The sequence below is a fragment of the Balaenoptera physalus genome, assembly GCF_965194825.1.
Source record: "Balaenoptera physalus genome assembly, chromosome: 15".
NCBI lineage: Eukaryota > Metazoa > Chordata > Mammalia > Artiodactyla > Balaenopteridae > Balaenoptera > Balaenoptera physalus.
In genome coordinates this window covers 67,653,172-67,725,260 of record NC_138894.1, presented here as the reverse complement: position 1 = coordinate 67,725,260, position 72,089 = coordinate 67,653,172, and the positions used below count along the sequence as shown (strand labels likewise).

The 72,089-nt window shown below is 43.5% G+C and overlaps 1 protein-coding gene across 3 annotated transcripts; it reads right to left on the bottom strand.

The window, feature by feature from the left end:
- Positions 1 to 16,144: 16,144 nt before the first annotated feature.
- CDC42EP3 (CDC42 effector protein 3) lies at positions 16,145 to 46,567 on the bottom strand. Of its 3 annotated transcripts, none has more exons than XM_082427883.1 (2): positions 45,335 to 46,567; positions 16,145 to 23,905 (listed from the first exon to the last, which is right to left on the bottom strand). In XM_082427883.1, exon 2 carries the CDS (start codon positions 23,666 to 23,668, stop codon positions 22,904 to 22,906), a length of 765 nt encoding a protein of 254 aa, XP_082284009.1. In that variant the 5' UTR covers positions 23,669 to 23,905; positions 45,335 to 46,567; the 3' UTR covers positions 16,145 to 22,903. The 3 variants fall into 3 exon arrangements, with proteins under 3 accessions (XP_082284009.1, XP_082284007.1, XP_082284008.1); XM_082427881.1 differs by lacking the exon at positions 45,335 to 46,567 and adding an exon at positions 44,624 to 45,321; XM_082427882.1 differs by lacking the exon at positions 45,335 to 46,567 and adding an exon at positions 44,664 to 45,321.
- Positions 46,568 to 72,089: the final 25,522 nt, after the last annotated feature.

Genomic DNA, 72,089 nt, shown 5'->3' with positions numbered 1-72,089 from the left:
AAAAAAGAACTTTTGAAAAATAATAGTAATGAGGAAGAACTCAAGTAATGAAATATTTATTCACCTATCATTTTTCCTTAAGTATATACAATGTAACTGTAAAAGAAGGAAACAAACAAACAAACAAAAAGCGACAGGCACGCTGGAACCTTAAGCCAATAAGTTTAAAATGTAGTCATTTTGTTGGTATAATAACAACTAATATTTACTGAATGTTTATTAAGTGTTGGTAACTATTAAAAACTTTTATTGGCATTATCTGAATTAATGCTCAAAACAAGTAGTTGCTAAACTAATGCCTGTGGCCAAATCCAACCTACCATCTGTTTTCGTAGAGAGTTTTATTGGAACACAGCAGCACCCATTCATTTATGCATTGTCTATGGCTACTTTCACACTACAGAACTGAGTAGTTGCAGCAGACTGTGTGGGCTGCCTGAAGAATCCATCAACTGATCCTTTATAGAAAAAGTTGGTGGATTCTTGAAAAACAATCCTAAAAAGTATTCACTACTATTATCCCCACTTGATGCCAAGGTCACATACTGGTATTGTCAGGGTGGTGATTCAGACTCAGTTCTGTCTGAATATAAAGTCTATAATCTTTTTAGATATTTTCACAGCAGAGAACACAGGTCCTAGAGTCAGACTGTTTGGGTTCAAATCATACTCCACCACTTAGTAGCTGCATGTTGGACATTTTGCTTAATGTCCCTGTGTCTCAGATTTCTCCACAGCTCTTCCAGCTGGTAACAGATGTTGCTGGTCATCCTTGACATCAGCAGAGCCCTTGGACCCCAGTGTCTGTTTGCTTTGAAATAACCTCCTCAACATTTTCAAAGTTCCCCTCAGATACCCGGGAACAACTTGTGTAACAGTGTTATCTGGGCAGGGTGCTGGGACCAATATCCCTCTGGACCCTGGTCCCTATTTTTCCCCTTTGGGGTGTTTTTTGATCTCTACTTCCCATCCACCATGTTGGGCCGACCAGGTGCCCCAAAGAACTCCAGGCCTCATATCTATGGGATCATTTTTGGGCCCCTGTCCTGGCCCTGATTTTAGGAGGGTGACCTGAAAAGCAATTGCTCCTCAGGATAGCTCTGTCTTCTCTAGTGAGATTTTGTGGGACTGAGACACCATACAAGTGCAGACACACTGATTTTTTTTTTTAAGATTTATTTATTATTTATTTTATTTATTTTTGGCTGCATCGGTTCTTAGTTGGGTCAACCAGGATCTTCGTTGAGGCATGCAGGATCTTTCGTTGTAGTGCGTGGGCTCTTTGTTGTGGTGTGGGGGCTTCTCTCTAGTTGTGGCGTGCGGGTTTTTTCTCTTCTCTAGTTGTGGTGCATGGGCTCTTTAGTTGTGGCGCACGGTTCCAGAGTGCATGGGCTCTGTAGTTTGCGGCGCGCAGCCTCTATAGTTGAGGCACATGGGATCTTAGTTCCCTGATCGAACTGATGTACCCTGCATTGTAAAGCAGATTCTTTACCACTGGACCACCAGGGAAGTCCCGACACATTGATTTTGATGACTCCCACGTAGGAGACACAAGTTCATGGCTCTGGGGTACCCATGGCCCACTGCCAACCCTTGGGCTGCCACGTGTTGGGTTCATTTGTCAGCTCTCACCCCTCCATGTTCCGATATATGGCAATCTCTGGTCTATGTCCCCCCCCCGCCCCCCACCGTCCCCCCAGGGCAGCAATGGTGGAATCGTACTTCCTTTACTTTCTGCACCTCCGATCACTGGCACCAGGATGGCCAAACCCCCTCCCTGCCCAGTCCTCCAGAGGTCTTTGACATTCTCTGCAGAGAGCTTTCGAGCTGTTGGCCTGCAATTCCTGTAGACCCTTCTGACTGATGCCCTCACTAGGCTTCAAGTATTTGTCAACATTTGAACTCCATGGTTAAGCCATGTTGGTGAAAGATGGACATTCCTTGCACAAATAGGACCACTCATCTTTGTCTGCTCCCAGCGTCTTCCCCTCTCTTCCCACTGATTGTGGTCTGTGGAAGGCAGAGGTGCTGTCAACATTGGAAGAAATCACATTCTAGGAATTCAGTGATTCCCCAAAGGAGTTCAAGAGAAGATATGGTCCAAAAATATGCTCTTCTACGTTTATTCTAGAAAATTTCAAACAGTGAATTTAACATGATCAGAAAGCAAATTAACATTCACATTTTCCTTTATATTCTGGGTAAGGCTTGCCTTTGTGGTCACCATCCACAAAGCAAGTAACAACCCTTGAGAGAGTCATTGGAAGCTGGGATACATGGGTGGCAGGATAGGTGACATAATCAGCATTAAATACGTAAATAGTATCAGGGAAATGCAGAGGCAAGCAGATCTATGTTGTTTGAGTCCAAACATGTTCTGAAGAGCCATGCTGTTGTGGGTAATAACAGCATTGTTAGACTCTTCTCCCGGGGGAAAGGTGAAATTAGCACCTCTAACAATAAAGAACACAAAGAGATAGTTCTGGCACTTGCACAGGAAGCAATGGTGCCTAGACACCATGAATAATCTTCACTCACACTACTTGCACAGTAAGCAAATGTGAAAATACCTCTTCTCTACCCAATGTTCTGTATTTCCATAAATAAATCATTATGCCCAGGCAGGATCATGAATTTTGTAAAACATTTAAAAAATCAAATCGCAGGGACCCTGCAAAAAATACTTGCTAGGGGACACACACCCTAGGGATAGTCTGCCTTGGGGTCACCTTATTTTCATTCCTGTTAAGGCACTCTTGCTTTTATTTGTAATTTCTCCTATCTCTCTTTTTTTTTTAACATCTTTATTGGAGTATAATTGCTTTACAATGGTGTGTTAGTTTCTGCCGCATAACAAAGTGAATCAGCTATACATATACATACATCCCCATATCTCCACCCTCTTGCGTCTCCCTCCCACCCTCCCTATCCCACCCCTCTAGGTGAACACAAAGCACCGAGCTGATCTCCCTGTGCTATACGGCTGCTTCCCACTACTTATCTATTTTACATTTGGTAGTGTATATATGTCCATGCCACTCTCTCACTTCATCCCAGCTTACCCTTCCCCCTCCCCATGTCCTCAAACCATTCTCTATGTCCCATGTCCTCAAGTCCATTCTCTATGTCTGCGTCTTTATTCCTGTTCTGCCCCTAGGTTCTTCAGAACGTTTTTTTTTTTTTAGGTTCCCTATATATGTTAGCATACGGTATTTGTTTTTCTCTTTCTGACTTACCTCACTCTGTATGATAGTCTCTAGGTCCATTCACCTCGCTACAAATAACTCAATTTCATTTCTTTTTATGGCTGAGTAATATTCCATTGTATATATGTGCCACATTTTCTTTATCCATTCATCTGTTAATGGACACCTAAGTTGCTTCCATGTCCTGGCTATTGTAAGTAGAGCTGCAATGAATATTGTGGTACATGACTCTTTTATTTATTTATTTATGGCTGTGTTGGGTCTTCGTTTCTGTGCAAGGGCTTTCTCTAGTTGTGGCAAGCGGGGGCCACTCTTCATCGCGGTGCGTGGGCCTCTCACTATCGCGGCCTCTCTTGCTGTGGAGCACAGGCTCCAAACGCGCAGGCTCAGTAATTGTGGCTCACGGGCCCAGATGCTCTGTGGCATGTGGGATCTTCCCAGACCAGGGCTCGAACCTGTGTCCCCTGCATTGGCAGGCAGATTCTCAACCACTGCACCACCAGGGAAGCCCACATGACTCTTTTTGAATTATGGTTTTCTCAGGGTATATGCCCAGTAGTGGGATTGCTGGGTCATATGGTAGTTCTATTTTTAGTTTTCTAAGGAACCGCCATACTGTTCTCCATAGTGGCTGTATCAATTTACATTCCCACCAACAGTGCAAGAGGGTTCCCTTTTCTCCACACCCTCTCCAGCATTTATTGTTTGTAGATTTTTTTTTTTGAGTTGTAATTTTTTTTTTAATATCTTTATTGGAGTATAATTGCTTTACAATGGTGTGTTAGTTTCTGCTTTATTATTGTTTGTAGATTTTTTGATGATGGCCATTCTGACCGGTGTGAGGTGATACCTCATTGTAGTTTGATTTGCATTTCTCAATGATTAGTGATGTTGAGCATCCTTTCATGTGTTTGTTGGCAATCTGTACATCATCTTTGGAGAAATGTCTATTTAGGTCTTCTGACCATTTTTGGATTGGGTTGTTTGTTTTTTTGATATTGAGCTGCATGAGCTGCTTGTATATTTTGGAGATTAATCCTTTGTCAGTTGCTTCATTTGCACAAATTTTCTCCCATTCTGAGCGTTGTCTTTTCATCTTGTTTATGGTTTCCTCTGCTGTGCAAAAGCTTTTAAGTTTCATTAGGTCCCATTTGTTTATTTTTGTTTTTATTTCCATTTCTCTAAGAGGTGGGTCATAAGGATCTTGCTGTGATGTATGTCATAAAGTGTTCTGCCTATGTTTTCCTCTAAGAGTTTTATAATGTCCGGTCTTACATTAAGGTCTCGAATCCATTTTGAGTTTATTTTTGTGTATGGTGTTAGGGAGTATTCTAATTTCATTCTTTTACATATAGCTGTCCAGTTTTCCCAGCACCACTTACTGAAGAGGCTGTCTTTTCTTCATTGTATATTCTTGCCTCCTTTATCAAAGATAAGGTGACCATATGTGTGTGGGTTTATCTCTGGGCTTTCTATCCTGTTCCATTGATCTATATTTCTGTTTTTGTGCCAGTACCATACTGTCTTGATTACTGTAGCTTTGTAGTATAATCTGAAGTCCAGGAGCCTGATTCCTCCAGCTCCGTTTTTCTTTCTCAAGATTGCTTTGGCAATTCGGGGTCTTTTGTGTTTCCATACAAATTGTGAAATTTTTTTGTTCTAGTTCTGTAAAAAATGCCATTGCTAGTTTGAAAGGGATTGCATTGAATTTGTAGATTGCTTTGGGGTAGTAGAGTCATTTTCACAATGCTGATTCTTCCAATCCAAGAACATGGTATATCTCTCCATCTGTTTGTATCCTCTTTAATTTCTTTCATCAGTGTCTTATAGTTTTCTGCATACAGGTCTTTTGTCTCTTTAGTTAGGTTTATTCCTAGGTATTTTATTCTTTTTGTTGCAGTGGTAAATGGGAGTGTTTCCTTAATTTCTCTTTCAGATTTTTCATCATTAGTGTATAAGAATGCAAGAGATTTCTGTGCATTAATTTTGTATCCTGCTACTTTACCAAATTCATTGATTAGCTCTAGTAGTTTTCTGGTAGTGTCTTTAGGATTATCTATATATAGTATCATGTCATCTGCACACAGTGACAGCTTTACTTCTTCTTTTCCAATTTGGATTCCTTTTATTTCTTTTTCTTCTCTGATTGCTGTGGCTAAAACTTCCAAAACTATGTTGAATAATAGTGGTGAGAGTGGGCAACCATGTCTTGTTCCTGATCTTAGTGGAAGTGGTTTCAGTTTTTCACCATTGAGGACGATGTTGGCCGTGAGTTTGTCATATATGGTCTTTATTATGTTGAGATAAGTTCCCTCTATGACTACTTTCTGGAGGGTTTTTATCATAAATGGGTGTTGAATTTTGTCAAAAGCTTTTTCTACATCATATTGAGATGATCATATGGTTTTTCTCCTTCTCTTTGTTAATACGGTTTATCACATTGATTGATTTGTGTATACTGAAGAATCCTTGCATTCCTGGGATAAACCCCACTTGGTCATGGTGTATGATCCTTTTGATGTGCTATTGAATTCTGTTTGCTAGTATTTTGTTGAGGATGTTTGCATTTATGTTCATCGGTGATACTGGCCTGTAGTTTTCTTTTTTTGTGGCATCTTTGTCTGGTTTTGGTATCAGGGTGATGGTGGCCTTGTAGAATGAGTTTGGGAGTGTTCCTCCCTCTGCTGTATTTTGGAAAAATTTGAGAAGGGTATGTGTTCGCTCTTCTCTAAATGTTTGATAGAATTCCCCTGTGAAGCCATCTGGTTGGTCCTGGGCTTTTGTTTGTTGGAAGATTTTTTTTTTTTTAATTTATTTTTGGCTATGTTGGGTCTTTGTTTCTGTGCGAGGGCTTTCTCTAGTTGCAGCGAGTGGGGGCCACTCTTCATCGCGGTGCGCAGACCTCTCACTGTCGAGGCCTCTCTTGTTGTGGAGCACAGTCTCCAGATGCACAGGCTCTGTAGTTGTGGCTCACGGGCCTAGTTGCTCCGCGGCATGTGGGATCTTCCCAGACCAGGGCTCGAACCCGTGTCCCATGCGTTGGCAGGCAGATTCTCAACCACTGCACCACCAGGGAAGCCCTGTTGGAAGATTTTTAATCACAGTTTCAATTTCAGTGCCTGTGATTGGTCTGTTTATATTTTCTATTTCTTCCTGGTTCAGTCTCAGAAGGTTGTGCTTTTCTAACAATTTGTCCATTTCTTCCAGGTTGTCCATTTTATTGGCATATAGGTGCTTGTAGTAATCTCTCATGAACCTTTGTATTTCTGCAGTGGCAGTTGTTACTTCTCCTTTTTCATTTCTAATCCTGTTGATTTGAGTCTTCTCCCTTTTTTTCTTGTTGAGCCTGGCTAATGGTTTATCAATTTTGTTTACCTTCTCAAAGAACCAGCTTTTAGTTTTATTGATCTTTGCTATTGTTTCCTTCATTTCTTTTTCATTTATTTCTGATCTGATCTTTATGATTTCTTTCCTTCTGCTAACTTTGGGGTTTTTTGTTCTTCTTTCTCTAATTGCTTTAGGTGTAAGGTTAGGTTGTTTATTTGAGATGTTTCTTGTTTCTTGAGGTAGGATTGTATTGCTATATACTTCCCTCTTAGAACTGCTTTTGCTGCATCCCACAGGTTTTGGGTCATCGTGTCTTCATTGTCATTTGTTTCTAGGTATTTTTTGATTTCCTCCTTGATTTCTTTAGTGATCTCTTGGTTATTTAGTAGTGTATTGTTTAGCCTCCATGTGTTTGTGTTTTTTACGTTTTTTTCCCTGTAATTGATTTCTAATCTCATAGCATTGTGGTCGGAAACGATGCTTGATATGATTTCAATTTTCTTAAATTTACCAAGGCTTGATTTGTGACCCAAGATATGATCTATCCTGGAGAATATTTCATGAGCCCTTGAGAAGAAAGTGTGTTCTGTTGTTTTTGGATGGAACGTCCTATAAATATCAGTTAAGTCCATCTTGTTTAATGTATCATTTGAAGCTTGTGTTTCCTTATTTATTTTCATTTTGGATGGTCTGTCCATTGGTGAAAGTGGGGTGCTAAAGTCCCTTACTATGATTGTGTTACTGTCGATTTCCTCTTTTATGGCTGTTAACATTTGCCTTATGTATTGAGGTGCTCCTATGTTGGGTGCATAAATATTTACAATTGTTATATCTTCTTCTTGGATTGATCTCTTGATCATTATGTAGTGTGCTTCTTTGTCTCTTGTAATGGTCTTTATTTTAAAGTCTATTTTGTCTGATATGAGAATTGCTACTCCAGCTTTCTTTTGATTTCCATTTGCATGGAATATCTTTTTCCATCCCCTCACTTTCAGTCTGTATGTGTCCCTAGGTCTGAAATGGGTCTCTTGTAGACAGCATAAGTATGGCTCTTGTTTCTGTATCCATTCAGCCAGTCTTTGTCTTTTGTTTGGAGCATTTAATCCATTTATGTTTAAGGTAGTTATCGATATGCATGTTCCTATTACCATTTTCTTAATTGTTTTGGGTTTGTTATTGTAGGCCTTTTCCTTCTCTTGTGTTTCCTGCCTAGAGAAGTTCCTTTAGCATTTGTTGTAGAGCTGATTTGGTGGTGCTGAATTCTCTTAGCTTTTGCTTATCTGTAAAGGTTTTGATTTCTCTGTCTAATCTGAATGAGGTTCTTGCTGGGTAGAGTAATCTTGGTTGTAGGTTTTTCCCTTTCATCATCTTAAATATGTCCTGCCACCCCCTTGTGGCTTGCAGAGTTTCTGCTGAAAGATCAGCTGTTAACCTTATGGGGATTCCCTTGTATGTTATTTGTTGCTTTTCTGTTGCTGCTTTTAATATTTTTTCTTTGTATTTAATTTTTGATAGTTTGATTAATATGTCTTGGCGTGTTTCTCCTTGGATTTATCCTGTCTGGGACTCTCTGTGCTTCCTGGACTTGATTAACTATTTCCTTTCCCATGTTAGGGAAGTTTTCAACTATAATCTCTTCAAATATTTTCTCAGTCCCTTTCTTTTTCTCTTCTTCTTCTGGGACCCCTATAATTTGAATGTTGGTGCATTTAATGTTGTCCCCAAAGTCTCTGAGACTGTTCTCAATTCTTTTCATTCTTTTTTCTTTATTCTGCTCTGTGGTAGTTATTTCCACTATTTTATCTTCCAGGTCACTTATCTGTTCTTCTGCCTCAGTTATTCTGCTACTGATTCCTTCTAGAGAATTTTTAATTTCATTTATTGTGTTGTTCATCATTGCTTTTTGTTCTTTAATTCTTCTAGTTCCTCTTTAAGCGTTCCTTGTATTTCCTCCATTCTATTTCCAAGATTTTGGATCATCTTTATTATCATTACTCTGAATTCTTTTTCAGGTAGACTGCCTATTTCCTCTTCATTTATTTGGTCTGGTGGGTTTTCACCTTGCTTCTTCATCTGCCGTGTATTTCTCTGTCTTCTCATTTTGGTTGACTTACTGTGTTTGGGGTCTCTGTTTCATAGGCTGCAAGTTCATAGTTCCCGTTCTTTTTGGTCTCTGCCCCCAGTGGCTACGGTTGTTTCAGTGGGTTGTGTAGGCTTCTTGGTGGAGGGGACTGGTGCCTGTGTTCTGGTGGTTGAGGATGGATCTTGTCTTTCTTGTGGGCAGGACCACATCCGGTGATGTGTTTTTGGGTGTCTGTGAACTTATTATGATTTTAGGCAGCCTCTCTGCTAATGGGTGGGTTTGTGTTCCTCTCTTGCTAGTTGTTTGGCGTCGGGTGTCCAGCACTGTAGCTTGCTGGTGGTTGAGTGGTGGAGCTGTGTCTTAGTGTTGAGGTGGAGATCTTTGGGAGAGCTTTCACTGTTTGATATTACATGGGGCCGGGAGGTCTCTGGTGGACCAATGTCCTGAACTCTGGTTTCCCACCTCAGAGGCTCAGGTCTGACACCTGGCCAGAGCACCAAGATCCTGTCAGCCACACGGCTCTGAAGAAAAGGGAGAGAAAGAAAGAAAGAGAGAGAGAGCGAAGGAGGGAGGGGGAGAGAGAGAGAGAGAGAAAGGAAGGAAGGAAGAAAGAATAAAATTAAGTTATTAAAATAGAAAAATATTATTAAAAATAAAAAAAAAGTAATAAAAAAAAAGAGAGAATGAAAGAAGAGAGCAACCAAACCAAGAAACAAATTCTCCAGTGATAACAAGTGCTAAAAACTGTACTAAAAAAAACCCAAAAAACAAAAAACGGACAGTCAGAACCCTAGGACAAATGGCAAAAGCAAAGCTATACAGACAAACTCACACAAAGAAGTGTACACGTACACACTCACAAAAAGAGAAAAAGGGAAAAAAAATATATATATATATATATAAATTAAAAAAGGAAGAGAGCAACCAAATCAATAAACAAATCTACCGATGATAATAAGCTCTAAATACTAAGCTAAGATAAACATAAAACCAAAAACAAATTAGATGCAGAAAGCAAACCCCAAGTCTACAGTTGCTACCAAAGTCCATTGCCTCAATTTTGGGATGATTCGTTGTCTGTTCAGGTCTTCCACCAATGCAGGGTGCATCAAGTTGATTGTGGCAATTTAATCCGCTGCTCCTGAGGCTGCACAGGGTTATTTCCCTTTCTCTTCTTTGTTCACACAGCTCCTGGGGTTCAGCTTTGGATTTGGCCCCACCTCTGCCTGTAGGTCACCTGAGGGCGTCTGTTCCCCACCCAGACAAGGCAGGGTGAAAGGAGTGGCTTGTTAGGGAGCTCTGGCTCACTCAGGCCAGGAGGAGGGATGGGTATGGAATGTGGGGCGAGCCTGTGGCGGCAGAGTCCAGCGTGACGTTGCAACAGCCTGAGGTGCTCCGTGTGTTCTCCCGGGGAAGTTGTCCCTGGATCACGGGACCCTGGCAGTGGCGGGCTGCACAGGCTCCCAGGAGGGGAGGTGTGGATAGTGACCTGTGCTTGCACACAGGCTTCTTGGTGGCTGTAGCTGCAGCCTTAGTGTTTCATGCCCATGTCTGGGGTCCATGCTGATAGCCACGGCTCACGCCTGTCTGTGGAGCTCGTTTAGACGGTGCTCTGCATCCCCTCTCCTCGCACACCCTGAAACAATGGTCTTTTGCCTCTTAGGCAGGTCCAGAGTTTTTCCCGGACTTCCTCCCAGCTAGCTGTGGCACATTAGCCCCTGTCAGGCTGTGTTCACGCAGCCAACCCCAGTCCTCTCCCTGGGATCTGACCTCCGAAGCCGGAGCCTCAGCTCCCAGCCCCCACCTACCCTGGCAGGTGAGCAGACAAACCTCTCGGGCTGGTGAGTGCTGGTCGGCACCAATCCTCTGTGCGGGAATCTCTCCGCTTTGCACTCTATGCCCCTATTGCTGTGCTCTCCTCTGTGGCTCCAAAGCTTCCCCCAGACTATCCCCTGTCTCCGCTAGTGAAGGGGCTTCCTAGTGTGTGGAGACCTTTCCTCCTTCACAGCTCCCTCCCAGTGGTGCAGGTCCCATCCCTATTCTTTTGTCTCTGTTTTTCCTTTTTTCTTTTGCCCTACCCAGGTACGTGGGGAGTTTCTTGCCTTTTGGGAAGTCTGAGGTCTTCTGCCAGCATTCAGTAGGTGTTCTGTAGGAGTTGTTCCACATGTAGATGAAGTTTTGATGTATTTGTAGGGAGGAAGGTGATCTCCACGTCTTACTCCTCCACCATCTTGAAGGCACCCCTCTCCTATCTCTTTTAAGGGTTGTGCTTTCCTGTATGTTTTCTGCTTATTTAGGTTGCTCTTTCTTTCTTGTCTCCTTTTCAAAAATCAACGTATGCTTCATAGTATTGTGTACCCCTCAACTTCTTTTCAAGCAGATAAATATTGCCACCCTTTCTCTTTGTCTCTTTGATCATCTGCCTGTCTTAGTCTGTCATTCTCTTTCTTTCTGTGTCACACACACACTCTCTCTTTCTCTCTTTTTCTCCACATATATACCACACGACAAATAACGCACACACAACTGATGAACATATTGTTTTAATGTATAGGCAGTATGTTTACATAGAATTTGTCCCTTGCTTTAGGAACTTTGAAACTCACGAAACAAAGAGCCCCATATTTGATACAGGAAAGAGAGTCCAGGATTACTTACCCTCATTCTCAGATCTGGCATCCGGACAATCAGGTCATCATATGCTGAGAATGCCAAGATGCCCAGGACGGCACAAGTGGGAATTCTTTTAGATGCCCTGTTGTGTATTCCTGTCTGTGGTTAGAACTTAGCTCTTTCAATCATAACTTGCCTGTGGATCAAGTGTCCTGTGACTTGTGACAGCTGTGGTGTTGGATGAGATAATGGGGTGTTATGTGTAATAATTCAATGGCTGTGGGTCTACATTTTCAATATAGAAAGCTACTAAACTAAAATCACCTTTTCTATCATTTAAAAATATTTGGATAGCCTAAGATTCAGTTTTTGCTTTCTACCAGGAGACAGTACAGTCAATTTTTACATATTGTTCTTCTTGGTTATTATGAATAATTTATGTCTTTATTCTTGACATTATTTGGCTGTTCTAGAAATAGCCAGTGCCACCAATTAGGACACAAAATCAGTTACTGCTGACTCCCTGTTCTTCCTGTGTTCCTGTCCTGCATGTGTTCATACAGCAGCAGGGTAGGGCATTTGAAATGCATTTGCTTGAGCACATTTAGATAATGTATGGTAAAGGTGACAGGATTTTGTGTGTGTGTGTGTGCCAACTTATACATTAGCATCTCTTAAGTGTCAGCTTAAAAATTTCATAAAGCAGTAACACTGATTAAAAATGTTTGTTTAGGCTTGTTCAGGACTCTGATTGCTTACAGCCCCAAATCACATTCTTGTCCTTCTTTAAACCGACAACATTTAAAAGTTTGCTGTAATGGCTCTATTTTATTGTAGCAAACAATAATAAATTTCTTTAGGGCTATATTCTTCTATAAGGTAAATAATGAAAATGTGTAAATATGTAAAAGAAACCAGATCCATGGAAACATTTGCAAGTATACATATTTTTTAAATGTTTCAATCCTATTAGTTTCTACAGCCTTTGAATACATTGGAGACATGCATTGTACCTTGTTTTCTTTTCCTCCAAAATGCTTTTTCAGAATTTATGGCATTTTTCTCATCCAGCTGAGGCTCCTGAGAAGTCTTAATTTCTTGTGGAATTTATATCTTATGGACTAATAAAAAGAATTCTTCTGGTGAGCTTTAATTTTACTGTCTACTTTTAATGCATTTATTCATTCTTTCATCTAATAGGATTGAAGCCTTTTAAAAAATCCACCACCAACAAAATGAAACAAAATACATTGGCAGTGGTCATACTGAAGACAGGGAAATCGTTAGGAATCTGTTTCTGTAATAGAAGTGAGGAATGACGAGGATCTGAAAGTTAGTGGCAGTAGGAATGGAGAAAAGAGGTTGGATATGAGGAATATTAAGGGGGTAGAAGCAAAGGGTTGTGGGGTCAGGGAGCAGAGTCAATTCCCAGGTTTTCATCTCAGGCAGCTGGCTGTGGTGTCATTCACTAGGAGAGGAGAAGGAGGATGGAAGCGTATTTATTGGTGATGGTGAGCTCTGTTTGGAATATGGCGAATTGGAGGTTCCTGCAGGACAAACAGGTAGAGAGGTGCAGTCCTTGGTTACACATTCAGGTATGAAGCCCAGGAGTTGAGTTTGGGCAGGAAACACAGATCTGGGAGTCATCAGTAAGTAGCTGGTAGTTAAAGCTATGCAACCAAACTGAGGGACAAAGAGAAGGACAGGGATGACCCCGGGTGCTCAGTAGTGACGGGGCACGTAGAAGAAGAGAAACCAGGAAGGATCCAGAGTGGGGTGGTCAGAGGGGGAGGAGGGTGTGAGAGAACAAGCAGTGTCCAGTGGAGTCAAAGCCTGCAGAGAAGGAAGGGAGGTGGGATAGGAGATGTCTGTGACTTTAGGAACAGAGTTCATTGGTGACTCTGTTGAGGGCAGCTTCGGTGGCGTGGTGGTGGTGGAAGCCAGCGGCTCAGTGAAGGTGAGGTGGGGGTCTGGGGACCCGGCTGCCAACTAACCTCTGAAGGTCGTGAGATGGGTCAACAGGTTTGAGATGGGCTGTTTGGTTTCCCATGGGAGAGACTTGAGTACATTCTCTGCCCCATGTTCTCCAGGAGTCTATGATGCTGGTAGACCGTTTTGGCCACGGTTGTTCAGAAGCAGTCTCAGTTCTGCTCCTCTTGTCGCATGGAAGGCTTTGCTGTTTAGGTCCCTTTCCCAGCTCACCAGATGGCTCCCGGCCCTCCCAGCCTCCCTGTCCACCGTCACAGGCGAGGGGCTCACTGTGCCCCTGCTGCTGTTGCCCCTGCCACCTGGCAGTCAGGCCTCACCTGTGCCATGTTCAGTATCCCCTCTAGAACCATATGTTTTCCTCACCCACTTGTGCCCACGTGGGTCTCAGGACTCTGAGTCCCAGGAAGAGCCCAGCATGGTCCCATAAGTAGCCAGGTGGCCAGTATGACGACAGGTACTCTGGGGTGGGACTTCCCACAACCCAACTGCTGGGCATCAGGTGCATTACAAGGGCGCTGAGGCATTGACTGTGTAGCAGCTGGGGCAGGTGTGGGAAGGCGCTGCCTCAGCCTAGCAGCCCTCTCATTTCCCCAGGGTGTCCTTCTAACCTCTCCATTTCCTTTGTGAGCTGGGTTGTGGGAAGCACTGCCCTGCAGGGCTCCACCTCCAGCACACTGGCTGTCTTTTTGCCAGTCGGCTCCCTGAAGGGTATCTACAACACCTGTCACATCACTCCTGGGTCTCAGTGATGCCTCTGGCTTCTTTGATTTGCCCTCGCATACTGGGAAGGCCTATTTAACCTTGCCTGGCTTTTGTGTGGGAAGGAACCCTTCTGAGGCAAAGAGCTACTGAAGAATATCTTCCTAGCAATAACTCAGAGCCCCTCTGCTGTCTTCTCTGCTTCCCTTTCGTTGTTATCTGGATGACAGGGATAATCTGGCCCCTGCCCACATCAAATGCTATCTGGGGCTGGGAACAAGCCTCAAAACATGTTTTAAATCCTTTCTTTCCCTCCATCTCCCCCAAGTCTGCCCACCGTGCACACACTTGACTTGTGTTACACCAGCAGCAATCAATTGTGAGTGACAGTGACCCTCCTGAAGGCAGCTGACTCCGCCCCCATGGGCCAAGACATCACACCTGTGTCTGATTAGACTTCACATTACCCCGTGTAAACATGTGGTGCGTGAAAGCAGCTTTCCCTCGTGCACTTGTAGGGGAAGCTTTCCAGAACTCTTAATGCGGGCCTCGACTTTGCTCCTGCTGGTCTCCTGCCTGGAATGTTTCCCCCTTCCTTGCCACCACTGACTCGGTATAAATCTTGTCTTACAGGGGAGACTGACATCCAGGGAGGTGGGGTCATCCTGGCTTTATTTCCTTGAAGAACCTAACTCTTAAAGGGAGTCTTCTTTGTTAACTGCTTGAGCTGCCATAACAAAGGACCACACACTGTATGGCTTAAACCACAGAGATTTGTTTTCTCACAGTTCTGAGGGTGCCAGTGAGGCTGGTTTTTCCTGAGGCCTCTCTCCTTGGCTTGCAGATGCCACCTTCTTGCTGTGTCCCCACATGGCCTTTTCTGTGCATGGAGTGAGAGAGGTAGGGGGAGGGAGGGAGTTTTCTTTCCCCTCTTCTTATTAGTCCACAAATCCTACTGGATTAGGGTCTACTTTACGACCTCATTTAACCTTAATTACCTCTTTAAATGTTGCCATCTCCAAATACAGTCACATTGGGGATTAGGGCTTCAGCATATGAATCTTAGGGGAACACAATTCAGTTCATAACATTCTATCTTTAACACACTCTATTTTTCTGCATTCTCTCCAGTGCTTGGGTATTGCATTAATTTCCTGTGACTGCTTTAACAAATTACTACAAACTTGGTGGCTTAAAACAACAGTAATTTATTCTCTCACAGATCAAGGGGTCAGAAGTCCAAAATCAGTATCACTGGGTTGAAATCAAGCTGTCAGCGGGACCTCACACCCTCTGAAAGCTCTCAACTCTAAGGCAGAATCTGTTCCTTGTCTCTTCCAGCTTTTGGTGTCTAATAGCATTCCTTGACTTGTGCCCGCATCACACCAGTCTCTGCCCCTGTAGTTGCTTTGTTTCCTCCTCTTCTGTGTATCAAATTTTCCTTTACCTCTCTCTTATGAGGACAATTGAGATGGCATTTAGGGACAACCTGGATAATCAAGGATAACACCCCATCTCAAGATCATTAATTTACTCATATCTGTAAAGATCCTTATTCCAAATAAGGTAACATTTTCAGGTTCCAGGGACTAGGACCTGATATCTTTGGGGGCCATTATTCAGCCTACCACAGGTATATTGTTCATATACTATCATTTCATATTTTGGTAGTGGAGTCAACCTATGTAGGGAAGCCTTGTTGGAAGGGCAGGAGACTTAAGGATGTCTTTCTTGGGCATGTCCAAGCAGTCTCACACCCGCAAACCATCCTCCAGGCAGCTGGCTCTGTGCTTTCCCATGGCCTTCTCCTAGGACCTGAAGGGTGGTCTGGAGGCTGGGAAGCTGAGGAGTCTCCCTGGAGAGAAAATGCTTGGATGATCAGGGGTGGGACGAAAGAAGAGCATCTTCTATGCATTCCTATTTCACGGCTGGTTAGGGGCGTGGGCATCTCACTCCTGGAAGCCGTTTCACTTGCAATACTTTTACTTCTAGTTAGAGCAGTCTCCAGGCTGGGGTCTTGGGTAGTAAGACCCTGCTTCCCCTCCTCTTACACAACAGGGTCTGCCCCTCTTCTGTGTTCTCCTGTCATGACACATTTTTTCCCTCTGGATTACTTAAAGCACCTGATCAATTTTCAATGTGCTTATGAAGTCCAGAGAGGCAACTGTATTGAAAATTAGCAATTTTAATCAACGGTGAAAGCACAACTTTGCTTTTTTTTTTAAAAAAAAGAGGAGGGTTACTGCAGAGTGAATCTTCACAAACAGTGCTTTATTTGGTCACAGGACCCATGGTCCACTACGAGGATGGGAGAACTTTATTGGATGCTAATCTAACATCTAAGATTGTATTCATCTGCTCTTCTTTCTTGCCATTTATGGTGAAAAATCTGAAGCCAGAGCACCGCAAGTGTTTTGTTTCTTGTTTCTAGTCCCATCCCAATTTCATTTTCTTGCAATGAGAGGAGGGATTAGAAGATAATTAGCAATGTTCTTCCCTGATATGTCCGAACGTTACCGCTTACTCTGAAAAATTCAATATGTAATTTGAATGTTGTTTCAGGCTTTTCAAAGTTTCATGTGTTTCTGGGGGCATTGCTAATGATTTACCTTAGAATGCAGGAAAACTGTTATAAAGGAGACTTCAGAATAAAAGCATAATCCCCTCTAGGAAACCACGTCACTAAAATGCCATTGCTAAGGGGTGGCGAGGGAGAGGCAGAGGGAAGGTTAGACAGTGATTTAGAAATATCAACATTTGGCGTTAAGGCATTAATGCCTCTATGCCTGGTGGCCTGTAGGGTGAATGGAACCATGTCAATCACTGAGAGCTTTATGTTAATGTTCTCTTGCACTATCTAATTTGCATTGATTCAAAATTAGATTTAATTACAATGTTTGCATTTACTCCTCCGGCACCAGGGACATCAGCCTACGATAACCTTTATTATCACCTCCGGTGGAGGCCGCATTGGTGACAGGTAAATCTTTTAGAAAAACCTGTTTCCCCACCCCCTCTTTTTTGGGGTCCTGGGCAAAATAATGCATTACATGAACTCACTCTTCATGCTTTTCCTGGTCTTGCTTAACTCTCCTTGTCTCCCTTGCCCCAGTCCAGTTGCTAGAGGCTTGTGCTCCTAGAATAGACATCTGATAAGTGAGTTCACATATCCTGTTGTTGATGGCTTTAAGACGCCAATAGTCCTGGGAGTGTTTTAAGGGGACTCCATGCCTAGCATAATGCTTTATCCAAAGGAACCAATCTCCAATGGTAGATATTCTGGCTCTGGGGCAGCTACGTAGAGGAGAAATTTTTTTGAGCAGTTTTGTCTTTGCGGGGTCACTCAGGTTCTGCCCATTTTGCTTACAAACAAAGCTGCGCATGGGTATGGGGACAACATCCTTTGGGGATTTTAATACACATTTCTGGTGACTCCTATTAAAGATGGAATTTTCCATGGAAGCAGTACCTCAAGGGTCTCTTTGTTCAAGACCCAAATGTAATGGAAGGATCTTTCCACTTCTCACTGTGGGTATTTGTGGTGTACATGCTGGGGACTTCCCGCTGTGCTGAGATGACCATTTTCCTGATGCGTCTCGTAGGGTAAGGGCTCGTGCTAGGAGAGAATTTGGTCTTTCCTGAGGGGTACACGGCCCAGAAGTCACCCTTGGGAAGATGCACGTTCTGAGACAGGAAACCAGGGTTTGGAAGTACGGACTTCCGTCTCTCTGGGCTTCAGTTTCGTGAGTTTGGACTTCAAGGAGCTGGAGAGCACTTCAGGGGCTGTTTGCTTCTACTCCATTTAGTTGGTTTTTCTACTCAGCCCAGACTCTTCAGTGACATTTGGACTTCCCTTGCTGTTTTCCAAGGCACTTTCTCCCTTAATCTTGGGGCTGCTCAATCAGAAATTACAACCCAGCCTGCAAAAAGATGAATTGAGAGGGAGTGTGAGGAAACTCCCCTGAGGAACTGCTGGTGGGATAGCTGCCCAAGTGTGTTCAGTCCAGGGGCCGGAATATGAACTTGTTTCACCTGGTGCTGTTTCAGAAGAAACTGAGCCCCTCTCACTTTTTTTTTTTTTTTTTGGCCACGGCATGCGGGATCCTAGTTCCCCGACCTGGGATCAAACCTGTGCCGCCTGCAGTGAAAGCGTGGAGTCTTAACCACTGGACCGCCAGGGAACTCCTACCCCTCTCACTTCTTTCATCATAAATGACTCTCCCTGACATCCGACAGCCTCTGTCTGCCTTCAGGTTACAGTGCAGGCACTGACGGGCATGAGCTTTCACAAGGTGGTGGCTTACTGGATACACATTTCTAACCCTGGGAACCACCTGTTCAGCAGTCTTAGATTCGTCTTTTCTTAGTCCATGGGGAGAGACTTCTCAGGCATGGACCCAATCCTTTCAAGCCCGGAACTGAGCATTTTCTGTTTCAATCCCTGTTTCTGAACCATTTTGAGTAGAAACTCTGCTAGGATGTAGTGTATTCTTTTGTTTGCTCAAAACCTTCTTCATCTTGAGTGTGCCCCTCCCCCTAAAAAAAAAAAAAATCTCACCAGTCCCTCGAGACCCCATTTGGGTCCTGCTCTTCCATGGAGCCATCCCAGGTCCTTCCTCCCCAGAACTCAAAGTTCTGTTTTCCCAGTGATTTGGCAACAAATCACACACATGCCTGATGACTTACTCCAATAATCATTTAATGGTGAGCATGATACCCACTTCACGTATTCAGCCTCATTAATTTTGATGCCTGGCAGACATCTCTGTCTTCACGATGAGTCTCTGAAAATATTAACTCTATTCTGCCTAGTGGCTTTGATTTGGGCAGATTTTTAAAATCTATCACCTGTGGCAGTCTGTTTCCCATGAAGGAAATCTGGCTGACCTTCAAAGGATGAAGATTATTGACCTCCCTTAGAAGCCAATGGAAGTGAATTCACTGTCAGAGTTTTTAAAGTAAAAATGGAAGATAATTAAATGCAGCACAGCAGTTGTAAAACAGATCTCATTGTGTTGTATATCACTTCATAAAATAAGCATATTTCCCATTCTTCAACATGACTTTCTTTGCACCATTTACCACAGAATAATGACTCCCTGACAACTCAAGTAAGAAATTTTTAGGCCTACTTTTTAATAAGCACTTGCTCTAAGAATAGGGTGAAAATTAAACATTCTCAGACAGAAGCCTGGCTGGATGAAATGGTGTGCCATCAGAATAAAGCATGCGACGTTCCAGGTATCGTCAGGTGAAACAAACGTGTCTTAAAAATCTACAAGGGAGACCATCTTCTTTAGAAAATAAATGTATTGCTTAGCCAGAACCAACACGTTGAATATGTGTGAGTATAGTTTTGAGTATTTGTGACATTCTTGAGTCCCATACAGTCAAACCAACCAGAAGGCTACCCGTCTGGGTCAATGGTAGCTTATCACTTGGCATCTGGAAACTTCTTTTATTTTGCTGGATCTGACCCAAAAGTACGGGTGGAGACACAGGGCAGCACCCAGTAACCCTATTTATACGACTTACTGACTTGTGTAAGAAAAAAATGAGTTCATTCATTCATATTGTCTGGTGGACTCACTCTAAAGTCCGAGAATTTATTAGACCTGCTAAATTTGGGAGTAGGTTGGGAACATAATTTCCAAAGGAGAAACTCTTATTGGAGAGAAACCATCATGTTGACTTGTTCAATTGTGTTGACATATTTCACAGTAAAATTGAGTCTCATCAGGCTCCACATTAAGAGAATCAGAGCCATCGCCTAATGTATAATTTTCTTTCCTCTGTTTTACAATATTTATCAAGTTAATTCATGGACTCATGAACTTCCTCCATGCCGTGACTTCAAGTGTTTTTGTGGGGACACTTGAGAAAAAATGGTAACTTTCAGTGACATAAAAAAGGAGTAGACCATGACTCTGGAAACCTGAGTTCTCTTTTATGTTCAACCAGTTTAGTCATTTGTTTGTGACTCTGAGTCCCTGAAATGTGATAACTAATGACATTACACTTACGAAGAGCTGAGTGCCTTGATATTTTGATCTTTTTCAGCAGGTAATTTTAGGTAGAAATTATCTATCTTATCCTTTGTTAGGCCTCACTGCAAAGGGAAAAGACTACCCACAAGAACCTTGACTGCTACAACACCAAGGGTCTCTACTTATATAAACTGCATGGTCTCTTTTCTGGTTGTTGGGTCACAGGTGGCTCGCATTCTGAATTTGCAAGTAAAGTGCATCTTGGTAAATTAGGTTAAAAGTGGCAGAACGGTCACAGGCTGAGAACATCAATTCAGCTCTCAGCAGGTGCAAGCCGGAAGAGCCTTTTTGCAGGAGAAAGCTTCCACCAGCTCTGCACCTGCTCCCTAGAGAAGGAACCGAGTATTAGAAGGGCTGCCACAGGAGAAATGACTCGACAATATCGTTCATAAGCCGGATGTGGCTGTTTCCTTTCTAACAGGGGCATGTTTGTTGCCATCTCAATGATACCTAACCTAATGGGGGGAGGGACTGTATGTGAAAGGGCTCAGAGGAAGTCGAATGGGTAATACCTACAAGGATGCATTATTGCTTAGATTCTATCAAACAAGCCTGATACTGGCAGAGCTGTTCTCCCTACTCGTCACAGAGGGAGCAGAGGAAATGCACAGATGTTCCTCATCATTTCACCTAACAGTTTAATCTTTTCCTTGAGGTCATGCTGCAGATGAAGAGTAAAATGATAATATGATCAACAAAAGTTAAGATGGGGAATGTGTTGAAAGAGTCTGATTAAAAATGATGAGATACATCAGACTCTTCTTCATTCTCAAGATTTAGAAGAGGCTATTTGGAACTGTTAACTGTAAGTGGGTGTCTCGCAGAAGAACAACACTGGAAAATTGTGGGACAGAAATACAACTGGGGAATTAAGGCAGGAACTCAGTGCTCTAAGGGAGCTTGTTGCCTCTTTCTACTTCAAGTCATCCTAACTGCGTTTCACTCGCAGCTCAGATTATTTCAGCTAACCAGATGATGGAATTGCAGCAGCTCCAGACGTGGTGAGAATATCATTGAAACATTTGGAGGAGGCAGTCATTTCAGGGATACATTCTTTTTTTTAATGTAAATTAATACATTTATTTTTGGCTGCGTTGGGTCTTTGCTGTGCACGGGCTTTCTCTAGTTGCGGCGAGCGGGGGCTACTCTTCGTTGTGGTGCATGGGCTTCTCATTGCGGTGGCTTCTCTTATTGCGGAGCACGGGCTCTAGGCACATGGGCTTCAGTAGTTGTGGCTCACGGGCTCTAGAGCGCAGGCTCAGTAGTTGTGGCGCACAGGCTTCGTTGCTCCACAGCATGTGGGATGTTTCTGGACCAGGACTCGAACCCGTGTCCCCTGCATTGGCAGGTGGATTCTTAACCACTGTGCCACCAGGGAAGTCCCAGGGATATATTTCAAGGAGAAATGAAAGTTTTTGCGTGTGTTTGTCTTTGAGGGGGAAGGGGTGTTGACAACAGGACAGGAATCGGTGTGTACATTTCCTGTTCCCATTTCCTTAACCAACATCCTCAAGGCATCTCTGTCTTCTTGGGGGCAAGGTGCTCTGCTGCCCTCTTTTTTGGCCTCCTTAATCTTGTCTATATGGCACCTGCCACATGGAAGCATCTGTCCTGTAGGGACGGGGCTGGGGTTGCATGAGTTTGCCGTGTTAAAGTAAGGGAGGAGATTCACAGAAATGAGTTTTTGAGAAGTTGGCATCAGTGCTGACTTAAAAAAAAATTCTCATCTCACATGTTCATTTTTCCTAAAATTGAGGGGCCTTATTTTTAGAATCTCAAACCTTTGGGCAATAATCAAATTTACTGAGTGGGTGGAAGTCACCTCTTACCTTATTTTAAAGGCTCATGTACACTTTACAGAAGCAATTTTTCTAGCCCTGGACTTAAAGAAAATATAATTACTGTCTTATGTTTTTGTTTATTACTATAACCAAGCAAGTTGATTTTAACATTTACTCTTTATTGTGTTGTATGAAGTACCTATGTAATGCAAGTATGTACTGTACTAAAATACCCATATTTCCAAATAACATTATGTGGTGTAGCCCACAGTCTCTGCAGAAGCATTGTGAGTAACCTGTGCCTTTACACTTTACAATCCATTGTTGGCTGCTGTGAAAAGTATGATAACAGATGAAGAAAAAGAAAGTAAAGCTAAGTATGAATACATTTTTCCAAACATACACATACACAGCTTAGAATGGAATCCCAATGGAAAGTCAAATGACCATATTTGATGTAGTACCTATAAAATGTAGACTCTGCAATAAGGAGCCAAAGGCACATAAAAATATATTTTAACTTTAAAAATAACTTAGTTACAGTAATACTTTGCTTGTGTCTTACCAACATGTAGCTGACAGTCAAAATTTCGCAATATAGATATAATATATAGGGATATATAAGAGCTACAAGCAAATCCCCGAAACCCATAAAGTTGTTCAAATGTGAAAACAGAGAAAAGTTTTAACACTGAAGAATTTGCTATGGTGAGCCCAAACGATATAATATAGAAAAGAGTCTAGAAAAAAGGTGTGGGTGTTAAATAAATTTTGACTTCCTCTTGCTCAGAAAATGCCAGAGTACTGTAAAGGTCCTTAATGTGACTGGCACAGCCCTTCATAAGTAGTGCCAGTCCTGGCCAAGCCAGATTTCTTATGTGTCTAAAAACAAAAAATGTGAGCTGTACATCAGCAATGCCCGCCGAAAATGGGTTCTGACTCACTTCCTCTCTTTGCCAGGATAGGTTTTTTTGTTTTTCACTGTTTTTGCAAACAGGGCATACCAGGTAAAAAAATATTTTGTAGGAAAGTTATTTTAGAAAACCCATCACATGACAGCAAGTATAGCCAGCGAAGCTCTTCTCTTTGTGGTTAGTTTTGTTTTGTTCTGTTTTTTGATACCTTTTACCCCAAAGGAAAAGAGCCGGCGGTGTCCTGTTACTTATTTTTATCCATGACATTCAGCACCTCATCCAGAAATGAGGGCCCAAGATCGAGCTGCAGGGAGAGGAGGGAACCCGTGAGATCAGAGAGGGACTCCTCAGATTTAGTCTTTTCCTTGACGAGCTCGCATGGGGCGGAATGGTCAAACATGTCCTCGGCCGCCCAGTCGGGATACTGTTCGGAGAGGCTGGAGGAGTGGCTGCCCCTGCCCTGGCTGGACTGGGATGCGGACCCGCTGGACCCCCACGAGACGTCCCCCTGGTGGACCGTCCCGTTCTCCAACAGGCCGCTTTCCTCCGGAGCCTTCTCCTCCATGACCGGCTCACAGCTAAGCCGGGGCAGCTTTCCCGGCCCTAAGGACTCCTGTTTGGAACTGAATGTCACCGGTGACAACAAGGGTAACATGAGTGCTTGGGACCCTCCGATGGTTGGGAGGGAGATGGCGTTTTTGAGCACCGGGGAGGGTGTTTCTGTGAACATGGAGTCGGAGGTACTGTTGGCCCGGAAGAACTCGTTATGCCCAGGGAACTGGCCCATGCGTGCTTTCTCCTGGTTTCCAGGTAGAAGCTCATAGTTGCCTTGAAGAAAGGAAATGTCTCCAAAGACGTCGTGCTGGCCCTCTTTGCCGATGTGAATGGTGTGGCGGAAGTCTCCAAGGGGAGGGCTGATCATATCCGGAGACAAGATGTCCCTCAGTTTAAATTTCTTTCCTTTCTTGTTATTGGCAGCTTTCAGGTAAATTGGGGTCTTGGCTGGCATTTTGGAGTTTGAGGATGTCGATTTTGCAAAAGGGAAAAAGGGCGACTTTCTTCACAGGTGTTATAGGTTTCCCAGTATCCTTTTTGGTAGGAACTGTCACATCATTTTTCTCAAGTAGCTTCACAAGTGGCTCTGAAACGAGATGGAGGTCTAAGAGGCCTTCCTGGACTTACAGCCAAGCAGGGCTTTCTGGAGAGCCGGTTACATCCGCCAGTCCCTTCCACAGCATGGAGAAACCTGGAAGAGAAACCAAAGCAGGTTATAATTAGCTGACCCTTCAGGGATCACTTGGGCCTGACTTTTACACTTTCTCACTTTTTCAAGAGCCTGTAAATAATGGCAGGACCAGTTCCCATCTGAAGCCAAACTTTGTTTTGTTTCTCTCCATTAAGCAGGATAAAAACTTTGATCTTAACAAGGGTCCACTAATCTTACTTCAGGGGAAAAAAGCAAAAAGGGAGAGAAAGAGAGATTAAAAAACCCAAATGTATGACATCAGCACTTTTTAAACATGGTCATGGACACAATTTTCTGGATATGTCCGAGATTTTAGTCCTTTTCCTCTGTTATAAGAACTGCTCTCAGCACATGAGCAGAGTGATTTCAGCTCCTTAGACACAACTGAATTTGTTTTAAAATATATTTTCTCTCTTGCTTTGGCGTTCACACTAGCAAGACGAAGAATATTTTGTTGTTGATTGACTTCTTTATATAAATAAAATTAATGCAAAACAATGAAGTCCTATATGGAAAGGAGCTGGAAATATCATTTACTAAGTGACAGTGAAGCTAGTGTCCAACAAAATCTCAGTGAAAATGCGTTCTTACAGTTGAGAAGACTGAGATTCGGAAGTCAAAAAAAAGGAACACCCTTTCTCAGTAACATAAAGCCATTATGGAAGTTGGAGCTGGAATCAAGTTGTGGCAGAGAGAATGGGGCTGTCAAAAATTTCAGGATTTTAACCTAAATGGGAAAAGAATTTGAAATAGATACATATATATGTATAACTGAATCACTTTGCTCTACACCTGAACCTAACACAACACTGTTAATCAATTATACTCCAATAAAACAAACAAAAAAAAGATTGTGAAAAGCAAAAAAAAAAAATTCAGGATTTGGCAACATTCTGAAATGGAAGGAAAAGAACAAAACTGCTTCTTTTTCCAAGAAAAAAGTGTGATCATACATAATAGGTTGGGTCTTCACTTGAGAATACTTTTGAAACATTTGCTGATAAGCTTGTATCCTTTCCCTGTGGTAGGCAGGGTTCTGAGTAAGTGGCCGCCTGGTGTTAATGCCTTTGTGGGCGGAACCTGCGAGTTGCTTCTAAGCAAGGTGATGGGATGTCACAGCCCTGATTAGGTTACATTATAAAAGATTCCGTCTTAGCAGACTGGAGGGAGGCTCCCTTTACTGGTTTTGAAAAAGTAAGCCACTGAGAGAGGGCATATGGAAATGAATTCTGCCAGCAACCTGGGGGAACCTGGAAGTGGATCTTTTCCCAGTTGAGCCTCCGATGAGACCATAACTCTGACCCCTGGTTTACAGCCTGATGCGACTATGCATCTAAGCCCTGCCTGGACCTCTGACCTGCAGACACTGTGAGACAGAACACAGGCAGGGCTGTAAGCCACTACGTTTGTAATTTGTTACCCGCGTAGAAAGCTAACACACTCTCCCTGCACATGCTATAGGACACAATTAGAAGTGATGGGCTACAAGAAGGTTTGGGGCTCTCATCTTACAGATGAGAACCTCTTCATCTCTTGAAAATAATCCTCCAACTCTTCAGTCACATCAAGCTGACATGGAGAAGCTAAAACCTTCGCCACTGTGGGAATTCCTAAAATGGCTCTGCTGTGACCTCTCCCATTTTGGGCTCTCCTCCCCCTGGCCGCAGAGCAAATAAATAAGTAAATATTCCGAGGGCTGGGTTAGATGGTGGCTTGAGAGCCACATTTGCTTTGTAGCAGCTGGAGGCTGTCTACATCTGCCCCATATCTCTTTCCTTTCAGCAAGAGTTTTAAATTCATTTGCCTGTGGCAGATGGCGAGGACTGTGCTCCAGCCGGCTAACAAGTGGCTCTGCTTGGGAAGTGTGCGGGCGCCCAGGCCTGAGAAGGCAGAGAAGGATGAGCTGGAGAGACCACCCTACCCTGGCTCTGGGAGTGGGGAGGAGGCCGAGGTGGCCTGAGGGTTTGCACCCAGAGCAGGCTACCCTGGAAGCTGCCAGATAAGACCACACACTCCCCGAAGGTGCCTGGTGGGTCGGCCTCCCCATTTCAGATTAGGAAGGCACAGAGATACCATGTTACTAAAAGAGACGCTTGATACCAAGTGAGTAGATGGGGAACCCTAGCCTGGGAAGACATGCTTATGAGTCTGACATTCTCATCGTTTTAACTCTAATTTGGGTCTTGTAATAGTAACAGAAGTGGAAGCCCTGGGTCTCCTGCTGAAACATCAATGTCCTTCCCCTCTAAGTGCACAACAGCCCAGGGCCCCTGCCACCCAGGGTGCCTTGTGTCGCCTCCCTGCCCCTCTAGGCACAGTATGATGACCGCCTGCAGAAGCAGCTAGGGCGCTGGGCCTGCAGAAGGTGGGGGGCAGCCCCGAAGAACAGCTGCCCACTGGAGCCGTGTCCTCAGCACACAAGGCCAGGAGGGCAGCTGCCATGGAAAGATACAGTGTGTCCACTGCAACTCCAAGGCATGCGAGGGCTGCATGTGGTCAGCTGGTGGAGCCAGGGTTATGCAAGGCCAGAACCAAGGCATGGCATTCATTTCAGATTCTTTAGAAAAACAAAAATAGCACGAAGATGCAGCCAGAGTGCTTCTCTGCTCCTCTGACTGGGTCACTCACATTCACCCTTTACCTGTACAGCGACTGGGGATATTGGGGAGCAAAAGTGAGGAGAAAAGGTAGAGGGTGTGCCTGCTTCACTTGGAAGGCCCAGTCCTCAGTCCCCGCCTGGCCACAGCCATGGCCACGGGCCCTGCAGGCCCCTCGGCAGAGGCTTGCTCGACCTGGTAGAAGCTGGGTTTCATGTCAGTGGCGTGGATGCAAAGGTGGGAGACAAGCAACAAAAAAACAAAGAAAAAAGTAAGAAAAGGGTTGGTGAGCAGAGGCTAGATAAGCTGTAGGCAGTAGATTCTCAAGAGTGGGAAAAGAAGGGGGATCCCTTAAAAGGCATTTTTCTTTCTTTCTACAAATATTTACATAGTATTTACTGCATGACAGGGATGGAGGCTTCTAGGACTTTGGAAACAGTAATTTGTATTGAATTTCTATTGTGTGCCAGGGCTAAGAGCCCTCCAATTCATTGGAAGTTTAAGGAAAAAAAAACACAAAACAGGAATTTGGTGCAAAAATGTCAGTTTTACAACTTTAGACAAGTTGATGTTTGTGACATGGTGCTGGTGAAATATCTGAGAGCTCTGACCCATCCATCTATCTTATCTGTTATCCTTCCTCCTCCAGCTCAGGGGCAACCATGCTTGATCCTGGGAGAGACAATCCAATACCCTGACTTTACCCTGACTGCTTCCTCCCCTCCTTTCTGCTTTCTGAATGTTCTGGGCTCCTTGGCTTATCAGTCAGTGGACAGCCATGCCCCAGGCTGACTGCTCAACAACTTTTCTGCTGTTGCTAAAGCAGGAAACTGCAGGGCGGTTTCTTCACTGGGAACAAAGTGCCTGGTCCTGGAGAGGGTATGTGTGCATCTCCTGGGAACCACCAACACGTCATATGACAAGAAATGTTTATTGAGAACGTCTCTATGTGCTAGGCACTGTTCCAGCCTTCGGTGTGTTCTAGCTCACTCACAAGAACCCACGTTAACACCCCCATTTTTCTGACGAAGCATCGAGGCACAGGCTTTGCCAAGGCCGCACGGCTACTAGGCACGAAGCCAAGTGGCTGGGCGTGGGCTTCAGACATTGGGGTCTTGCCATTTAAGGAGCACACTCCTTGGGAAGTCAGTCAGTTCCCAAATGATGAAGGGGGTTCCTTCCAAAGCCTCTTTAAGATACAAATATGTGACAACACGATGGGCTGATAAGGGTGGGGAAGCATGCACAGGTCCAACCTCCGTGGAAGGCAGTATCTATGAAAACTACAAATCACATCCCTTAGGCCCCGGAATTCCACTTAACAGAGATTTATCCAATTTACGTATACGGGAAATAAGGAAATAATACATATACAGTGTTGTCAGTCCAGCATAGTTTATAACAGCCAAGAGTTGGAAACAACTGAGAATTCCCTGGTGGTCCAGTGGTTAGGACATGGAGCTTTCACTGCTGGGGGCCTGGGTTCAATCCCTGGTCGGGGAACTAAGATTCCACAAGCTACGCGGTACGGCCAAAAAAAAAAATTTGGAAACAACCTAACTGTCCACGTTTAGAGGACTGGTTATACAACTTAAGGTGCATCTGTACAAATGAATATTACACAGGCCTAGAAAAGGATGAAGCAGCTCTTTATATGCTGATATAGAAAGAGCTTCAAAGACGTATATCTTCAAAGGAAAAAAAAGAGAGGTGCAAAAGTGTGTAGATAACATCTGTACTGGCTTGTATGTAGATTAGCTTTCTCTGGAAGCATACACAGGAAATAATGGTGAGGTGCCCACGGGGAGAGGAAGTAGATGGAAGGGGATAAGGGTGGAAGAGAAACTTTTCACTGTACATCCTTTCATGATTTTGGATTTCTGAACTACATGAATGAATTAGCTATTTAAAAAAAATAAGTACGAGGGTTGTTTCGGGCTCAGATTGCACTTTCCTACAGAGACAATTTTATACGTAGGTCCTAAAAAGTATACCAAACCCATGAGTCACTGATCATAATGCAAACATTACTACGGGAAAGTGGGTTCAAAAGCCAAAATCTAAGGCGGAAGGCCTCACGAGAGGGCTGAGCCTCATCTCACCTGAGCTTGTCAAAGGGACAGATCATTCCTTTCTGTGGTGATCAGGCCTTCACCGAAGAGGCTCCACCAGTCTGTATTTGTAGGATGGAAAAGGTCTCAGAAGAGAAGGTTTTTCGTCAGAAGGAAATGAGAAGAGGGAAGAGACCCAGGATGCTGGGGAAAGTGTGGGTGGCAGGGTACCCATGTGGAGGGAAGCACAGGCAGGTGGAGGTGCTGGGGCTCAGGGGTATAGCTCCTTCTCTGAGAGGTGGTGGTGACGCAGATGAGCATTTTATGGTGGAATGGTCCTAAAGGCCACAACACGAAATCCCGTTCCTCCTCACCATTTTCTGAAAAGGAGACTTGGGCTCCTGGAGGCTGCTGGTGGCTCACCCACGTGGTAGCAGACAGAGCAAGGGATGAATCAGAGGGAGAGCCTGAGTCAGGTGGACACCCAGGAGGAGGAAGCGGGAGAAGAAGACAGGAAGAGCTAAACCAGAAGGGCTTACAGGCCTGACTAGAACTGGAGAGCCAGCCCTCCTGGGTGTTCCATGATCCAAATGCAGAGCATTTCCAGCCTCTGCGTATCGGTCAGGACTCTACCACCAATCAATAACTCTCCGCACTTGGGACTCTCCTGCTCTCCAGCTTTCCTACATTGCCATCATTCCTCCACTCCCACCGTCTTTGAAAGAGAGGAAGGGAGAAAGGGAGGAAGGGATGAAGGACTGGAGGGAGAAAGGAAGGAAAGAAAGAAAGAGAGAAAAAGAAACCATCCTATGTGTAGACCTTTCTCAAAACCCTGCCCTTGACCCTGAAATCTGAACTCTCCAAGATTGCTAGTCCCTTTCTCCGGAAGTTCTTAGATCACTGTTTGCTCCTCTTCCCCCACTTAGATGACATTTGAGGTAATATTCATCTTGGAAATTATAGATTCCTCTGAAAACAAAGGTTCCAGCTCCTGGGCACCGGAGAGGAGAGATTGGCCAACAGAAGGGTTCAACTCCCCAGTAAGTTGCCTGTCACCGTCTATCAAGGTTAGAGAGGATGTCCGGCAGATGTGTGGGTGAGAAGTCCAGCTGCAAAGGCACAGACCCCCACTCACAGGAACTTGTGAGAAGCTCAAGGGTTCCAAGACACAAAAGGACTCAGGAGGAAGTTGAAGGCATGGTTTTGATAAGAAAGGCAGCGTCAGGTGGTCATTCCTGTACCAGGCTGGACAATTCCAGTTTCTTACATGTGACTGATTTAAGCATACGTGACAGTGTTAACAAGAGAAATCAACACAGCAATAATAATTCAATGAAGAAAAAAACTGAAGTGGCCACCCTTCCCTTCATTTCCTTATCATCCTTTTGGTAAAGAGAATGATGCTGAAAAGACCAAAACAAGGCAGCAGCCAGGAGGTGGGGGAGAAAAGCAAAGGGTTATGAAAAAGTCACACACTGAAAAATCAGTCCCTGGATGACCAGAGTTGACAGTACTGGCAACTCACAGGGCTCTGAAAAGAACAAAGGGGTTGAGATTTTTTAAAATTCCATTTATTTTAAGAAAGGAATGTTTGGTTTGTCTACTAATTGTTTTTAGATTAATTCTTAGGGGACAGAGAGGATAAAAAATTTCTTGCATCCTGCACAATAGGTTGCAATGTTAATCTAAAACACGCGTGCATAAAAACGGGGCAGGTGGGGGGAGGCATGTGTGCGTGTGGCTGTCCTGGGGGACCTGTGGGCCTTTTCCTTTCTTCAACTTGCAGGAAGTGAGTCTGCACTGGACTTCCCCTTTCTTGCTTAGTTGTCACATCCTTCCAAGACCCCCTAACTTCCGATCACTTTTCGCTTTGTCTCAGTGTTGAATCAGCATGCCCTTCTTCCTAGCACCCAGATGCAGCACCGCTGCACCATCTGGGCCCCAAGCAAAAATACTTGGTTATTCCTCCTGTGTGCCTGAGGCAACAGTCCCAGGGAAGGACGGCAGCGTGGCCAAGAACCCGCCACCCCTTACGCCCACAACCATCTTTGGGGTATTGCTCTCCGTTGCCAGCATAGGGGAGACAATTCCACTGCGATGAGCCCTGGAAAAGTGTATTTCACCCTGGGCTTCACACTTTAAAGGGATAAAGGTGACCTGGAACATGTTCCTACAGGTTCCCAGGAGTCCAACAGGGAGACGAAGGGACTCCGTCAGGACATGTGAGAAGGTGAGGTGGAGCAGCTTAAAGAAAACTCACATACTGAGGGAAAATGCATCTTTAGGGATCTGAAGGATTCACTGAACTGCGATGGAAAAGGGATTAACTCGTTCAGTACGAGAGGCCCTAGGGCTACAAAAGCAGAAGCTACAGGGAAACAGCTTTTGGATCCTCTAAGGGAGAACCCAGGGTTCTGGCAAGATGGAATGGGTTGCTGTGGGAAGGGGGCAGTGTACCGGGCATGCACGGAGGATGTCACCGGGCAGCGGCCTTGCCTCTGAGCGTCTGAGATGTGCACAGTGGGTGGGGTCTCGTCCCTATTCATTTTGAGTCTCCCACAGGGGAAAACTATCACTGCTCATTTCCTTATGGCTCCACATCACACTCACCCATAAAAAACACTCACAGACTTTTCCTAGCAGACTTTCCATTTGAAGACAGCAGTTATTACTAATATAGGGATGACCAGACAACCTTCTGTATCAGAAATACTAAAATATTATGATGATGAGGGCACGCATGCCAATCCTTTTGCAAACCTCTGTAGGAGTGCGTCTCTGGATCAAAGAATTTTAAAATTCAAGGAGGAAAAAAAAATCATACTACTAGAGATTCAACATTGAACTTACATGAAAATCTAAGACAGAAATAAATGTAACCAGAGAATACCCTGGTAAATGGCATCCTGAAGGGATGCTTTTCATATTTTTAGTCTGTTTTACTCCACCCACGAGAAGATAAAAAGATGCCTTTTCTATTTTTAGATTCTTATCCTCTCACCATATTATCTGAACTGAGGACATAGCTATATGCTGCAAGGCTATAAAACGCCATTAGTTTAGTTCCCAGCCGCCTGGCTGTCATTGCAAATGAACTTATAGCCAGACTGAGCAGACTATTTTATAGACCCACTCAGAAAGTCTATGCTACATCTCAACCCTCAATTATTTATAAATGGACTTCTCGTTTATGATTCAGCTACAGCTTGTATTTATTTTTCTTTTACAACCCTGATTATATAGAGACCCACAAATGCCATATGGGAGACTCACTGCTAATGTGCATACACTCCTCACATTTATAGGATCTAATTGTACTGTTTGAAAGGGCTTTTAGAAGCAAAATTGGAAGACAGAACATCCACCTCAAAGTACCAACCCTGCACTTTTGAAGAGAGGCCATTTCGACCTTTCTCCCTATTAAAATGAGTTATTGAGGAGGACTCCAGACGGATGTGGAGCCCTGGCAGTTACAACGAGGCAGGAGGAGGGCCTGGCGCATTTACCATGACAAGTTTTACAAGGGACTCAGCCTCAGGGCTGGGCAGAAGGACCAAGGCAGATGCTCTAGCGGGTGGATATGAATCAAATAAGACCATTCCTGTGAACTGCTCCCATGCTTCTAGAACTAATGGCTCTGACTTGGTTTGTGAAGCTGCAAGGACAATATCAATACAGGATGAGAATCTCACCCTGAAGCTGTCAGCAACATTCAGCCGGGAATTGGCTCAAATCTGAAAACTCAGCTCAAATCAAATAACTTGTAAAGTTGCTTAGTTGCTCACCAAAAAAATAAAAAGAAAAAAACCCCTAATATTTAAGTCAGTAACTAGTCTATGAAAACTCCAACTATGGCAATAGGAATATCAAGTGATCCAAACAGGTTTGACAGGTGTCCAGAAATTCAGATTATGGTCACTTGACTCATACTACATATGGTATGATGTTCTTCATCCTTTGTCTTCAGAGCACATCTAATTTAGGTCTCTTGACTACTCTTACTTCCCTAACAGGATGAAGGGACAGATAGGGATTTCCATGCCATCCTCCCATCCTGCTAGGGCCCTTGACAATCATCCACACTCGTTGCATGGGCTGAAACTTGGCTCCTCTGCATCACACCAACACTGGGTATGTTTGGAACCTGGCAGTGGCCAGTGCATTCTCTACCTACTTCCACGGCAAACCCCCCTGTGTTATTTGTACATAAATATCTGTACACAAATATTTGTTGAATGCATGAATGAATATCCCTTCTGACTAGGCTGAGAGCTTTTCTGTGAGTATGAGCTGGGTCTTATTTATCTTTTTTGTCAACCACAACACGTGGCACACAGTGAACAAATTAAGAAGTGTTATTTAAATCCCTAGCCCCTGCTAGACCTTCCATCATGAGAGAGGAGTTGCTTTGCTCTCAGCAACCATCCCCCAGTGCAAGTCTACAAGGGATGCCTCTAGAAAGTAGCAAATTTGAAATGCCGAGTTCTCTAAAGAATTTACATATGTGAATAGCGGTGCCTAGAGTGCATGCTGTGGGCCAGACAGGTGAGTATTAGAACACACCTCTTGGGAACGAGTCTTAGATTAAGCCCATGTCTTAGACCCATCAGCCAAAACATGGAGGAGCCAGGATTTCAGCTATGGCTGGACTCCAGAGTCTGTGCTTTTAACCACTGATTTGATAACTAACGTGACGACTGCCGTGGAAGTGGGTTGAGAATGGGAATGTCTATTCCAGGCTATCTGTCCTGAAATCTGACAGCACCAAGAGGAAATGATACACTATGTTCTCAACATCAATGAGAGGCAGAGATGATAACTTGACCTTGTCATTAACTAAGAATGAATAAAATGGTCCCAGATACCAGCCTCTCCAACTCACTAGGAATTTTCAGTATTTTTGCCTGTGTCAAAGAATCTCAAAAGGGATTTGACTTCATGTGAAATAAAAGCTAAGAGATTAAAAATTTGAGGAAATAAAAGCCCCTGAGTCTCAAGGAGAAAAAAAAAAAATCCTGTTCTTAGAAAAAAGCGTTAAGTGCTGTTAATTATTTTCCCAGAGGAAACACATGCATCGTGGCCATGCATCGGGGCGCCTTGTACACCCACAAGGCTTTCGCTGGGACAATGGCTGCCTTCCCTTGCTATTGACATGTGACTTCCCTCCTGACTTTCTGAAACTAAGAAACCTGTGTTCCTTACGTGAATTGTCCTCCCACCTCTTTACCATCAACCACTATTCATAACATCCTCCAAGACCTGCTTCAGTCACTTCCTTCCTGGAGAAATTCTCAAACTCACCTCACGCAATCCAGGCTCATTACTGCCTTGCTTGGAGGTTTTCTTAGGGCTCCTAAAGAGCTTATATTTGTTTTCTTTCCTGTTCTCTGATTTTGTGATTTTGTGTCTGATATCTTCTGGTGGGTAATAAGCTCAGTAAGAATAAGGTAGGCAAAGTTGCTATAAAAAAGGAGCCGCTGTTAACAGTCTCTTCTTGACGCTGGATCACTTACAGAGCCTCCTCTTGGGCTGCAAACACAAGAGGCCCTTAAATTTTACTGAATAAGCCCTTTTAGTTTTCCCTATGCCCATCCCTTAGATCAAGGGTCTGCAAATTATGGTAGGTGGGTCAAATCCAATCCCGTGTCTGTTTTTGTAAATAAAGTTTTATTGGAACACACCAGTGCTCATTTTTTTATGTACTACCTTCAGCTCAGTAGTTCTCAACTGAGGGTGATTCTGTCCCATCCCCCCACCCCCACCCCCGCCGGTGACATTTGGCAATGTCTAGACATATTTTTGATTCTCATGACTGGGGGTGGTGGCATCTACTGGCATCTAGTAGACAGAGGTCAGAGGCACGGCTAAATGAACATTCTACGACGCACAGGACACTGCCCCCACAGCAAAGAATTTTCCGGCCCCCGTTCCCTGTAGTGCTGAGGGCTGGAAACCCTGGTAGAGCTGCTTTCAAATGACAAGGTCAGAGTTGAGTCGCTGTGACAGGCTGTATGTGGCCATCGAAACCTAAAACACTACACTGACGCTTTACGGGAAAAGTTTGAACCCCCGCCTTAGACGTTGGCATTTTCACGGGGGGTTGGACGGTGGTTGTCCATGGCCCAGCCCTCAACAATCTCCCAGCAATCACACCCCTGTCCTTGGCCTCAACTACCTCTAACGCTAACTTCCAAATCCGTGTCTTCAGCCCGTATATACCTTAGTCTAGACCAGTGCTGCTCAAAGTGGATCTGTGGACTAGGCCAGTCCATGATGAGATAAGGAAAGAAATTGAAAGTTAGCTTCTAGAAACTTTATGACATAACCAAGCATGCGGATCTGTGGATTTTTCTCATTGGTCAGACTCTTGGCAAGTTTGGGAGCTGTGTATGTTCAGGTCTGCATGGAAACTGGGTGTGGTCGAAGCAGCTACTCATTGTGCCAGGTATCCTATACAATCCATTGGAAATTGAAACAAAGAAACAAAACACTAAAAAACACTGGTCCTTCACAGAAAGAAGCGCTGGACTTTTCTTCCCTAGTCTTTCAGACCTTTCTCTGTTGCTTCCTTCAGGTACTTCCCGTTCAACTTATCCCTCATGGAATCTGCCATCTTTCCTCCTCTTGCCAGCTCCTCAGCATAGGCCTCCTGTACTTTTCCCTCTCGGTAAATGGCAGGAAGTCACCCAAATCCAAAACCCAGTTGTCGCCCCCGACTCCTCGCCCTGCCTCATTCTCCACGTCAAGTCCTGTTATTTGTCTCCTCTTGTCCATCCTACTGCCTCATGCCCCAGCCTCACTTGTAGCTTTCACGATCCCTTGCACAAGGGCATTTGCCTTCCCACCTGTCTCCTTGCCGTCAGCCTCATCTCCTTCCACTTTATGTTCCAATCTCTAACAGAATGCACCATCTAGAATGCTCCCTTAACCCTGAGTGGCAGGCCCACCCTTACAGCCTGGAGATACGATAGCCTGTGAGGCCCACTTTAGCGATCAGGGTCTCGCCCAACCCTGCAGCTACACGTCCAGCCGGTCCTCAAGGCCTGTACTACCGTTTTATACCTCAAACCCACCAGCTCTCACAGTATACTGCAATTACTAATGTCTCCTCCACTAGGCTGCCTTCTCTTGGGGACAGACTATATTTAATTCACGGCTGGTACTGAACAAACGTTTGTTAAATGAACAAATGAGAAAGTTTGAGATTGCCTTGCCATCTTTCCTCTTCAACCCTGCCCGCCCTGCTGAAAATGCAATCTGAGTCTTTCTGTGACTCCTACAGGAAAATAAAATAAATCTAAAAAAATCATGTAGCAAGGAGCTGTCATCTATTTTCTTGTGGCAAAGGGTTTCTTTCTTTTCCTTTCTCTATCCGTGCAGGGTAAGAATTTAACAGCTTATCAATGTGAGCCACAGTAATGCTACAGGCTCATACAGATTGTTGAGATTAAGTCAAAAAATATTTGTTGACATGCTATTTCAAAGGGAAAAGACTTCCATCCATGACTGCCATGTGCAAATAGAGTCTTAGAGAGACAGGCAAGACTCTAGAAAGATCTGACAATACACTTCCCGGAATGCAGACTTACTAGTTACATTTAAGCCAATCTTAAAGAATGAGGCCCAGGAGAAACAATGAGCTTGCTCGCCTGACCTCTCCTTTCAAAAGGAAATGGATTAAGGGGAAACTTGGATTATTTAGCCCAAGATATACAAGGGAACTTGCAAGAAACTGTATAATGGACATTCTACAGAAAAAGATTGTTTTAATATCAGTGTATAACTAGCACAGATCAAGTACTTAAAAAAAAAAAAAAAAACACCTATTAAATGAATGAACCCATGGGCAAGCAAAACAGTAGATAGAGCTCTCACTGCTATTCTAGGCCTTAGGGGAGGAAAGAACTGGGTGAAACTTTGAGCCAGCCCTATAGGATTCTTTTACAACTCCACACCATATGGGGGCCAGTTACCTCCTGTGTAAATGGGATAATCACCCCAAACCCGTCTATCTCTCAGGTGATTACAAGAGCTGAGTGTGAAAATCTTCATAGAGTGCTATGCAAGCACAAAGCATCTTTATCCCAAATGAAAAAGCAGAACATCTACTGAAATACAGTGCTAAGGAGGGGAACCATTCTAATTGCCAAAATAACCATATCCATTTTCTTCTTAAAATGTCTCTGGCAGTCACCAATATATGATTGCAGATGGGGCTAAAATGGCTTGTGTCTGCCCTGTGAACAACTGGGACTCTTACCTCCAGCTTAATTAGAGAATAATTCTGTCAACAGGACATGGAGCTAACTTCTTTACATGTACATGTATCCTTTACCTCCAAGGGCAATTCCTCCAGCCTTGAGAACTCCTTTGAGTTTGGAAAATTACAGCCAATGATTGGGCAGATGAAGAAAAATTTAAGGGCATACAGTTATTTTCTTTAAATATTTGGTGAGCTGTCAGGTGAGAGGGAATCAGTACCATCCCAAGAAAAGAATTAGGTGTGTGATTAAGGTTCAAGGAGAGGCCAGGTGGGGCTGGACGGGAAGAAGAAGTCTGACCAACTTGAGTTAATCAGCTTAAAGAATGGGAAAGGCCCATCAAAGGAAGTTTTCCAGCTGAGCCTGAGACTGTGGTAGGAATTCCAGAGGGGAGGGAGAGCATTCCTGCACTGGGAGAGGAGTTTGGGGAGATACCCGCTAGTCTGTGTTCCTCATTTCAAGTAAGCAGCCCCCAGTATGTGCATGTAAGCTTCATGTACACACGGACAGGTAACAGAATCATAGATTTGTGTTTGAGATTTATTTATACTTAATAAAGAAAACGGATGTTAGGGTTCTAGCTTCTAGGGAATTTTAAGAAAAAAACATAATGCTTTGTAATGAAGTTAAGACTATCCTTAGAATCCAAATACTTTTTACAAGCTTATAAAATTTTCATTATCTTTTCTCGTCTTTCCTGATATTAAATTAAGGGTACAAAGCAATGCCAATGACTTTCTCTGCAAGCCTCAGCTTGCCCATCTGTAGAGTGGAGACAGTAACGGTGTCTTCTTAGCAGGAGACAACACATACAAAGTAGAAATAGTTGCTAGTGTACAGCAAATTCAGGTTTGCTTTTGGAACTTTTATTTCCCCCCAATGTTTCTGATCTGCTGTTGGCTGAGTCTGCAGATGCAGAACCCACGGATACAGACAGCCAACTGTATAATTCCTCATTCTGCGAAAAAACTGGAATTGGGAAGAAGTCACTGTTTTACTCCCCATGCTGGCCCTGAGATATGTCGGCAGTGGCACTACCTGCCCTGTCAGGTGAGCCCACAGCTTAAGGACTTAAGAGGAATACAGAACAAAATCCACCCACGAGCATAAACTTCTAAAACTTATGTAAGGCCAAAAATCAACATTAGTTTGGAAAACATTTCACTCTGAAGTCATCTGAGAGCAGGAAGAGAGTTTCCAGTTTGGTGCTATGCCGTGCACAGTGGGACATGTGGCTTGAGCTGATTCATTCAGCGAGCAGCAGGCTTTGGAGAGAGCCTTCCATGTGACTTCATCCAGTCCCTGGCTAGTCATTCACCTTCCACAATGTCCATTCAACAACAAACATCTAATAAGGACCTACTGAGTGCCAGGCACTATTCTGGGAACCGAGGCTACAGCAATGATGTGCTCACAGAGCCTACGTCCCAGCATGGAGACAAATGATCAGTAAGCACACCAATGATGAATGGCTCATGCAGGCGTGGCTGAGAGGTCTAGGTGAGCATTAGGAAACAACAACCCTCATCCTTCCAGCACCGGAACTGCCCAGTCTGTGCTGTAAGTGGACACATGGTACCGAGCCACCACAGTCACACCTGGGCAGGAGAAAGCCTCAGTGGAGGTTGCAACAGCCCGGCCGAGAAGACTTTGAGGAAGTTCTGGTGGTGGCCTGATTTTCAGAGTACCTTCGATGATCATTATCACCAAAACCAAAGGACTGGAGGTACCTCCTTTTGAATTTGAACATTTGGTAGCCTGGGAAGGAATAATTTTACTATGGTCAGACTTAAGCTTGGGTAACTGAAAAGGATTTCTGGCTTAGCAATGCTAAGAGAAGATAACACAGGTAGGACTAGATTGCCCATTTTTTCATTAAGTCCTATTGTAAAAAAGATGAATGCCAAGCTAAACTAGGTTCAGTCCCTACTCTCAAAAGAGCCAGTAGTCTAGGCAGCCACAAGGGTCAACAAATGATCATTTAAACACAATCAGTGTTAAAATAGGAGAAGGTACAAGACACTATGGAAAATGCCTCAGATGCAAGAAAAAAACACAGAAAAACAGAATCACAGCTGTTTAGAGCCAGGAGAGAGCTTGGAGAACTTCCACCGGCTTCCTCTGCACCCCCATCCTTCCCCATCGACATCTTCACAGACAGAACCTACGCAGAGATGGGCAAGGATTCGCCTTGTGACATAGCTGGCCAGTCAAGGGCTTAGAACCCTATCTCCTGCTGTGTTAAAAATCAGTGTTACGTGTCTGAACTGCTCCTTGGCCAAAAAAAAAAAAAAAGTTTAAAAAATAAAAGGGAAAGAATTCACATATATTCTGAAATGGCAAAGCCACATTTCACCTAAAAATGCCTTTGCTTGTTTAAAAAGTTGTGTGTAGCCTAAATGATTATAATGGATTTGAACAGAACAGGTCTTTTTCAACTAAACACACAGTCATCTATCATTGGCATGATGCGTCTACAAATATGAACTTCAAGTTGTCACCAGAACATGACGGATTCCCAAATGTGTAAGCTGTCTAAATAGAGGCCTGACTTTGAAGTTCTCTGCCCTCCACGCTGGCTTGGGCTGCCCTGCCCGGATTTGCACTAGGTCTGTTTTTCAACACAGGGTTTTACATATTAGTATAGTAGTAAGACTGCTATGCTAATAGGTGTCACTGATCCTGGCTCACTGGATTCTAGAGCTAGAGATGATCTGAAATCATCTAGAACCAAAAGCCTCATCTTAGAGATGAGAATAAGACCCCGAGAGGTCACAGTTCCACAACCTGGGTCAGAGCTAAGACCAGAACCTATGTTTTCTGATCTCCAATCCCTCTGTGATTGTCTCCACTTAATTCTGCATGAGTTTTATCAAATAGTAGAATGGCGGGGTGTTTGCTAGCATCTTCTAGTGTGTTCCTGTGTCTCTGGCCCTGTACACCCTGTGGTTCTCTGAAAGGTTCTTGAGTTCCTTCAGCTCTGTAGGGCAGGCTACAGCAGGTGGTGTCTGCCTCTGGCTCGATGGTTCCCAAAGTGTTTCTTGCTAGACTAGTCCTGGCAGCTGCTCTGTGGGCAAAGTGATTTGATAGACACTATCTCCGTGTGGAGATTCACTGTACCAGTGACATTCAATGCTCTGAAAAGTCCTGCAGGGAGGGACCTTCATCAGACTGGTTTCCCAAAGAATCCTCTTCTGATGCTATTCCTGTCTCAGAGTTCACATGAGGTGGTGCTGTATTAGCTAACTGCAGGTGTGTGATCTCTGTAACACTCTTAACAAAGAATCAAAGGCTAGAAGGTTAATGATGACTTTCTCAAATATGCAAATAAAACCCAAACCACTGAAAATCCAGGTTTTAAAAAATTTTAAATTTGAGATTCAAGGATTCTACTATTAATTCATGACTTGATCAAGAAAATACTAATTTGAACCCATCAGCCCTTAAACTCATCAGTTTTCTTGGCTATTCAGAAATAGCAAACTTTCTAATATCAATATGATTTGTATTATAAAACTGTATGCTTTAATTTAAAAAACTGCTCTTCCACCACAGGTACTGTCGAACTCAGTCATCACTATGAGACTGGGTGAATCCGGGCACTCAAGAAGTACATTAAGGCCAAGGAAGGCATCTTTTTCTAAAGGAAAGAACATACCTGACTGTTGCTGTAGAACTATCTGGCTACTGATATTATTTATTCTGGTTTGTGGGATGCTGTTTTGGTTTGTAACCTTGAAAGGATGGGGGCAGGAAAAGCGGATATTCCAAATAGAGGTGAACAGCCCTAATGCTATTGCCCTTGGTTTTGAGACAACTTGGGTTATTTCAAGCCAAGACATCCTTTCCAGAACCCCTACTTCAGTCTGAGCAGCCTCCCACAGCTCATCACAAAACCACAGTATCAAAGGCGTGGAGGCCAGGCAGGCCCCTTGGGTTATCCGGGGCACCCCTCTAGGTTTCAAAGGCCTCCTTGCTCTATCTTTCACACCAGAAGGTTATCTGGCAGGGTCTGGGGCATGTGCAGAACTTAGAACTTTAATGAGGCCTGACTTCTGCCAAGGACAGAACCTTCCAGCACGCCTTGCTCGTGGTTCCTGCATCTTGCTTTAGCTCCTCTTGGGGCAACATCACGAGTGCCAGGGACTGCAGGGCCAGGCACCATGGATGTGGTCACCAGTCTCAAGGAGGTGACCATCCAGATCGGTTACTGGACCCTGCAACATCCTGACCTCTAGAACTTCAAAGTAAGGATGTGTTCCACACGCTACACTCCACTTCATGTCTGGGTCCTGATATTCCTAGTAAATCTCTTTGTTTATGGTATAAATTAAACTGCTCAGGTTACCGCTAGCAGTTTGATGCTGGATCCACTGCAGATGACTACTGGCCATACTTGTGAGTTGAACTATCTTCAATAAATAAAATAATTCACATGGTATTCCCAAAGGCTGGCAATTACTGTCACCTTCCTTTGGGCGGTGGTACTGTGAGATACAGTGTACTGCGAAATGAGTTCTCTGTCAGAGGCCAAAAACCCTTAAAAGAGTCAGATTTAATAGCTTCCCTGGCCTTCCTCTCTGTTGGTGAGGGTGGGGTATTTATTTAGCATAAGGTCAGACAGACCTGAGTTCAAACCTGATTCTGCTACTTACTTAGCTGTGTGACCATGGCCAAGTTACTAAACCTTTCTGAGCCTGTGTTCTCATCTGGAAAATAAGAACAATACTATCTACCTCAAAGAGCAGTTGTGAATATTAAATGAGACAACTAGTATTAAGCACCTAGGGAAACAACAAAAGCAATAATGAAAGCATCAACTTTTTATTGGGTCTACTCTGGACCTGGCCTGTTCTGAGTGTGTTCTTTTTTAAACTCATTTAATCCTCAGAGTAATATTATCCTTATTTTGTAACTGATAAACTGAGGTACACAGGCTAAGTAATTTGCCCCAAGTCACACAAGTATTAAGTGCCAGGGCCAAGATATGAACCCAGACAGCCTGCCTCAGAGGCTCTTAACCTCAGGGTTTTTTCCCCATCTCCTTAAGTGGAAGATGCTGATCTTTGTGGAAAATTAGCCATTCATTCATGCACATACTGGGTTGCCAAACTGCATATGCATGTTTAGGTATGTTCCTTACTGTGTAATTTGGGACAAATTATGTAAGAGGTCTTTCCACACCTGTAAAATGGGGATATTAACAGTGCCTTCTTCATAGAGTGATTATTAGAAATAAATGAGTCACTCAAGGTAAAGGGCTAAGAACAGGGCTTGGCACTTAGGGCAGGCTCCATGTAGGAAGTACCTTTGACATACAAATTCACGGAACAGTGGGATATATTAGGAGAATTATTTGGCTTCGGTGCTTGGTAAAGATTTTGTGGCTGGCTTAATCTAGTAGTTTCAAATGACTATACTGTCCTTGCTCTCTAGCAAACATACTGCATTTAAAAAATAGATTTAAGTTTTTATTCCATCAGTGAATAAACAGGTACACAGGATTCTGGTTAGAAAGAAATTAGGCCCGGCCTAAATAAAATCAGACTGAAAGCAAGAATTTTCATAATTAAAAAAAAAAAAAAAATCAGAGCAGTCTTCCTAGAGGTTTTTCAGGTTATGAATTGGAAGTCCACTCTCTGGATAAATGTTATGGCTACTGGGCAAAGAGCTTGTGAAAAATTTATGGCCTGGTAAAAGTCTTTCGGTGATGTAGGTTAAAACAACTTTATCCCCAATGCTGTTGAACACCACGAATTTTAGCAGGGAAAAAGGGCAGCTTTTGTGAACATGTTGGACATAAAACACCACTTTAAAGGAAAAGCTGGATAGCAGGTAGGACAAACCAGCTCATGTAAACAGTTCTGCAATGATTTTTATGGCATTGTATTTATTCATATTGCACCACGTTTAAATTTACAATAAAAAGCAAAAAAATGTGCAACACTCATTACTCTGGCTGTCTTTACATGTTCCACTGAGATACAAAACAATTTCACTGCTCAGATCTTAAGGGAAGGGGGAGCTCATCTTATTTCATGTCTGTAGCTGCTGCCATAGTCATAGCACCATGTTCCAATCATGGAATTCATAATGTAAATCTCTTGCAGATGATAACCACTGGAAAACAGGAACTGCCATGGATCCAGAAAGGCTTCCAAATTTCTCCTCTAATGTTCTTATCTGTGAGCCTAGAGGCTGGTACTGAGTGGTTTATTCAATGAGTGATGCCTTTTGGGAAACCTACATTCTTTAGGAGACTTAATGAAGAACTCTCAACCATTCCTTGGTTCTTTGACTATTAGTCTTTATCATTAATTTCACGTGTGACAATGCCAAACATTTCACAACTGCCCTAACTTATCTCTGAGTGTTTCAATCTAATCTGAAAACATACCTGTGTAGCTCATTCTTAACTGTCACAGGAGCTCATAACAGATCTTAGCTGGTATCAAAAAGAGAATCTCTGGAACTGTCCAGAAAAGAAGCTGCATTTCCTGGTCATTAGATGAAAGACCTTTTCGAAGTTAGAAGGTTATAGGAGTCTTTTAAATTGCCTTAGGGATACCCCTGGGGCATCATCAGGGCTTCTAGGTGAGCCTTTTGTCTCCGCGTGCTTCCCTGGGAAGTCCCCAAGAAAGGCTTTCCTATTCAAATCTGCTGCTCTCCTGATCTGTGTTCTTTTTTAAAGGCAGCACCCCCAAGAAACTCCAGGATACTACTGTGAAGCCTAAGAGCTGGGGGGTGGGGAGGAAACCTTTGTCTCCCTAACACACTCATAAATTCCCTCCCCTTACCCAGCACCTCCCACCCCACCACCTAGCACGCATCAGCGGCGACTCCCCCAAATACACCAGGTCTGGAAAGATTCATGTTGCAATACCCTTCTGACATTCCTATTCCCGCCCTCATTTTAATTCACTCACTTCTTTTTTTTTTTTAAACAAAATGTAATTACTTGACTGTCAGCTTGGGCTGCACTCTGGGGCTTTTACTCCTTTCAGCACAGCTGCGCTCCCGGCTTTGATGCTGCTGTCCACGCAGCTTGTCCCAGCCACAGCCTGGCTCTCGGTAATGTAACATTCAAGTGCATATTTATTTTTAAACTGACCTCTCAGACTGTACAGTATAAAGGAGGTCCTGCCAAAAAATATGCTACTTTCTATTTATAAGATGAAACACATGCCTCCCGAAGTCGAGAGGGGGATGGAGTATAATAAAACATAACGAAAAAATGGCCAGATCCATTCGTCCTCACATGTCCGATACTTGTCAAGACACTTAGTTTCAAGGAGAAAGGGGAAAAAAATACTGAAAACACTTCGGTTGTTCAGAAACCACCGCCAAAAAAAAAAAAAAAAAAAATCGACTGCCAGATCTGCAGGTTGGAGCCCCAGGCACAATGCCCCTCGTCAAGTGTGGAGAGGGCACCCAGCGGGTATTGCCACCTCAGATCTGCACCGTGCACCCTGTGCAGCCCTGATGCCAATCCACGGTGGGAGGGGAGCGGTAGCCATGTGCGGCTTGTTCTCAGATGGAAAAATGCAGTACGCGCCCAGAATGGCTGTCAATAGCTCGGAGGGTGCAGTGTAGCCGCGCAGCCTCACCGTGAAAAGTGGTGGGCACAAACGGTGGAGCTCTGCGATCTGGTCGTGCCGCTCGCACCCCTCCCAGTTTGCTTTATGTCCCCTTTGGTCCGTTGGACACCAGATGGAAGGGGATGCCCTAGGTATCCCCGCTCCCTGTGCATTTCCAAGGCTAGCCCCCCGCGCACGCCGGAAGCGGCCACGGCCGCCGGTTTGGACATACACACGCGCAGAGAAGGAGCCGTGGGCAGGCAGCAACTCACCAGCGGCGCCAAGGATCCCAGCCGCTGACCCCGGGGCCGGGCGCCGCAGTCCCCGAAGGCGCACGCAGTCCCTGCCCGCCACGCGCAGATCCAGCCGGGTCGGCCGGCGCGGCGCCTGCTCACAGCATTATGCGCTCCGAGACGGCGTGAAGGCGCCCAGGGCCGGGGTCTCCGGACTCGCCCCCAGCTCGGGCCCCACCGCTGCGCTCCCCGCCCTCTCGGGCTGCAGCCGGGAGAGAAGGTGCAAGCTAGAGTGAGCGCTCCGTAGCCGCCCTCCGGGACTGAACCTGCGAAGGGCGGGGCGGGACGGGGCGGCGCGGGGCGGGGCCGGCGGCGCGCGGGGCGGGTCAGGGCGGGGCGGAGGGCGGGGGCCGTAGGCAGACCCTTCTAGCCGCTGTACCTGAGCCCCGGCCCGGAGCGGGCGGACCGGGTTCACCCGCGGCCCGGCCTGCGGGCCCCCAAAGGACAATGGATTTTCATCGTTACCGCCCCAGCGCCACCCCCAGGGATGCGGCTTCCCTGCGAGAAGCTGCGTTCGGCTCCCTCGGCACAAAGAAGGGTCTCGGGACGCTCGGTTCGAAGAGGGAGCCGCGGTGCTAGCTCCAGGGTGCCCGAGGACAAAGGGACTCCGCCCGCACCCCGGACACCTGTACTAAACCTTGTGTGCCCACCTCTCTTCGTCCCAACGATCCGATCTAGCCCGCAAGGCTCCGGCGCGGCGGGCGGGGGGCCCTCGGGGAAGAGAAGCCACCTGACCGCGCCGCCCCGGCCTGGCCTCGGGCCCCCGGGCCACTCGAAGCCCCGGTTGGGAGGGGGGAGGGTCGTGTTCTGACAGTTTCCAGCCTGATCCCCTTGGAGCTGCCGCCAAAACCCGGAGAGTGGATTTGGCGCACCGGAGACGCCAGGGGCTGCTGGCTGAGCAGGGGCAAGCGAACAGCCGACGCTGCAGGTTTTTCCAGTCCAGGGGGAGGCGTTTCCTCTCCCGCGGGGTCCCTAAAAGAGATCTGCCTAAAGCTGGGGCAAGCGGGTGGCGGCCGCCCCCGGACGAGCGACGGGGCGCAAGTGGCGCAGCGGCTGGCCCGGGAGCGTAAAATTCAGCCCTGGGCGGCACCTGCGCCCGCTGCGCGCCCAGCCCCTTCGCCCGGAGGCCGAACGTGGACCCGGTTAATTAATTTTCTTAATCCGTCTCCGTCTCTTCCTCCTCGAGTCTTCGGCCTGGGGAATGAGTAGGCGACAGGAAAGGGCGGTGTTTTCCGGTCGTAAGGTCCCAGCCCGCAAGTTCGGCCTGGGGAGGGGACTGGAACCCTGGAGAGTCGGGCTCTCTGGGTCCGACCCCAGCCCCGGGACTCTCAGGTTGAATGGAAATCCTGGCACAAAGAGCGATCCTCCAGGGGGCCTTGACTTTCCAGAGCGGTATCAGCTTCAGGTCATCACTGCGACGCCCCTGGGTCTGTCTGAAACCTTAAAGGATGCACATTAAGCCTATGTTGTAAGCCTCGTCTGATGTTAAGGTGAAGTGAAAAGGAAACGGACACAACTGTTCTGGAAAGCAAAATACTTGGGTGGAGTGTTAAAAGCCTCAAAGAAAATAATAGTTGGCAGGTCAAATGGCCATGAAGTTGGAAGTCAAATACAAAATTCAGCTGAAGTGATGTTAGAAATCTGACAAGCAAAACAGTCCATGAAGATAAGAGACCCAGCATCGTTTCTTTTCTTCAAATGACAACTACTCCGAAGTTTCCTTTGGCAGATACCTGAATTTTACTCCAGATTCCTAAGTTTTACTAGGGGTTCATATTTCAAAATATATGTTCCATTTGGCACTAATGTATATATTTTATGTATGAATTTATTGAAAAATATTAAATGTTACTGGCCTACTTAGATAAAATTATTTTATAAATATTTATGCATAGCTTTCATTGCACATAGTATTTTTATAAGTACAAATAATATGTATATATATTTATTAAATACCACATGAAAAATTCCTTTCGCACACACATTCTTTACACGTGTGTCTTGCGTGTAAAAATTTTTTCATTTGCTGTGTCATTAGATGCTGTTAAAAACACTTTATTTCCACATGACTAAGTAACTTGTTTTACAGCTTATGCAAATATAGAGTGGCAAGTTTTTTGAGGTAGCAATTTTATTCCCAAACCCCGTTTTCACTTTTCTACACCATTCCTTAACTTCTAGAGATTTTCCCTCTCTGCCCTTTCTTTATGAGACTTCTGGGCTCTAAACAGTTTATCCAGAACCTACCCCTTCAAGGGCCTAGTGGTGCTGATTTGATTTATCATGGCTTCTTTGATGTTCCACATTATTTGTTTGCACTGAACATCTTGGTACTGAACATCTCCAGTGAGGGAGAATGCCCTTATATAGTGGATTATCCTTCCAAACGAGGCATTTCCTGTACCATGATGTCTTTTAGGTTTGGTGGATTTTTATTTCAATATGGAAGAGAGAGAAAAACTTTGCTTTAGGAAGATTTTAGGAGTTCTGAGATTCTGCTCTGGGTTACAGAAAAGTTCAGCACCTTGAAAAACAGGTGGTTACCTTAGAAAACTAAGTGAGACTAAGAAAGTGAACATAGAGAAGATATTTTAATTAGTTTCAATTAATGTACTTATATCTGTAGAGCAAGCATCTGTCAGGTCCAACGATGGGCTATTTTACTAGTCCCTGTTGTGGGAGAAGAGCCAAGAAGTATTAGCAGAAACCTGCAATCTACTTAGGAGGCAGAGAGCAACAAGCCAGTGTATGCAGACAAATGCAGAATAAAATATTCTAGCTCCTTGCCATTAAGTATGGTCCCGGGACCAGCAGCGCCAAGCCTCACTCCAGAGCTACTGAACTGGAATCTTCATTTTAATGAAATGTAGACGGTTCATGTGCACATTTGATGTGTGAGAAGCACTGGTCAAAAGGAGTGGATCTCAATCTTTTAAGTCACAGACTCATTTTAAAGTCTCATGGGACTTACGAACACTCTTGTGAAAACACGCACGGAGAATTACACAAACTCTTTCGCATTCAATTTCAGGGTTCCCCTGAACACCAATCTATTGATGACAAGGAAGTCCTAAGTAAAACCTCCGGTCACAGTGTCAGAAGAGCTGCTGAGTGTCATCCAGAAGAGTTAGGGATGGATTCTTACAGGAGGCAGAGCTTAAATTAAGTTTTGAAATATGGGAGAGACTGAACAGGGAGAGGAGTCAAGAAGGGTGTTTCAGGTGGGAGAAATGCATGGGTAAATGGGTCCAGAAGAGACAACAACAGATACCAATTTTTATACAGAGTAAGGTGAAGCTTAATGAGGAGACTGTAGATTGATAGCACCATCTCCTTGCAATTCATTATCACTGTTTGGACCTCCAAAAAATGAAACTGGACTGTGGGTTCAGTGGTTCTTCCACTTTGGGGGGAACCAGGAACCCTCTGACATATGGTTCTATGAAAGACCTCATTTCCAATGACCAGCTCTCTCTCTCTCTCTCACTCTGCCCTGGCCACATGGCCTCCAGGCTTTTCCAGGAACTCCAGGAGTGCCTGGGGCACTCCGTATGCCTGGGTACTTCTCCCCCCCCCCCCCCCAACCAAAAGGATCCTTTAAGGTCTTTATTCAAATGAGACTTCAGAGGAGAGGCTATTCCTCTAGAATAGCAGCACCACCCACATTCCCTTTCCCTACTTAAAGCAAGAAGAATTTCTTCATTAACTGACATTATGTTATATTTACTTATAGATTCATTTATGGCCTGTTTCCTCTAATTTGTGGACTTCCTTTGCTGTTGTATCTTGCATACCCAAAGTGGGGGCTGGCACATAGTAGGTACTCAATAAATACATATTGAATAAGTGACCCCTTGACTACAACCAGTGATGAATGTAAAAGCCATGTTCACAAACTCCATAGCTCCAGAAATAGTAACATATTAAACATTCCTGAAATATACTATACATATGCTGAGACTGAATTTTCAACCACTTTTCTTTAGTCTAGCTGAACAAGAAATACTAAACACATGGAACATTTTAAGTCCTGAAATTCAAACATTTAAAAGTAAGGTTTACAAAAAATGTCTTTATAGTCCATGTACAATGCATAACTATTTCTCTTGTAGCAAAGCTGAAACACACTGGTGTGTACTCAGCTGGGGTTTTCCTCCAAAATGCCACATTCAGACTGAATTCTTGTGTGTATGTTCTCGATTATCCGCCCCCCCCAAGTTAGATTTAAGGAAAAATGTAAGAGAAACTGGAAGTTTAGAACATTTTGAACAAGAATGTCCTTATAGCTGGAGGATTCCCCTCCTTGCAACCCAAATAGAATTGCACCAGTCCTGGAAATAAAGTTAACCTGTGCTAATGAATTTGGCTGAACAGTTGCCAAAAGCTGAGGAATTTTCTAACCAGTGATTTCCCTGTAAATAAAGAACGTCAGGTCACATCTCTGTTAGGAGATTTCACTTTCGCCTAATCAAATGCAGCAGGAAATAGTATATATGAGATGGTGTGAGCATGCAGACTACAGGCCTAGCATACAGTTCTGAGCAGGTTAGACAGTGAACCACCAAATCCTAGGAGGACTCTTGGCATTTGAATTGGCTTTTGAACTCAGGCAGCACCAATTTTACTTGTGGATAAGGCCTTCAAATATAGTTGCATACTTGGTCTTGAATTTTGACTGGAAACCAGTGACTAATAAATAACATTACCTAATATCAATATTTAAATAGTCTTCCAGCTTAAAAAACCCTTTGACATTTGTCTCATTCTTCCTCATCTTAGGTTGTTTGTCCATGTTGGGTAGGTGAGGCCCTTAGGATTGATTTACAGTTTGTCTCTTTCCAGAAGGGATTTAAGGCAACTTAAAAGGCTTTTGTGTATAGTGAGGAGTCATTCCTATTATATTCTTTGTGATGTGCTCTTTCTCCAGAGAGCTGTATGTCTCCCTCCGTAGATTCTTTCAAGTCTTTGCTTAAATGTTAGCTCCCCAGAGACCTTGAACACGTCCTATACGTCGGCCTTGCACCTCCACACATTCTGCATCCGCAGATTCAACTAACTATGGATTGAAAATATTCCCCCCCAAAAAATTCCAGAAAGTTCCAAAAAGCAAAACTTGAATTTGCCACACACTGGCAACTATTTACATAGCATTTATATTGTATTAGGTATAACAAGTAATCCAGAGATGATTTAAAGTATACAGGAGGATGTATGTAGGTTATATGCAAATACTATGCTATTTTATATAAGGAACTTGAGCGTCCTGGGATTTTGTTATCTATAGGTCATCCTGGAACCAATACCTAGGACTGACTGTATAAAATTTCACTCATCGTCCTTTTTATCTCTTTACCCCCCTTTATTCATAGCACTTACCATTCCACATATTGTATATTTATTTGTTTATTTTCTCCTCTACCCTGCATCACTAGAATGTAAGATCCATAGGGCAAAAACTTTGCTTGTTTTATTCACAGCTGCATCCCAACAACTTGATCAGTGCTTGGCACATAGTAGGGACTTAATGAATATTTGTCGAGTGAGTAAATGAACATATTCTCAGAGCTTAGTACAGATACCTGGCACATGATAAATATTTTTGAATCAAAGAATGCTTTATTGAATGAACTAGAGCAAGGTGTGTGATTCATTCAAGGTCATGCAGACAGTGAAAACTTGGTTTGTATAGATTTCAATCCCTGCTAATTCTTTCTCTGATGCGTCTTCATTTGTATACCTGGTAGCAAATCCAGACTGTTGCATTGTCAAAGTTTCTTTACTCATCCAATTTGGTACCTGCCAAAAAGAATATTATAGAACTACGACAGTGATTATAAGATGAGCAGGAAGTAAAATTTTGTCTGTTAATGTTCTGGGCTAGTGAGAAACAAAATGAAAAAAGAGAGGGGAAGAGAGAGGTCTGCAATGATACCCCCATTTCTCCTGCTCTCCTACATTCATTTACGCACTTACATGGAAGGACAGGTACCCATATACCTCCCCCCAACACAGGCACCAAACATACTCCTACTCTGCAGGTACATAATGTCTTCACCATCTCTGCCTTTCTTGTGTCACCTTTCTTGTTTTACCCAGTGTCAGAAGTTCCTGTGCACAAAGGACAGACCATCTTCTGAGGGGCTTATTGCAGGTCACTTAATTTGGACTCGCACACAGAAAACCAGGAGATGTGCAGTGGGGGACATCCAGGACAGTCCTTACATGTACTTCACAGAGAACATTTTATAGGGATGTTTGAAAACCACATCTGACAATAATCTCCTGTTAGGGTCCCAAGGCCACTTAGGCTCAGGCTCAGGCCCCTTTGCTGCAGCTCACTCTGCTGATGGACCAGACTCATCAGCACGCCTCCCCCACCTGGCATTGTGGATGCTCTGAAGCCCACTTGTTAGCCTTTGTCCTCAACGCTGTGGAAACAATGGTTGTGGTATTTTCCTCAAGGAGGATAATAGATAGGTAGACGTGTGCCCTTGAGAGTGCTTTGAGCCGCCTGACTGCTGACTGAACTGGAGCAGGAGGGGAGGGGAGCCATTTCACACATTCAACATGAATTTATTGGGGGCCCACACTGTGCCAAGGAATTGGGCCAGTGATGTTGGCGCTGCTCTCGGGCTGACCTATGTTTCTCTCATCTTTCCAAACCTACTTGACTCAATATGAAAACTGTGTTCCAGAGGCCTTCATCTTAACCTTCCAGGGACATCTAGATGCTCCTGACTGTGGTCCAGTCACTTGTCTGAGCAGAAGGACATGTTATGCAAATTAGGCACCCACACAAGAATCAACACACGGTAACCCTATGCTTTGTACCTAAGCCCAGAAATGCTGTGAGATTTATCAAGTGAACACTGAATGCTGAGCTTTTTCAAAGGTAGCTGTCTCCTTTGTGGCCCTGTATTAAAATCTCTGTTCCTAGAGTGGTCTAAGACTCCTTTTTGGTTTGTAAAGTCCTATCTTTACATTGTTTCTAATTGTGGATCTGTCTAGAAAGCAAAGATAAGAATTGTGCGCATTCATTCCATTATGCTGTAACTCTCAGGACCTGCTGCATAAATCTGCTTGATAGTGAATGCGACCTAACATTCTTATTGTTATGCAACATATACATGTTGAACACCAGAGTATAAGGCTCTGTGACAGGTACTCTAAAGGATGCGAAGAAGAATATACTGCCTACACTTGGGCAGTTTATAATTTGTTGAGGTGATAAAGCAAGCATACAAGTAACTATAATCCAAGACACTATGTGATAAATGTCATCAGCTCCATGATATTTTACAAATGCCAAATAGGGACACATGTTCTGATATGTTATCTGACAATGGGACAACATGTATCTCAATTGAGACCATCTGGATTATCTAGGATGGATGGTCCAGTAATACTGCTATTTCACTGTACATTAGTGGTTTTAAAGTTTTTTCCTTTTTAAATGGAATTGTAAGAAGGACCTTGGTATATGTTATAGGCAAAAGTGCAGCTGTTCTGGTTGAGCTGTAGCAGGGAGCCCTTCCCCTCTTAGCCCTCTACCCTTTCACTAAGGAGCTCCTTGAAACTTCCTTCTGACTCTCATGGGCTCCAAGAAACACAGTTGAAACTATGGCAAGATGATGAGCAAGTGGAGAGATTGCTTCTAGTTGGAGTGATCAGGGTGGCCTGATGGAGGAGGTGGCATTTGAAGTTAGTCTTAGTATAGGGTGATCATTGGACTTTGCATTGTGTAGGGCTGAAGCATGTGGTCTAAGTGTACCTACACTAGGCACAGATCTTCACAACCTGGTAAATGGCCTCCATAGAGGGTGTCAGGGAGGATCCAGCACTTGGTCCCCTCCCAGTCACGTGGACTTCTCCCCCGACATTGCTGAATTTCATGGTGGTGAAGGATCTGAGGTTCATCTCTGGCCTCCTCTGACCTTCTCTCCCTTGCTCCTCTTCCTCCTCCTCCTCCTCCTCTCTATCCCACTATAAGGAACTTTCTGCTGTCCCTGTGTCTGCTCAAAGGCCCAGCTTCTCTGGATATTTGTCCTTTGCCAGCAGCTACACTTACAGTGGATTCTAACATTTATTTCTTTAGCGTCAGACCCCAGAAGCAGACACCCAAGTCACGGCAACAATGAGTGAACACTACTATCCTCAGAGAATGCTGTGCTTTCTTCCAAGGAGGCCAGGCTTGGGAGGGAGGACCCACTCAGGAACCATAGAACCAGTGAACTAGAACCCTGGTCCTTCAGCATAGCTAATTCTGGCGAGTCAAGGTTTTACAGCACCTTGGAGTATAGTTAGCATTGATTGGGAAGTGGGCTTCCCACTCTGAGGTTCGTGCTGTCTTGCAATACCCAAATATTAGGATTTTAGATGGAGGAATGAGCAAATCTCAGACACTTATTCTCTTCCTTAATTGCTTTATTATCCCTTGTCAGGCTAAAGACCTAGTTAGCTATAAAAGAAAACAGGGTTTCCACAGAAAGATGAAAGTCATACCCAGACTTACAGACGTGTGAGGGTTGTGCAGAAAATTCAGTTTGATTAAAAAATATATTTGTTGAGGTTTTTTCTTTACTTTTTAAAGCAGTCTTAGGTTCACAGCAAAATCACGCAGAAAGTGCATAGAGTTTCCATATACCTTCTGCCCCTACACTCATACAGCCTCCCCCAGTATCAACATCCTGCAGCAGAGCGGTACATTTATTACAATCAATGAACCTGAGTTGACACATCTTTATGAGCAGTCCACAGTTTGTGTTAGAGTTCACTCTTGGTGTTGTACATTCTGTGGGTATGGACAAATATATAATGACCTGAATCCACCATTATAGTATCATACAGAATAGTTTTACTGCCTTAAAAATCAGCTGTACTTCACCTATTCATCCATCCCTTCCCCCTTATTCCTGGCAACAACTGATCTTTTTACTCTCTCCATAGTTTTGCCTTTTCCAGAATGTTATATAGTTGGAATTGTATAGTAGGTAGCATTTTCAGATTGGCTTCTTTCACTTAGTAATACACATTTAAGTTTTCTCCATGTCTTTTCATGGCTTGATAGCTCATGTCCTTTTAGCACTAAATAATATTCCATTGTCTGGATGTACCACAGTTTATCAATTCTCCTACTGAATTTTTGTTAAGTTTTTACTCTGAATAAAGCATTAAACTATATGCAATTAGGGGATATAATAACATAAGACATAGTTTATAAAACAAGACATTGTTCTGTTGTTCAAGGAGCTTACACTCCACTAGGGCCTTTTGTTAAGGGGCGGACTGGAGCAAAGTTGTTACAAGGAAGGAGAGGTTCCAACTGGTTAAATTCCAGGCCTCTTGAAGAGAAAACACATGAGGAGGGATGAGAAGAATGGGTAGGATTCCAGCGTAGTTATGGGCTGAATTGTGTCACCTCAAAATCCATATCTTGAAGTCCTAGCCCCCAATACCTCAGAATGTGTCAATACTTGGAGCTGGGGCCTTTAAAGAGGTAATTAAGGCTAAATGAGGTCTTATGGGTGGACCCTAAGCCAATATGACTGGTGTACTTATCAGAAAAGGAAAAGACATCAGGGATCATGCACAGAGAAAAGGCCCTCTGATGACACAGCAGGAAAGCAGCCATCTGCAAAACAAGGAGAGAGGCCTTAGGAGAAAGCGACCCTGCCTGCATCTTGATCTTGGACTTCCAGCCTCTAAAATGTGAGAAAACAGTTGCATGTTGTTTAAGTCACCCAGATTTTTGTATAGCAGCCCTAACAAACTAATACAAACGTGAAGATGGGAAGGTGGGTAATTCGACAGTGAGAATGGCATGAGGAATGTGCAGAGGCTGGGAAACATGGCTGAGCTCAAGAACACGACAGAGCCGAGGTTGGCTGGTTGTTGGGGCCATGTTACCAGGCTGTGGTTGGCCTTGGGGTAGCCAGCAGAGGGGAGTTCATGAAGGTGCCGCGGTGGGATGGGTCCCGGGATTTCCCTTGTGAGTTCAGCCACCATGGCAGCAGTGCCTTGGTCTTAGTAGGTGTTTGTATTCTACATATGTCTTTAAAATGCATTGGCTTGCTACTATTTTACCCTTGGTGCCGGCACACAATGGTTTTAATAGGCTGAATCTGCAACACTAAAAAACATGTTTTGACAGAGAAACACTAGCTAAGAAGATTCTGTGGTGTTTCTTGTCACCGGGCAAGCACCAGGCCTTTCCTGGCTTTCCTTCTCAATCTCAAAGCAAACAGTTCTCCAAAATGGTGCTGCAGACATGTCTGACTGATTAAAAGAATATCAGAGCTTAATGGGACCTTAGAAGTCACTAATTCTGCCCCCCCCATTTTATAGCAGAGGAAATGGAAGCCTAGAAAAAGTTAGTGACTTTCTCAAGATCATCCAGTTAGTTAGTGGCAAAGGCTTCTAAGTCTAGAAAGTTGTTGTTATTATTATTATTACTTTTTGCTAAATAATTTTGATTTTATTTGGAAAAAGAGGCTCATCCCTGCAAGGATTAGGATGGGAAAGTGCTATGAATAATGTCTCTGGAGGGACCCATGGCATCAAGGTGAAAATTGTGTACTCTGGAGTCAGACACCGGGGTTCAAACCCCAGCTCTCCATTGGCTAGTTGTGTGACCTTGGGGTTCCTGCTTAAGCTCTCTAAGACTTAGTGCTTTATCTGTAAGAATGGTGTTGTTGAGGGGAAGTTATCATGGAACTCATCTTGAGAGAGGGTATCAAGATTAAGTGAAATAGGGACTTCCCTGGCAGTCCGGTGGTTAAGACTCTGAGCTCCCAATGCAGGGGGCATGGGTTTGATCCCTGGTCAGGGAACTAAGATCCCACATGCCACATGGCGTGGCCCCCCATAAAGAAAAACAAGCAAAAAAAACACAATAGGAAGATTAAGTGAAACAGTTCTTATGAATGTGACTGGCACATTATCAAACGTCAAAAAAAGTATAAACCTCAAAAAGAAAAAAACCTCAAAGTGTTTTTCCTACCCCACAAGTATAGTCTTGTTTGTCTCTGTGTCCCTAGGACCGGGAACAAGCCCTGTCACAGAGTCCATGTGCAACAAATGTGTGTTGAATGAATAAAGCATCAGAAGTGGCCCAGGAGGAACAATAGCACATACAGCTGGGAAAAGAAAAAGGAAAACAGATGATAAAAAATGGATAAGGGAGATCTGCAAATACTGAGATTCTTAGGCAAGTGGAAAGATTTGAGAAATGTTCAATGGGAGTAAATGGGAAAGAAGAATCTCTCACCTCCAGGGGGTTGCATGGGACCATACAACAGGTGCGCTTGACATGCCTTGCAAAGCATGAAGTACAAAACAGGTGTGCAGGAGCCATCAATACCAGAAGCAGCCTCATCTTACTCGGATTTGAAGGAGAGGTTACCCCAAGCATCCTGAGAGGCATACACTGTTTAGACCTCAGGAAGCAGGGAGGTCAAGGGGGAAGAGACTGAGGACAGTCTCAGGCAACACCAGTAAAAATAGACCCAACAATAAAGACTTTGCAAGGTGGAGTGTATTAAGCATATCTTTTTATTCTGATGCTTTGACATCTTGGGGCCATGCGGATACTGGAAGGGACTGCCCCTCTCAGGGTTAGCTAATTCCCAGAGACAGCAGACAGCTTGCATGGGAACATATCTTCTTTTCTTTTTTTTGGATCTTAGTTCCCCAGGGATCGAACTTGTGCCCCCTGCAGTGGAAGCGCAGAGTCCTAACCACTGGACCGCCAGGGAAGTCCTGGGAACATGTCTTTTATATGCACACCAACCAATCCAAAGGCCATACCCCAGCCACCCCACTTAGATCAGGCTCACAAAGGGCTCTCAGTGGGAACCCACCATCCCCCTGCCCCAATAAGCTGAAGACCTGATACCAGACAACAAGAGACCTCCCACCCCCAACCCAGAGCCCACTGAAATTACTCAAACTAGCCGATCCTAAACCTGCTTACCCTGTCTTGCCTTGCCTTTCCCATGGAAGTCATGATACAGTTTTTCACTCATGTTTTTCCCCCTTGTTCCTCTTCCTTCTGTTAGGCCCTGGTGCTTCCCCATGTGGTCTGCATGGTGTGCCATGGCTCCTGTGTCTAGGGATCTATGACTATAAAAACCTTCAGGACAGTTTTTTCCATGTCTGCGTGTCTTACCACACCTGACTAAAACACACCCCAGGTACCCTTACAAAAAGGAGCCATCCGTGTTTCTAGGATTGTCCTCTCTACCCAGATGACAGCCCTCTCTTCCCTTATTGAGCATGTTTTTCACTTTGGTTTGGAGATGATATTCTCCTGTGTTCTGAGAAGTTACTTTCTGCATCTCTCTCTCTCTCACTGTCTCTGTCAGTCTTTCTGTCTCTCTCATTTATCTTATTAGCCCACACATCTTTTTTGCTCTCTTGTTTGAGGTTGGAGGACAGAGGAGCTAAAGCTGAATGGAGGAAACAAGTTGATGGTTTCTACACCCATTTCTTTTTTTTTTTAAATTATTTCTACTGGATTTATTTTTTTTCTTTTAAATATTTATGTATTTATTTGGTTGCACCGGGTCTTAGTTGCAGCTCGTGGGCTCCTTAGTTGTGGCATGCGAACTCTTAGTTGCAGCCTGCAGGTGGGCTCTAGTTCCCTGACCAGGGGTTGAACCCGGGCACCCTGCATTGGGAGCACGGAGTCTTATCCACTGCGCCACCAAGGAAGTCCCCTCTACAGCCATTTCTAACATGACCCCAAAGAAGTACACCTCTTCTCCTGTAGCCTGAGCTATTTCAAAACTGCTCTCAATGCCAGTGACTCAGATTTCTTGTTTAGTTTTTAACCTTTATTCCCCACTCCTGACAAGCTTTTAATATTTTTAAAAAGTAGCCAAACAGCAATGTGATATTATCATTCACCTATTAGAATGGCTAAAGTTTAGAAATCTGACAATACCATTTGCTGGCAAGGATGTGGAGCAACAGGAACTCTCATTCATTGCTGGTGTGAATTCAAAATGGTAACAGCCACTTTGGAAAACAGTTTGGCAGTTTCTCACAAAGTTAAACATAGTCTTTCCATAGGACCTAGCAATCACACTCCTACATATTTACCCAACTGAGTTGAAAACTTATGTCCACATGAAAACCGGCATGGGAATATTTATAGCAGCTTTATTCATAAATGCCTAAAACTAGGAGCAACCTTCAGTAGATGAATGGCTAAATGAATGATGGTATAGTCATACAACTGAAAGAGCAATCAAACCACACAAAGATACAGATGAATCTTAAATGCATGTTTCTAAGTGAAAGAGGCTAGTCTTCAAAGGCTACATACTATATAATTCCACTTATATGACATCTTGGAAAAGGTAAAACTCTTATAGAGATGGTGGATAGATTAGTGGTTGCCAGGGACTTGGAGTGAGAGAAGAGTTGAATAGGTAAACCACTGGGGTTTTTTTTAGCATGGTGAAACTATTTTTATGATGCTGTAAAAATGGTAGGTACATGAAACTATGCATTTGTCAAAACCCATAGAACTTTACAGCACAAAGGGTGAACCTTAATTGTGCAAATTAAAAAAAACCATTTAGGAGGTTGTAGGATCCCAGAATGGAATACAAAATATGAGAAAAGAATCTAACTGTATTATAAATGCATGAACAATTTCACTGAAGGGGGTGGGGGAAAAGTGCTGACCTAAGTACATTTTGAAATAAGTGGAGTCTGTAAAGTTAAAGGCAAAAGGAATTCTACAGAAGCACTCTAGTTTATAAAGTCATTTTCTACAAGGTTACGGGCTAGCGATTATGTGAGTACTCTACAGTGCACTGGAATTGAGCAATTAAGTAATGGATGGCTGAGGGTGGGAGCCAGGTTTCTCACTATAGGGAAGAGGATCTAGACAAGCAAGGGGAGAAGGCTAGGATGACCCATGTGGTACTGGGTTACAGTTGGAATCATCAGTATGAACCTATATTTAGCTTAATATAGAGATAGACAGTTAGATAAAAAATTTATAGATATATGTGTATATGCATGTTAACATGCATACATATACATTCTTTCTCTGTTAGCTGAGAGGGCCTACAAGTGACAACACCCCAGTAGCTCCCAGCACACCCAGATTATGGTCTCTAATACCATTCTCCCCTAAAAGAACTAGGGCTCCATGGAGAAATCTCTGACTCTAGAACTAGGGCAGGAAATATACAAGACGAGCCTGGAGCATCTTGTAGTCCCAGAAAGTAAGGAAGTGCTCAAGAGAACCCCACAATGACTGGAGTATTTTAAGGGACACAGGAGCCAACTGAAAGAGCTCTGGATGGCCAAAGCAGGAACGATTTGAGCAACAAAATAAAGTAATGTTGGGTTATAACTCAAAGCATAAATATCCATGAATCCATGATGATATAAATAAGTGATTGAATAAATAAATAAATAGGAGACAATAGATACATCTCCCCTGCAGATGAATTCCAAATAATTTATGTAAATATTTCTCTGTGAAAGAGTAGAGTATAACTCCCCACTCAATTGTGGGCTGCATATAGTGACTTCCTTCCAAAGAATACAGTATGAAAAGATAGGGGAAAAGTAACTTGACAGTGGAGAAACCTGACACACACAACCTCAGCCAGGTGATCAAGGTCAATGTCAACTGTCATACATCATACTGATAATATCAATATGTAGCCTTCACATGATTTGATGAGAATGGCACTTTATCTCTGTGGTCTTCCTCTCAAAAACTCATAGCCACAGTCTAATCATGAGAAAACATCAGACAATTCCTAACTGAGGAACATTCTACAAAATACTTGACCAATTCTCCTCTAAACTGTCAAAGTTATCAAAAACAAGGAAAGCCTTTGAAACTGTCACAGCAAAGAAGAGCCTAAGGAGACATGACAATTACATGTAATGTGTTGTGCTGAATGGGATCCTGGAACAGAAAAAGAATATTAGGTAAAAACTGAAGAAATCTGAATAAAGTATTTTATTCAGACTTTAGTTAAAAATAATGTATCAATATTAGTTCACAAACTGTTACAAATGTACCATATTAATGTAAGATGTTAATAACAGGGAAACGGTATATGGTAACTCTATTATCGTTGCAATTTTTCTGTAAGTCTAGAACTATTTTAAAATAAAAAAAGTTTATTTTTAAAAAAGTGCTGGGAAGAGGATCTGGGCTTAATTATTTTGTTTACAGCTGGCTTCTGTCTTTAACTCTTTCCTCTATAAGTTAGAGCTTAGAAATTTAACTTTTTAAATAATAAAATGAATAATTTTTTTTTTTTTTTTTTTGGCTGCATTGGGTCTTCATTGCGGTGCACAGGCTTCACATTGCGGTGGCTTCTCTTGTTGCAGAGCACGGGCTCTGGGTACGCGGGCTTCAGTAGTTGCAGCACACAGGCTCAGTAGTTGCAGCACGTAGGCCCTAGAGCGCACAGGCTTCAGTAGTTGAGGTGCATGGGCTCAGTAGTTGTGGCTCACGGGCTCTAGAGCACAGGCTCAGTAGTTGTGGTGCACGGGCTTTGTTGCTCTGCAGCATGTGGGATCTTCCCAGACCAGGGATCGAACCTGTGTCCCCTGCACTGGCAGGTGGATTCTTAACCACTGCACCATCAGGGAAGTCCATAAAATGAATAAAGCTTAACTCATCATAAATAAAGAGCTTTCTCTCAGAAAATTGGAAGTAAACAATTAAACCAGCCAAAAACGGGGTTGATATGTGTACAAAATATAGGACTCTATGTTTTTTTCCATACTAATAATAAGGGTTGATGATTGCACTATTGATGTGCATTACTGAAAGGCAACTATGAAAGTTCCATGACAAACATGAATTTTAAATTTAGTTATAGTCTATATTGATACATACCTTCAGTATACAAAATACTGCTGGCACTGGATGTGGTTTGAAAATGGATGACTTGAGAGAATCCTGGTGAACTTGAACCCTTAAGTATCAATAAATATGTAAGTGGATATTTTGAAATTTTGACAAGAAACTCCTGCTCACATTTGCCCTGCACTGGCAAGTATATGTCTGGCAGTCTTTGGAATCCTCTAGAAATTGTGTAGAGTCTAGTGGCCATCATCCCTAAGAAGATGGGCAGCTCTGAAGTCTTCTCTGAAGGTCTCTGGTGGCCACAATTCTCTTGAGAAAGTGCAGGAAGACAGAGAAAGTAACCTCTCTGCAAAGCAAGTAGTTAAAGGACTTTCTCTTGGTTTAAATACTGACCCTGGCACCACCTCTACTCTCCCCCCAGATCCAATTTGTCACCGAGTCAGATAGATTGGACTACCTCATGTGGCTTCTCATAGCCATCAGGGTAAAATACAAAGTACATAGCTGGCTAAAAATAACTTCTGTTGTGCCCTGGCTCTTGCCTACTTCTCCAAACTCATCTTCCAAACCCTCCTCAGTTTCTAAGCACACTGAGTTACTTGTGGGATTCAAAACTGCCACGTTCTTTCACTGCTCTGTGTGTGTAGTGCTGCCTCTTCTTCCTAGAATACCCCTCCCCCGCCCTCCATCTGACTACCACTTCCCTGTCCTTCAAGGCTCCCTGCCTCTGTCAAGTGCTCTGGGGTCCTGTCGGCTGGGCTACTGTCCCTCCTCTGTGTTATTATAGCTCCTTGCCCATGGCTCTGTCCCATTTCTTATCTCCTGGAATGTACCTCACCCCTCCTTCATATTCTGTTACTCATCCTTCAAGACTCCCCTTTGGTAGCCCTCCTCCCATTAGTCAGAGTTAATCTTCCCCTGCTCCGGTGAGTCATTAAGATTTTTTCCCTCTCTCATAGTCCTGAGCTGCATCTGACTTGTGTTAGTTGTTGGCATACATATTTTTCTGGATTTTTCACCTCATTGCTAACCATTTCAGAACAGGCAGCTTATCTGCACCTTTTATTTTAGCACAATGTCTGGCCCAACACCTGCTGATTAAGGTAATTGCCTTCTCTGTGGTTACAGTGGCCTCTAGGCAACTAAACATCTCAAGGCAGATGCTTGAGGCTGCCCCAGTTGGCCCCATTTCTGGACAGGCTATGCCAGTCTTTATATGACTCAATGAGCTTCAAACAACAAGGAAATGGAACTTACAGCATGTTTATTTCTCCTCTCTAGATACCTGTTCTGCAATCATGACCAGACAGAAGGATTAAACCCAGACCAGAATCTGAAACATAAAAGGCCTTGTCAATTACACCATTGTTTCCTGCTAGAGCAAGCAGAGAGGCCTCTGCTGCACATTCCTGGGACATGAATAATATCAGTTGTGATTACACTTCAGTATCTCATCCATCACCAGCCTGTGAACATTGACTATAACCTAATTAGGAAATGTGAAGGTCCCTTTGCTGGGGATGAGTGCCCGGGAAACACAGGTCCACTTGCCTCTCCCCATGGTAGGAACCCTTGAGGCTCACACACAGGTTTGCAGGGTTCTAGGACAGACCTCACCCGTCTAGTCTGCATTCCTCACATAACCACCAGTAAGCCGAGATCACAACACCTTGGATTCCATCCTATATTACACTCCTCAAATGCATTGCAAAGGAGATATATCAGGACTGACACAACAGTCACTTTCAAATGGATGTTAAAGTATTAACTAAGTGATTAACTCGCTTTGCCTAATGCATTTTTTGTTTACTGCTTTTGACTGGCTTCAATCAGAAATGCTGAATTTGTCGACAATTGGCTTCTCATCTTTTACTGAATTCTTCTAAACCTGTTTGTCTTTTCCTACACAGCTCTTAAAACGCATTCAGAGGGCTGCATTCTATCTTCCAAAGTGCAGAGACCAAAGGACTAAGGATGTTTGCAGGCTTAATTACAGGCGATGAGACACCTTCCTTAAAACTCCTTTGCAGGAGTAAAAAAGTACAGGCTCTTCTCTGTACAAAACGCTCACTGAATCCTCACTTCTCATTCACGGACTTTAACTTGTGGCATTCATTATTCAGTCCTCTGTCCACGCACTTTTCCGACACTCGTTGAGCATCAGCTGTGGTGCCAATCCGCTTCACCCCCACCGTGCCCCGGCATTTACAGAGTAATTGGCAGGGGCAAAGAAGAGGCCTATGGCCACAGGCAGTGAGAGGAACTCACCTGTTCCAGCGTCCAGCCAAGCACGCAAAGCCCCAAGCCACTGAGCAAACTGATAAGTCAACTTTAATTCTACTGGAAGATGTTTTTTGTCAAACCACCCTCTGCCTACTTAGTGTACATTCCTATAAACTATACCTTGCCCTGATAATGTGTGAGCTTCAGTGTCGTGATCCAAGGTTCTTTTGCTGTTGGGCCTGGCGTCTCAGGGATGATCCCTAGAATCCTTTGTCTTGAATCCTGGTTAAGCCACTCTACAGTGTCATGATAGTTTGCCACCTGTTTCCAAGAGTCATCTGTCCCTCTTGTTTTATAGAATGGGGCTTCCCTTGGATTCACATTCTGGGTATCTAGTCTATCTCCCTATAATTTTAAATGCTGGGTTCTCTTCCCAAGGGATGGAACCAAGCTTTGGTAAAGACCTCCATGAAATACTGGGATGGTGAATACCACCCACTCAATCTTGGTCACCAGATTTTGACTTCAAGTGAGGACATCCTGCAACTTCTGCCTTCTAACTTGGTGTTTGCCTGTGTTATGTCTGGGCACTGCTTCATTCCCTTCATTGCTATGCCCTATCTGTTTGTTTGAATTTCTGTGGTCACCCTAGCCCCTACCTGTCCCAGCAGCTCCACCCCTGTTCACAACTTGTCCTGATGCCATGCCTTACTGAAAAATCATGATATTTGTTTAAAATTTTTATCTATTTATTTTTTGGCTGCGTTGGGTCTTTGTTGCTGCGCGTGGGCTTTCTCTAGTTGCGGTGAGAGGGGGCTACTCTTCATTGCAGTGCATGGGCTTCTCATTGTGGTGGCTTCTCTTGTTGCGGAGCATGGGCTCTAGGTGCGGGGGCTCCACTAGTTGTGGCTCACGGGCTCAGTAGTTGTGGTACACGGGCTCAGAAGTTGTGGCTTGAGGGCTCTAGAGCTCAGGCTCAGTAGTTGTGGCACACAGGCTTAGTTGTTCCACAGCATGTGGGATCTTCCCAGACCAGGGCTTGAACCCGTGTCCCCTGCATTGTCAGGTGGATTCTTAACCACTGCACCACCAGGGAAGTCCCAGAATCAGGGTATTTGATAGGGAGAATATTGTTGTTACTACTGTTGCTTTACTGTTAAGGGAACTGAGGCTCAGAAGGATTAAGTGACTTGGCCAACTAGGTGTCTAGTACACAGTAGAGTCAGGCCTTAACCTAGGTCCCCATCTCCAAACAGTTTGCTCTTTGCTCAAATCTGTGCTTTTTGCTCTAAAAATCTTAAGGATGGTTTTAAAAATTAGATGTGATTAAAAGGTAAAAATATACAGAAATAAATGTTTTACTGTTATCGTCATCAGCAGGTGGGATTCCTCCAACCTGCAGCAATGCATTTCTTCTGGGTCTATCCAGGTCTTTGAAACAGAAAATCTGCTGCTTCCTGCATCAGATGAAGCTTGCACATGGATGGCAAATTGCAACAATGTCCACAGATGCCAGGTGTGAACCAGTCATGTTTCAAAAATTCATTTGTGGTTATTTAAAATGGAGGCCTCGGGACTTCCCTGGTGGCACAGTGGTTAAGAATCCGTCTGCCAATGCAGGGAACACGGGTTCAACCCCTGGTCCGGGAAGATCTCACATGCCTCAGAGCAACTAAGCCCGTGCACCACAACTACTGAGCCTGTGCTCTAGAGCCCGTGCTCACAACAAGAGAAGCCACTGCAATGAGAAGCCCGCATACTGCAACGAAGAGTAGCCCCTGCTCGCCGCAACTAGAGAAAGCCCGTGTGCAGCAACGAAGATCCAACACAGCCAAAAATAAATTAAGTAAATAATTTTTAAAAAATAAAAAATAAAATAAAATGGAGGCCTCATTTTCCCAAACAGATAACGTTATAAATGGTGGTTAGATTCTTGGGTTATCCCACAAGGCTGTTTAATTAATAATGTTGCTGGAGTACATTTCTAGTTCTTAAGGTGGCTAAAGTAATGCATATATTATGCCATTGCAACATAATCATCAAGGCCCTGATCAATTAAGGAATGCTTATTTTGAGCCCTGTAGAACTGTCTTCTGACAGCAGTAGTGAGTCTGTCACTATAGGTTCTAGAGTACATAGGGGCTGTTGGGAAATTTCCCATATTTTAATAGCTGAGAGAACTGGTTTGTCAGATGAGAAGTGAGGAGGTTTTCTCGTGAGGGGTCAGGTGGCTTGAAAAATATGTGCAGATATGGAGTAGAAAAAGGGCAAGAAAAGAGAAATCCCAAGAACAAAAAAAAGATGTGAGTAGAGGGGTTGGAAGAAATCAGATTTCTCTGAAGATGAGAAGTAAAATCTGACAAGGAAATGGAAACTAATAAAGAGATTTAGAGAATGTGGATTTAGAAGGTTAGGGATTTATAATGTGAGACACAGAAGATGACTTTGGCAGAAGATGATTTTGAATGGCTTTTGATAGAGCAACTTCAGTTTTAGAGAAATGTACTAAAGAAAAAGCTATACTAATAAAGCTTATGTAACTTAACTCTAACTAGGAGTAACCAGTGGGCTGACAGATTAGCCACGGATTCTCACGGATGAGGGACAGGGTACAACCCAGGAAGGACACGAGGTCTGAGGACTAATGGGAAAGAGCCTTGCAGAGCTAAATGTTATCCCATCCCAGTAAAATAAGGAAAAAGCAGCCCTGCAGAGTAAAAGTAGATGGCTTGGGTGGAAAATGCATCTCCATGTTAGTCTTTGCCCTATTTTAATACAGCTGACCCTCCATATCTGTGAGTTCTGCCTCCATGGATTCAACCAATCACAGATCAAAAATATTAGAAAAAAAATTTCACAAAGTTCCAAAAAGCAAAATTTGAATTTGCTGCCCTGGCAACTATTTACATAACCTTTTTTTTAGCGGGGTGGTTGCTGTGTGGCAAGTGGGATCTTAGTTCCCCGACCAGGGATCGAACCTGCACCCCCTGCATTGGAAGCTTGGAGTCTTAACCACTGGACCACCAGGAAAGTCCCTATGTAACATTTACATTGTATTAGGTATTACAAGTAATCTAGTGATGACTTAAAGTATACGGGAGGATGTGTGTAGCTTATATGCAAATACTACACCATTTTATATGTGGGGCTTGAGCATGTGTGGATTTTGGTCTCTGCAGGGAGGGGGCCTGGAACCAATCCCCTGAGGATACCAAGGAACATGGTACTAGAATGGGAGGAAATCTTGACTGGAATAGGGTTTGGTCCAAGGTAAAGAAAGCTACAGAGTCACGATTAAGTGGACGGCACTATTCTCAAAGGTGCTGTCATGGACTCCTTGGTTGGTTGATTGGCTTACAAAGGGAAAAAGCCTGGACAAGGTCTGGAAACAGGAGACTGAGAAGGGAGGATTGATATCTCTTTGTCAAGAGCGTGAAAATGCTCTCTCCTTCGTGACCTGGAGCAAGCTCTGCAGCTCTTGTTGCCTTGAGGGAAGTGTTTCTCTTCTTTAAAAGGGATTTTGATTATACTCGTTCTGGGACGGATGAGCATGTGTGTTGTTTGGCTGAAAGTCCAAAGTGTTGCTCCAGATTGAACAACTCAGTCTTTGGGGAGAGATCTTACTTTGAGCTATTATGTCTCATGGGTTGCCCTAATTGGAAGTGGAGGATCATATTTTAGGATGAGATTAGCCTCCTTAGGTAGAGGGATAAAGTTTCCCAGAGGAAGGGAGAAATTTGCAACATGATGGATTTAACAATGTTCTTTCTCTGTTGCTGAGGAGGGACAGGGGAGCAAGGCTAGGAACCAGGTGAGCCAACGAGAGGATCTATGTGACGAATTTAACTTGCTCTTTAATTTTTTTCATACACTCTGGGAATGGTGATGTTTAGGGTCATTTAAAAATTTTTTTTCATTGGAGTATAGTTGATTTATAACGTTGTGTTAGTTTCTGTTGTACAGCAAAGTGAATCAGTTATAGGGTCATTTTTAATATTAAAAATTATCATCTTGTCTATCTCCCAACCCTCAGTCAAGTCCAACAGCTTTGTGTTGTTGATGGAATGGGGTGAATTCAGGATGTGATAGTAGAGGGAAATGTTACCTTCTGCTGAGGTCAGTGTGCCAGCATCCCCTCTAGGAGGGGACAGTGCCCCTGGAGATCAAAGTGGTGAACTAGCAGTGAGTAGCCAGAGGTGGAGCTGGGAGAGGCAAGCCACAGTGCTGGACCACTTTGAAAGCAGATGAGGGAATTCCCTGGCCGTCCAGTGGTTAAGACTTCACCTTCCAATGCAGGGGGTATGGGTTCGATCCCTGGTCGGGGAGCTAAGATCCCATATGCCTTGGGGCCAAAAAACCAAAACATAAAGCAATATTGTAACAAATTCAATAAAGACTTTAAAAATGGTCTGCATCAAAAAAATCTTTAAAAAAAAAAGAAAAAGCAGATGAGAATTGGAATGAATTTTAATGAAGTGTCCACTGGGATTACATAAATCAAAGAATGGAGGCTTTCCATCTGCCCTTCCTAAGATGTTGGAAGAGCAGATTTCTCAGGATCCTAAGTAGCTGAGTACATGTGTGGCTGAGGCTTTCTCGGAAATGCTGTATCTGTATTCTAGAAGGGTTGAAGATGAGAGGAGAAGGTGGGAGCCAGGAGGGGTCCATCAGAGGAAACCTACAGGAGCCAATGGAGAAGCCAAGTCAGGAAATCTTTCCACCTCATCAGTCACTATGATGAAGTGGAAAAAAAAATCAGTCACTATAAAGATGTAAGATTTTGGCAGGATTGGGAATTGCCATTTCCATTTGCCATTTATAGATACTAGTTATTGTGTTTTGCTTTCTATTAATTAAGTTATGTTAAAATGATCTTGTGGTGAGAGTGTTGGCAAGAGAAACACCTGTTCTTTATTTCATTACTAGGCAACTTGGGGTTGTTGGCAGAATATTCCAGCAAAAGCAGAATTCTATGAAACTAATTATCTAGAGAACCTGTGGAAGGATTTGCTGTAGTAGGTGTTACATTTAGATGAGAAATTTTTCAGTAGCTGTGGAGGTCTCAAAGGATCTATTTTTGAGATGGGATAGCTGAAGAAGTAAGAGTTAATAGTTTTGGGTGTAGGGAGAGGAAGCAGAGCCTGAGATAGTGTTGTCATTGCAAAATTAGAACAAGGCTTTGGCAGTGCTTCCAACTGTATCGTATAATTAGGCAGGAGACTTGGTGAGGGGAAGGATGGGGAATTTGGCCTCAATTGCATTGCCTTTGAAACCCTGATTTAAGTTTCTGTTGGATTTTGCTCCGTCTATTCCTCTAGCCTTTGAAAATGAAGTAACTTATCTTCACATGTGAGTTCAGCTCCATCAAAATCTTCTCTTCTCGTTGGTTAGGGGAACTGAACCCCAATCCAGTCTCACAGACCCCATATCTAGGACGATGGATGATTCATTGCTTTGGGAGATTTTCCTCACGTCTAGCACCCACTAATACCACTGTTTAAGTGGCTTTTATCTCATGCCCCGTCTCTAACCCTGCGTCTCTATTTGTCTGCAGGACAATGTTATTTGAATGTCTTTACACATTATATTTAATTTAATAAATAAATTCAGATAGTTCTAGCAGTCACCTTTCAGAGATTTTTTTCATTACTGTCAAGAGAACCACTTAGCTTTTCCTGGTACCCTAAATAAAAACTTAGAGACTTTTTTTTTTTTTAAACTAGGGTTTTTTTGGGGGTTTTTTTGTTGTTGTTGTTTATTTATTTATTTATCCATGGCTGTGTTGGGTCCCCGTAACTTAGAGACTTTTTGACATCGAATCCCTTATTAATTTTGCTAGTACTTTTTTACGTAAAGTCCTACATATTTACCCCCATTCAGACCTTCGTTACCCCTAATTAGACTTTAATAAAAACCTTGATCATTTTTATGTTTTCTGTCTCAGCTTTATGTATTACATATTACAGTCAGCCACTAGAGGAATCTTCTTCAAACATGATTTTCCAATTTCATCCACATACCTCTGGCTTCAGTTCATTCATTCGTTCAGATTTTTCCCCCAAATACTGTTTCCTTACTTTATGCCAGCATAGTCACTTGGAAATAAAGAAATACAGTCCCTTGTAACAACACATTTCTGTAATGAAAGTTAGCTTATATATGAATGGTAAATAGAAGAATGATATCAGAATGAATGCAGAATTCACGTTGGTTTATGTGTTTTCCATATATTAGTATTTTGTGCCACTAAATAATAGTACTGAACACTTGGAACACAAAGGACATCATCACAGCTGAATGTGACAAGCCAGTATAGTGCACAATGCCCAGTCGCTGAGTGTTTGCTTTTCCCATATTTGGCTACATGCTCTGACTTGGAAGGGCTTATCTTGGAAGGTAAATATTGGAAGGGTCCTTGATCTTTGTGTATTTACTTTTTTTTTTTTAACATGCAATTGTAGAGATAATACAGAAAGATTCCTTGTGCCATTTACCTAGTTTCCCCCAGTGGTAATATCTTGCAAAAACTATAGTACAATATCTCAGCTGGGATTTTAATGTTAACAGAGTGAAGATACATAGCATTTCCATCAGCACAAGGATCCCTCATGTGGCCCTTTTATAGTCACACCCACTTCCTTCCCCACTCCCCCCTTAATCCTTATAAACACTAATCTGTTCTCTATTTCTATAATTTTGTCATTATAAGAACCTTACACAGGGATTTCCCTGGTGGCGCAGTGGTTAAGAATCCGCCTGCCAATGCAGGGGACACAGGTTCGAGCCCTGGTCCAGGAAGATCCGCCTGCCAGTGCAGGGGACACAGGTTCGAGCCCTGGTCCAGGAAGATCCGCCTGCCAATGCAGGGGACACAGGTTCGAGCCCTGGTGCAGGAAGATCCCAAATGCCGGGGAGCAACTGAGCCCGTGTGCCTAGAGCCCATGCTCCACAACAAGAGAAGCCACCGCAATGAGAAGCCTGCGCACCGCAACGAAGAGTAACGAAGACCCAATGCAGCCAAAAATAAATAAATTAATTAATTTTAAAAAAACAGTGACTATTTAAAAAAAAAAAAAAAGAACGTTACACAGATGGACACATACAGTATGCAACCTTTTGGGACTGACTTTTTTCATACAACATAATTTTCTGGATATTCATCCAAGTTGTATGTATGATACTAGTTCACTCCTTTAATTGCTGAATCCATGGTATGGATGGACCACAGTTTGTTTAACCAGTCAGCTGTTGAAAGACACCTGGGTTGTTTCCAGTTTTTGACTATTTTGACTAAAGCTGCTATAAACATTTGTGTACAGGCTTTTGTGTGAACATAAGTCTTCATTTCTCTGGGATAAATGTCCAGGACTGCAATTGCTGGCTTGTATGAGGGTGGCATGTTTGGCTAAAAAAACAAAAACCAAAAAACTGCCAAATAGTTTCAGAGTGGTTTTACCATTTCACATTCCCATCAGCAATCCAGTTTTGCTGCATCCTTGCTGATATTTGGTGTTGTCACTATTTTTTATTTCAGTCATTCTGATAGGTGTCCACTGGTATCTCATTAAGGTTTTAATTTGAATTTCCCTCATGTCTAATGATATTGAACATCTTTTCATCTGCTTATTTGCCATATGTATGTCTTCAGTGAAATTACTCTTCACGTCTTTTGCCCATTTTCTAATTGGATTGGTTTTTATGTTTATCCCGATCTGTAGTTTGTAGTTTTTTCCATCTCTCAACAATCTTTTGTAGAGAGAACATTTTTAATTTTGACGAATTTCAATTAGTCAATTTTTTCTTTTCTGGATTGTGTTTTGGAGTCCTAGAACTCTTTTCTTAGCCCTAGATCCCAGAAATTTTCTAAGTTTTTTGAAATAGAAGTTTTATGGTTTTACATTTGACATTTAGGTCTGTGATCCATTTTGGGTTAATTTTTGTATAAGGTGTGAGGTTTATTTCAAGTTTCATTTTTTTGCCAATGGAAGACCAAGTGCTCTAGCACCATTTGTTGAAAAGTCTGTCCTTCCTCCATTGAATTGTTTTTACACTTTCATCAAAAATCAGCTGGGCATATTTGTGTGGGTCAGTTTCTGGGTTCTCTACTGTGTTCCATTTACCTGTGTAAATGTGTCCCTTTACCAATACCACACAGTCTTGGTTACTGTGGCTATGATTACATAGCTTGAAATTAGGTAGACTGATTCCTCCCATTATTTTCTGTTTCAAGACTGTTTTAGCTATTCTAGTTGCTTTATCTTTCTACATAAATTTTAGAATAATCTTATATATATCTACAAAGAAAACTTGCTGGGATAGTGAAAGAAATTGTGTTAAACCTGTATATCAACCTGGGAACAACTGACATCTGTGCTGCGTGGAAACTTCCAATCCATGAACAGGGTATGTCTTTTCATTTATTTAGATCTTGTTTGATTCATTTCATTTTGTAGTTTTCAGCATACAAGTGCTATACATGTTTTGCTATATTTATACCAAAGTGTTTCACTTTTTTGAACAATCGTAAGTAGTATTGTATTTTAAACTTCTGTCTTCTGAGGCTTTTCCTTTCCTGATCCTTTGGCTGAAAAGAGCAGGTTTTTGTTTGATGTTTTTTTCTTTTTTTGTCTGCACTCACTGGCAATTCTGGGACTACTGGCTTCTTCAGCTCCACATCTGGGATATATGAAGTAAAAAGAAAACCCAGGGAACTCACTTCTGTGTCATTCCTTGGGTCCCAAGTTCCCTAGCTGGTCCCATAATCCCTGTTATGTTTTTTGTTCATAATTTTGGTAGACCTCAGGTTTTTCAGCTATATATTTGTTGCATTATAGCAGAAATACCTGCATATTAAACCTGAATGCTGCCCTTTAAGAACTTACAGTTTAGAGGATTCTAAACTTCTCCCATATCTTACCTAATACTACATGGCAAAGGCAAATTTTTTGGTTGCTAAATATCTCCACCATCTGCCTGTAGTTGAAACTTAAAGCTTCACTATTTGCATTGCATTCCAGTGGACTCTGTCCTTTCTTCCAATAAAATGTAATTACTACCATGTCGCAGGAGGGTTCAAACACAAAACTGGGATTGAGAATTAATAAGATAGTGTGAATGAATTATTAGACCCTTTCCTGACACTTTGCTGCAAGCAGGGTATTTTTGATAGGAAGGAAGCTGGAAAGATAGACACAGAGTGCAAGGAGGTGGGAATGGTCCACCCCTCTGCCTATTACCATGTGACTTTTGGCAAATTATTTAATCTTCTCATTAACTTAATCTCCTCCTCTATAATATGGGGATAAAAATAGAACCCATCTGTTTTAGTT

Bases quoted from the DNA above. Each gene is read 5' to 3' on its own strand.
- CDC42EP3 (XM_082427883.1), bottom strand. From the start codon at position 23,668: ATGCCAGCCAAGACCCCAATTTACCTGAAAGCTGCCAATAACAAGAAA.